General features: G+C 33.8%; 1 protein-coding gene across 3 annotated transcripts; it reads right to left on the bottom strand.

The window, feature by feature from the left end:
* Nucleotides 1-30,022: 30,022 nt before the first annotated feature.
* Nucleotides 30,023-55,518, bottom strand: LOC106102241 (protein amalgam-like). Of its 3 annotated transcripts, none has more exons than XM_013281663.1 (8): nt 55,407-55,518; nt 39,363-39,478; nt 37,072-37,250; nt 35,960-36,076; nt 35,320-35,413; nt 34,554-34,681; nt 31,378-31,546; nt 30,023-30,806 (listed from the first exon to the last, which is right to left on the bottom strand). In XM_013281663.1, the coding sequence occupies exons 2-8, from the start codon at nt 39,412-39,414 to the stop codon at nt 30,706-30,708; spliced, it is 840 nt and encodes a 279-aa protein (XP_013137117.1). In that variant the 5' UTR covers nt 39,415-39,478; nt 55,407-55,518; the 3' UTR covers nt 30,023-30,705. The 3 variants fall into 3 exon arrangements, with proteins under 3 accessions (XP_013137117.1, XP_013137118.1, XP_013137119.1); XM_013281664.1 differs by lacking the exon at nt 55,407-55,518 and adding an exon at nt 41,328-41,411; XM_013281665.1 differs by lacking the exon at nt 55,407-55,518 and adding an exon at nt 41,219-41,308.
* Nucleotides 55,519-72,089: the final 16,571 nt, after the last annotated feature.

Below are 72,089 nucleotides of genomic sequence, written 5' to 3'. Positions count from 1 at the left end.
AGTCCCTTTTTTCATATAATAAAAGGGGGCAAACGAGCGGTGAGAACACCGAGGTGGTCAACGACGCCCATGGACATCCGCAACACCAGAGGAACTACAGATGCGTTGCCGGCCTTTGAGGAAATGATAGGCTCGCTTCATGAAGGACCCTAAGTCGTATTGGTTTGAAAATTTTTCCTTCCCTTTTCCTTCCCACCCTTTTTCTCATGAGAATAGGATGGAAAAAGAACGTGAACGTGACGGCGTTGATGCATAGAAAGGGGAATTATCCTTCTTATATGTGTCTCCTCCCCCGTCTATCAAGGGTAGGCAACGCATCTGCAATTACGGATGTTTATGGGCAGCGGCCGCTTGCGATTTCGGTGGATTCATGTGGCCGCTTGTTCGTTTGCCAACTTATAAAAATATGTATAGATATGTAAATTACGATCGGCAATATTATTCTCTGTTCTTTTCTCCGCCTAAATTAGACTTTAGGAGTGTCTAAACATTTGAAGATCAAATGAAGAATAAGCCAAAAAAGGTTCTTTGGAAATGTAATCTAACGGAGTTCTTTATCATAAAGCAGTCGCAGTTTTTTCAGCGATAAAATTCCCGCACTCGTAAAACTATTAATCCGTTATAAAGTCTCAATCGGTGTTCCAATTTCAAACTGTTTGCGAGGAAATTGCTTGCGTCGACTGAAAACCGCTGAAACTGAGAAGTGTTGTAGACTTTATTGGATGCTAAGTTTGTACACTGTTTTATTGGCATAGTTCTCAAAAGGGATTTTTAGATTACTCATCTGTATTAATATTATAAAGAGGAAACATTTGTATTTTTGTATTGATATATTGTAACTTAAAAACTACTGTACTAATTTCAAAAGACCTTGCACTATTAATAATCTACGTTATCAATGAGTAGCAAAGGATGTATTTTTTTATTGTTAAAAATGAATTTAGAAGAATGGGGTTCTTACAGGAGCGTACCACAAGGGTCGGTAACACTACTGAGTTTTGTCTGGTGTTGCAGACGTCTATAATCTTTGGTGATTTATTTTCATTTAATTTAATTTATTCCTTTATTACATTGAGACCAGAACACTTGAAAGAGGTGTGATGTAACAAATTACACCTTCTATTTCTAGCTTCTAGTTATAGTAAGAAGGTGCCATAGAAATCTCGCTAACGGTGCTGGTAAAGATATTGGCACTAATGTAGTTCCCCTTAAGACTTCTGACTCGCCTTATAATCGTTCTGTACTCACTTTAACAGCAACATAAAATATCAACAAAACACATAAAAATATGAAGATAGCTTTATTTCCCTAATGTCAAAATACAAAATTTATCATATTTAAAAGTACACAATACTAACAACAAAACCCATATTAATTCTTTATTACATGTTCGAATGTGGAAGGGTACACCGGTAGAGGTAAACCTAGAAAGAGATGGATTCCGTGAAAGGTGACATAATCAAAAAGGTAGTGATGACTGAGATGACGGATGATAGAGTTATTTGGAGGACAAAAACCCGGCGCGCCGACCCTACAAGAGTCGGATAAGGCAGGGGAGATGATGAATTGTGTATTACCCGTCCACTGTACCACAATTCAACCAGTACCAAACAGTTCAAAACTCTTATTCTTACCATTATAAAAGCATTAAAAAGTCGTCAAGTATTGCTGCATAATTTTACTTCGAAATGCAATAAAGCACGTTCTTACATAACTCAAGTGGGCTTGCTGCAATTTACTTTTTTAAAAATAAAAAGTTTGCGCCACTTTAATGTGCTTGTCAGCAAACCGGGTTTATTAAGGTCAGGTTCTGAATTGTTAATTAACTTATCAAACCAGGAACGATACCCGACTTGCAATCTGCATATCAAGGGCTGCAACGCTTTTTTTATCATAATGAATATTTACAAAGGATTAATCTGGTTTAACGCCGAATGAAAGATACAAACATAAGAAACAATTTGTATGAAATTATAATGTTGCTTTGTAAATTGAAAAATTTATTTGAATAGATCCTGCATATGAATATTTATTTTCATATTATGAGGTGACAAACGAGGAATCGGACACTGATATTCTCTAAAAAAGCGAAGCGATTACTGTCCAAAGATGCGTTGCCTACCATCAACGGAGAAGGGGACTAGAAAGACAACATTTCTTCTATTCCTTGTCCCTTCCCCTGTCAAATCCACTTATTAATAACTTTTCCAATCATCGTACTTTACAATGTAGTACTACTTTTTTATTAAAAATTTCTATTCTTTTAGTTTTATTTACTTTTCCACCCTTTAAAATACTCTTTAGTAGTTCATTGTCGCCTTAAGTGTGCTAATTTCTTTTAAATTACTTATTTCCCCGCAATTATGTAAATGAGGTTTTGGACACTTAGCGACCCCGTATTCATTTATTAAACTAATCCTAAATTAATGACACACAATTAAGAAACACCTTTACTATAATAGCCTATTAAAAATAATAAAAGGTTCATTAGCTTAATAATTTTATTAATTTTAACAAACAATTGCTAATATTAAATAGGACTTTGAAATATAAAAAAGCGATTTTATTGTTTTTTGCATAGTAACGTATTTAAGGCTTCACGTTAAATTGGATAATCCACGTAAATATAAAAGAAATAAACAAAGAGTAAACAATCTGTTACAAAAGTCCTAAAAGGTAAGTGTCTTTTGGAACAGAATTCAATTTCTCCATTACTAAATCAGATTTATCAGCGTTTTAAGGAAAAAATCGTATTAATGTCACAGGACCGAGAATATCTTGTATCAGTTTAAGTAAAGATAAATAAATTATATTCGTTCAAAAACAAAATGAAACAAATTTTACTAACAAAATATTAACAAGAACTAAAATCTCACGCTACGATATTTAGAACAAACTGTTAATGTACGAGTATTTGCAGTTGTATGCGCATGTGAGCAATAGATATACTTTGTAGAAACTAGCAAAAAACTTTATCTCTTACAAATAATACATTTTATCAAACAAAAAAAAAAACTAAGACATCCGTCAAAAACCAATTCGAATCTCTCTAATATTCGTTCCACTTTTTTAAATTCAATTCTTTATTTGTCTCACGTCGCTAGTTGCCAGTAACTTCAACACAAACTCCGAAACTTATGAACTTATCTTGTGTACAGATTTCAATTTATAAGATAGGCAAGTTCATATATCGACTAGCTTTCGCCCTCGACTCCGACCTTGTGGAAACGACCTACGAAATATCATCGAGATCCGTTCAGCTGTTTAATTGACAAACTCTAACAAACCATCCACTTAAATTTACATATTTGAAATATTAAAAGGTTTAATACGAATATAAGTGTAAATCCATGTATAATCGTTTGGTTCCGGAGGTCTAATTTTAGTCACATTCCCTTTCCACTATTTTCTTAAGAGGAAAGAATGGGAAGGAAAAGTAGATTTGACGGTGGAGGAGACACATAGGAAGGGGAAATGTCCTCTTTATGTGCTTCTCCTCCGCCGTCTATTAAGGGTAGGCAATGCATCTGCAATTGCGGATATTTATGGACAGTGGTCGCTTTCCATTTCCGTGGATTCAGGTGGCCGCTTGCTCGTTTGCCACCTAATATTATATATAAAAAATGCGCTACTTTTATATCGGAAAAGACATCACAAGGGTGGTAACGCAAAAAGTAAGACAAGGGTGTAACTTTGTTTTTGTCGTTAAACGAGAATGGCTTATTCGGCGCTCCGCCTTCTGTTTTACTTTCACACAAAGCTATCTTTATAATAAATCTTGGCTTACCATATATTATATTATCGGATTTCCACACGTAAGCATTAAAGACTTTGTTTCTTAATATCCTCTGAAATTATTACCGTGTGCAGATTTATTAGCAGGTAGAAAATATAGTAATAAACAAATGAATCGATGATGATGTCATCCGTGACGTATCGGTCAATGGCGTCCGTCAATCCGTCAAACAAATGAATATTCTCTACTCAAATTTAAGAAAGAGAAGGGGACAGAAATATTTCCTTCAATCTCCCCTCCATTCTCTCTAATCCTATGTTATGCTAGATTTATTTTAACGGTAGTAGAGCCCGCTTTAACATCTTTACACGAAGTGACTGACTAGTCCCACGCAATTACGACCACACAGAAAACACGACCACGCAAATTCTGCGTTTTGTCTGATGAATGTGCACGCCAGAAGCCTCATTTTAGTCTGCTCTCAGAGCTTTGGTATAAGGAAAAGATGCAAAAGGAAGGTAGATTTGGAAGGGGAAAATCCTCTTTCTTTGCGTCCTCACCGTCGACTAAAGGTAGGCAGCATCTGCCAATGCGGAAGTCTATGGGCAGCAGTCGCTTAACTAATTTGCGAACAGCGAAAAACCATGGCACCAACACGGAAACATTACAGTTTTTACCGTAAATAAATACATAGTTATAGAATTCCAGTACGTTGCTTTGATATTAAGTATTCAAGCCACGCGTAGAAACCACTCACGTCGTAAGAGCAACGCAAAGCATGTATTCATCATTAACGTTGACATATAAGCCCCATTACTTTGACACGGTTACTAATGCTGTTCTGACGGAACTATATTCGTAAGTATAGACCGACAAGGATATCAGAATTGGTATAAAACAAACTAAATTATTACTTTTTTTTTTTTTTTTATAACATAAGGTGGCAAACGAGCAAGCGGCCACCTGAAACCGCCAAAAAGGCGAAGCGACCGCTGCCCATAGACATCCGCAATTGCAAATGCGTTGCCTACCCTTATACGACGGAGGAGGAGACGCACATAAAGAGGATATTCCTCCTTCCTATGCATCTCCTCCGCCGTCAGATCCACTTCCTCTTCCCAACCTCTCCTTATAAGAAAAGGGTGGTAAAGAGAAAGGGACTGAAATTAGGCCTCCGGCACCACACTCATCAGACGAAACACGGAATTGCTTCCATTTCACGCCTGTCTTCTGTGTGGTCGTGGTATTACACCGGGCGTGCCGGCCCATTCGTGCTAAGATGTTAAAGCGGGCACTACCACAAACAGATTACACAGATTACAGATCTCTATTGAAACTGTCAACATAAGAAAAGTATCACAAGGAGCCTTTCGTTCTGCAGCTGTCATGGTTGTTGTATTTATTGTTTTATACGCTTTTTTCTATATTTATGTATGTTTTACTTACTTTATGAGAGACTAGCTTTCGCGCACGACTCCGTCCGCGTGGATTTAAAAAAAAACAAAGTGAGTAGCCTATGTGTTCTTCCAGAGTATCTTCTACGTCTATGCCAAATTTCACCGAGATCCGTTCAGTCGTTTAGGCTACAAACTCTTAGCAACATCCATTAATACATCTAAACTTTCGCATTTATAATATTAGTAAGAAGTAAGATTTAAACGCAAGCGTCTCTCTTACCGGTCCAGGTATCCTTATTAAACTAAGGAAGGTTATAAACAATTTGTTGGGAACGTTATTGTAAAGTACTAGCATTCGACCGCGACTCTGACCGCGTAGAATTAAAAAAAGTATCTCGCCTATCTGTTCTTCCCAACTATGCTCTACATCTATGCCAAATTTCATTGAGATCTATTAGGCCGTTTAGGCAAACTCTAACAAAAATCCATCCAAACTTTCGCATTTAAAATATAAGTAAGAAGCAAATAAGATTTAGGTTAACTTTGAAATAATAAAACTGTTAACGCATCCAGTTTTGTATACCATTAATAATGTCTAACTCAAGTCTTTCGTGCGTAACATTCGCAGACAAGAGGTAATCGAAATTCCTGAAGATACATAAATCAGACAAAGAAGTAAGATAATAAATCATCAAGGTACCCTGTCTTAGTATAGAAAGTTTTTTTTTATTAAAGTCTTATACAAGCTGATGAGTTAATTTTGTAATAATCTGTACTTCTATCTTACTAATATTATAAATGCGAATGTAGTCTAAGCGGCTGAACGGATCTTGTTGAAATTTGGCATTGATGTAGAAGACAGTCTAGAAGTGTAGAAGACAGTGGTAGTGCCCGCTTTAACATCTTAGCACGAATGGGCCGGCACGCCCGGTGCAATACCACAACCACACAGAAGACAGGCGTGAAGTGGAAGTAATTCCGTGTTTCGTCTGATGAGTGTGATGCCGGAGGCCTAATTTAAGTCCCTTTCTCTTTACCACCCTTTTCTTATAGGAGAGGTTGGGAATAGGAAGTGGTTTTGACGGTGGACGAAATGCATAGGAAGAGGAAATATCCTCTTTATATGCGTCTCCTCCTCCGTCGTACAAGGGTAGGCAACGCATCTGCAATTGCGGATGTCTATGGGCAGCGGTCGCTTCGCCATTTTGGCGGTTTCAGGTGGCCGCTTGCTCGTTTGCCACCTTATGATATAAAAAAAAAATAGGTTTTTTTCTCATTACACGGGAACGGACTCGCAGGCGATAGCTAGTACTTAATATAATAAAGCCTAACTACACACTTCTTTATTATGTAGTTTTTCAGCAATCACAGTATATATTTAAACATTTTTTTAATAAAAAGCCATACACTTACGACACGCTTAAGGCTATGAATTTTTATGCTATTACACTTAGGAGGTGAATAAATTGGAAAAAATGCTGTGCAAGAAAAAAACAAAACTAGAAGTCAATACTAGTCATTATTGCCATGGTAAGTCAAAGTTACAGCTAATAGCAAGAGCCTTAATTGTCATTTGAGAATTTGATTACGTTTTTTTACGCAATGTAAACAAAATGGAGTTTTTTTAGAGTTAGAGAGATAATTCCATGCGGATGAAACACGGGAACAGCTAGTAATAGATATAACATAGCAAAAAGAAACCAGTAAATTATTTATATTAACTCTAACGACAAAATAAAAAGATTCCAAGTTCATACTGTAATTGAAATCGCGTATCCGCAAAACGAATTGCGAAAATTTTAATTAAAAAATTCTTTTCCGATCTTAAAATTTAAATACAGCGATACTATTTAAATTTTAATCTAGTAAGTGTTCGGTTGCGTGCGAATGACATTACATTAATTACAACGTTTTGCATTAATTAATCTAACTACGTTTTTGAACATTTACACTTCAGTACGAAACGGTGCCGGACACAGAATGATTATGCCAATAGCAATCAACCACCATCATCCACTTGCCCTTATCCCTTACAAAGGGTCGGCACAGTATGTGCTGCTCTTCCATACATCTCCATCAGCCGTCATATCTAAATCCACTCCTTTCTTAAGCATATCCTCTTTCACACAATCCATCCATACTTTCTTCGGTCTTCCTCTTCCTTTGTACATTCAATCTTAACACTTTCTGGTTTATGCAATAGCAACCAACCATTGTAACTAAAAACTGTGTTCTTAAAGAATAATAATTTGAACGTAACAGTAAATAGAAACTGCGATATAATATTTGGCAACGTTTATCATAAAATATCTTCCTTGCTTACGTCAATACAAACTGATTGATACATTTTCAATCTATCATTCTTCGGAATACCGTTCAGTTAATATTGTACGTTTTCCTTATTATAATCATTAATTTATTTCAGAGATCACACACAAACACATACCTACGAAAGTCCTGTTGGAATTTAAGCAAAAAGAATATTAAATTTTAATTTTACAGACGTTTGTTGTTTAGCTTGAATCGGTTTGTTTCAAATGAGCAGCTATCAATTGGTGAGCCACCTCAATCACTCGTTCACTCGCTCAGTTCTCGTTCACTCGCTCAGTGTTCGCTCACCGCAACTAAGTGCATCGCTTTGCGCAACCAATCTATACGTCTTCCACAATTTGGCTCAATTACCAAGATTATTCAATCTATGAATAATGAAAGTTGTACATTTACTTTATGATTGCATTTATTTATTTTTATTTTATTTATCCTAATACTGAAATTAATAAACCTTTAATTATTATTTAATTACAGATAAGTTGTAGTTACATAAGTAATTCTTTTAATTACGTTACGTCTTACCTTGACGGTTATTAATATTATAGACGTCAATATGGTTATATGTTAACATAAATATTACCAAACTGCTTTCGGAATAAGTACCTCATTATTTATTCGCCAATATCGCATGCAAGCCTGCGCATGATCATGATGGGCGCTTGTCTCTATATAAAAGGGTGTATTTATGCTGTATTTGAAAACTACCTAAAGATTGTAGTAAAACCTTAAATTTCTTGTCTAAAAAACTTACTTTTATACACCAAATTGTTATTTAAGAATTTCGCAAGATATGTTTTTCTTACAACTACATTTAGTTGGGTAGAAATCACAGTTATATAGAGTTGGCATAGTTGAAAATTAAAGCATTTTTCACATAACCTCACTACCTGGTGTCCGAAAATCACAAACAAACAAATAATTCAAACACTGAGAAGCGTCCCTTTGTGTTAAATTTGACATTGAGATAGTACCATTCAAAGAAGTTACCAGCAAAAAAATGTTGTTCCCTGTCTAGTCTATCTTACTTCTGACTTCTGACTAATGTTATAAATGCGAAAGTTTAGATGGATGGATGAATAGATAGATGGATGTTTGTTAGAGTTTATAGCCTAAACGGCTGAAGGGATCTGGATGAAATTTGGCATAGATGCAGAGAATAGTCTGGAAGAACAAATAGGCTACTTGCTTTTGTTTTTTTTTATTTCGCGCGGACAGAGTCGCTGGCTAAAGCTAGTATTTCTCAAATGTCTTTGGTAGTTATACAATAGATAAACTATATTTAGGATAAAACTAACCTAAAATAGTGCTACATCGTAGTGTTGACACGCCTGTCACGTCCGCATCTGCGTTGAGGCAAACACGACATGTCCACGACGATTATTATTCGACGAAGTTAATAAAACGTGCCCAACGTAGTCCGGATGAAAATATGATTATTGTGTGTTTATTTGTGAATACTGGACTGAACGATAAAGTATTCATCTCTGTGGCATACAAATCTTATTTTAGTTTTAGTGTGTCTAGATATCCTAAGTCCCTGTGTACACAAGGATACCAAAATCTGCGATTTTAGTCTCCTGGAAGTATGTATACCGGTACGTGTCTTTACACAAATGGCATTGTATTGAATAAACCTTACTTAGAGACTAAAATCGCAGATCGCCATTTCCTTCTTTGGGATAAGGGATATAAAAAATTTATTTAAAACATTTTTGTGTTTCAGTATGTGGCTTTTGTGATTGTGTTCAGATTTAAGTGACTATACACTTCTATAAATTCACTTCTTTATTTCTAAGTGACAAATCTCAGACATATTTATATTATTGAAATTATGGAATTCCATACATTGTTTTTTAATTGAATCTTTCAATGATATCTGTTCTAAAGTAAATATAAAATGCAGTAACATCATTTTAATATTTTCAAAACCAAATTCAATGTAACTAATTCCCATATCAATGATTTAATTCGTAAACGAAACATGTAGTACATTTGTTTCATCCCACGTACGTTTTGTGCGGATTTATGAAAAGTTCTGGCTTTATTTGTTACGAAACAACAAACAAAAAGATGAAGACAAAGCGAACAAGAGTTTTGTTGTCAATTCGAATACGAGACGAAATGAGAGATGTCTATTTTCCTGTTCTTAATACTAAGATAGATTAGACAAACTTAAAATCTCTGAGCTATACAACCACACGTATCAGCTAATTAGCTGCTAGTGTGTCACCCAAAATAAAAAAAAAATATAAATGATTAGGTTAGAAAACTGATTATAAATGCCCACTAATGGATCAATAAATTACTAAACAATTTATGTGTGTATATAAGTATACATTCTAACGTTAAGAATTATTTAGATAATGAATTTAAAAAACAGTCTTTTTTGGACTATTATCTTTTTGTAAAACAAACGACCTTTGGTTGGTTTGAGTTGAATTACTTAGATTTTAACGGCTTGCCAGTTGATGACCTGGCTGGTTAGATAAATTATCTATACTATTATAATAAAGCGTAAACACACACTTCTTTGTTGCCTAAAATGCCAGCGACTAAAGCATATTTTTTAATAATTCTTTTTTAGTAAAAAAATCTTACACTTACGACTACGTCACGCTTTAGGCTATATATTTCACGCCATTAAACTTAAGGGTTAAATATTTTGGATAAAAACCTTCATGTGGGAAAGAGCAAGGAAGCAAGGTTGCCATGGTTTGTCATAATGTCATGTCATTTTGACATTTGCAATTGATTATTTCACACATGTAAACAATAAAATAAAATTTTCATAATCTTATGCGGATGAAGTCGCACGGGAACAGCTAGTTTATAATAATCCTGTTTAAATTTAAATTTAAATTGTAAACATCATAGAATATAACCATTTGTTTTAAAGTTTTTTTCAATATTAATCTTTGGCATTTAACTTCCATTTATAAAAATATAAAGTGGAACGGAAGTGTTATGCTTCAAAGTTGATGGGCAACTTTAAATGAAGCAATCAAAGCGATATAACCTCTTTGTTGCGGCTTCCCTGTGATGATATCGAACACTTCATTTAAAAGTTCTCAAACTCTTCAACACAGTATCGTGAAACCGTTTCCCCTTTGTTGCAAACTTGTTAGCGATCAAACGTTTGTAATCGTAATGTTGAATGATTGATTCTTTTATATATTTTTGAAATAAACTTTAAATTTTTTTAAAGAGTTATTACATACTAGCATTCGCCCGCGACGCCGTCCGTTGGAATTAAAATAACAAAAGCGAGTAGCCTATGTGTTCTTCAAGACTATCCATGTAAACTTTCGTATTTATAATATTAATAAGAAGTAAGATTTAAATGTCGTTTCAGTAATTGTCCGTAAATTGGACGTTTTATTTGAAACATCCCGTCCATAGTTAGTAAAAAGAAATGGAATAAGAGATTTATCATCGAAAAATTTGTTAAACAGTTTATGCTAGGTGGTAAAGTAATTGCTACGCAATTGTCTACACACTTCGCTACGAAAATTGCTACGTAATCTACCAAAGTGCTACGCAATCTATGTAATATGGTGCTGGTATTAATTGTTAGAGCTTAGGATGAAAGCGAGCAAAGTGTTCAGACTATGAGAGCTTTCGTAAAGCATTTTTTATTAACATAAGCTTGTAGTGGAAACGTTAGAGTTTCTTAAAATATTCCTTTGACTTCAAGTCTATCATCATTTTTATTTAAATTGGTTAACGGATTTTGTTTGAATTATAAAGACATCAAAAATGTCTTGTGCTTTATAAAAGGCAAAAATTAAATTAATGTATATTTTTGTATTGTTGCCCTGTATGGAATTCTTAAATCTCTGTCTACTCTTACCTAGATAAGATTGTTATTTCTGTTTAACTCAAAAAATATATGTAATTGCTGAGGAAATATTCTATCTCTGATACGTAGTCACATAAAATCCCCAGACAAATTTCATTCCATTGTCATAGTTTATTGGGGCTGGCGATTTGCGCTCGCTCGTGATCGGTTATTGATTTCCGTCGAACCGAACGACAAATAATACGATTATTTGTCGTTCATTTCTTTGCTCTAAATACAATCGGTACATCCAACTTGGTTTTTAATATCCTCGTATTTCTTTCAGTTTAACGAAAATAACTACCATCTATACTCTATACTGCTATAATAAAGCGTAAACACACACTTTGTTGCCTAAGATGTCAGCAATTACAGCATATTTTTGAATAATTCTTTTTTTTAATAAAAAGCGGACCTCACGCTTTAGGCTATATATTTTCACGCCATTAAACTTAGGGGGTAAATATTTTGGACAATAACCCTAACGTGGGAAAGAGACCATAAGTTGCTGCCAACATAAAGAAAGCAAGATTGCTAAGGTTTGTAATGTCATATCATTTTGACATTTGCTATTGATAATTTGACGGATGTAAACAATAAAATAACATTTTCATAATTTCATGCGGATGGAACCGCACGGGAACAGCTAGTATTGTTATAAAAGCACACAAGAATAAAGGCCATTATAATCTTACTAATATAAATGCGAAGGTTTACATGGATGGATGCTTGTTACAGTTTGTACATTTAACATTAGAATGCATTTCGATGAAATTAGGTTTAGATGTAGAGGATAGTCTGGAAGAAGTCATAGGCTACTAACTTTCATTTTTTTAAGTACACGCGGACGGAGTCGTGAGCGGAAGCTAGTATAGGATATAAACATTAGAAAAATATCATCAGTCAGCACCTTTCACGCAATCCATCCATCGCTTTCTAGGTCTACCTCTACCGGTGTACCCCTCCACATTCATAATATAATGATAATTTTTTTTCTTGTCATAATAATATACTTGAAAAGCAGATAAAGAAATTTTCATGCAAACCTACATACATAAAAATACTTTGTTAGCTATATTACTGCTGAACTAAGCTACGCTAAGACAAACACATTACATCTGTTTACCTGCAGTCAAGTTATATAGTGCATCTGCATTGCAGTTGTATGTAAAAGTATGTGCATCTAGCACTCACATATATTCTGGAAATCTTAAATGTAACATCCAATCTGATGATGAATTGAATTAAAAAGAAACAAGATTTTGTCTTTCACGCCTTTTTACGCAATATTTAAAACTAAAATTTTCGAATTGCCAACAAGTACTTAACAGTGGTAGAGCCCGCTTCAACATCTTCGCACGAATGGGCCTGCTTGCCCGGTGTAATACCACGACCACACAGAAAACAGGCGTGAAGTGGAAGCAATTCCTCGTTTCGTCTGATGAGTGTGGTGCCGGAGGCCTAATTTTAGTCCCTTCCCCTTTCCACCCTTTTGTTAAGAGGAAAGGATGGGAAGGAAAAGTGGATTTGACGGTGGAGGAGACGCATAGGAAGGGGAAATGTCCTCTTTATGTGCGTCTCCTCCTCCGTCAATGAAGGGTTGGCAACGCATCTGCAATTGCGGATGTTTATGGGCAGCGGTCGCTTTCCATTTCGGTGGTTTCAGGTGGCCGCTTGCTCGTTTGCCACCTTATATTATAAAAAAAAGTAAAAAACAGTTAACAACACCTAATCGTTCATTTAGTAATACATAAGTTAAGAGTACTATACATAATTAGCATGTACCGATTTAGATTAACGTACATTGTAACTGGGTTATCGTATAATTTATAGCTCAGTATTAACACGTTTGAAGCTTTGAAGGAAGGCACGAAGGTGCTGAAAATAACCAACAAAGTTTAAATGAAGCAATAAAAATAACCTTTCAAACAATAAGGTCACGCTATTTGAAGACAGAATATTTATTTGAATACAGTATATCAACACAATCCTGATATATCCGTACACAATTGTACAACTCTTATAGTAGATAAAACTTCCATTCGACGGCTGAATCCAGATGGGATATCCCACATCTAATAAACTTTCGAACTGTTGACATCGCTGATACTCTGTTGAATTAGATTTCCATTTTGTTGTGTCATAGCAACCAGCTGTATTCATTTGTTTTGTTATCAACAACACATATCGTACTAATCGTACTTCATACTAATATTATAAATGCGAAAGTTTAGATGGATGGATGGATGGACGGATTTCGATGAAATTTGGTATAGATGTAGGGGATAGTCTGGAAGAACACATTACTCACTTTTCTTTTTTTTTAATTCCACGCGGACGGAGTCGTGGGCGAAAGCTAGTATGAAATATTTTACTGAAATACAATATAGATAACTCCTTATATTCGAAACTAGTTGTTACTCGCGTCTTGTCCACGCGGAAATAAAAATTGTAATAAACATATCCTATAAATAGCTATCTATTGGTGAAAAAATTTTTGAAATCGGTTCAGTAGTTTTTGAGTTATTTCAATACATACAAAAGTACAAATCTTTCCTCTTTAGTATAGACTAGAATTATCGAATGAGTGCAAGCGTTAATGCCAAAGTAGAATCAATGTAAAGTAAATATTACGCCAGAATAAATGTTATCTAGTTTGGGTTGCTATGCATAAGGTTTTATTAAACCGTTGTTTTTGTAACTACAAATTAATTTCCCTTTCAAAGCGTACAAAAAGTTTTAATTGCTTTCAAATTTCGGTGTAAATAAAAGCAAACAAAATTCCATCCCTCGTTGTAGTGGGGTCCTTCGCGTCCCGACTTCTACTTTCAATTTCCTTTGAAAAGTTTAACGAACAAATTTCTTACATCCTGTACACTTTATTTGTTAAGATAATATTTGACTTGTCTAGCAAGCTTACCGTTCGTGAAACTAATTATTTAATCTGAAAAAATCAGTAGTTTTTAATTAAATAAAAATAAATAAATAACCTTTTAACCCCATAATAATAAAAACAATATTAAAAAATTTTACAGATGGCACTAGGGGGCTCAGATTAACCGATACTGGTCGAGATCCAGTGTCAGGTTTTCAGCCACCCTATCCCAAGACATAAAAGCGAGAGAAGATAGTCACATGCCACTATACTAGTAATAAATTTAACATAATAATTATAACAAATTTATCGAAATCATCATCTTCTCCCCTTCCTTACCCTACCTCCGGAGGGTCCAAATTCAATCACCATCAAATTCATTGTCCATATGTTCGAGGATGCAGTCCTCATTTTTTATTTCAAGTATCAAAAACCCTTACCAACCCATAACAGATTTATCAAAATCATAATGGTAATTAAAAACTTTTTGAATTTAACATTTGTAAAGAGCATCTCAAATCGCTTCCCCTAATCTACAGTAATAAGGCGACATAAAAGCGAGAGTATCGTGAATGTGGCCGTCATTACACGTCTCTGCTTTTATCAAAGCGACGTCCCAGTTCTAGAGTCAGCACAAAGAATCTCTATATGCACGCTTCCCGCTGCACCGTCTTTGAATTGAAGTTTGTTTTAGCTCATTCTTATGATGAGTTACACTTCTAGTTATTTTAGTGTTTTCAGTGTCTTTTATTTTAAGATACAAGTACAGTTAAATATTCCTTTAAAGTGGTTAAGTTACATAATCCTGCAACTCAGAGGGGTAGGTAGATACCATGATTGCTTCGATTTGAGCACGCCTTTCTCGATTCTTCTATCACAGATACTCATATGTACATCTGTTTGGTGCTTTTAAGAAATATAGGATATATTTTCAGTTAATTAGTTGTGCTTAGCTGTAACAAAATTAAGTACAAATTTTTCTTTGTTAATTATTTTTCATAATGTTTTTATTAGAGTTTCCGTTATAACCTATTTTTGTACCTTATTGTAAGGAATTTTTATTTTGTTCTATTTCATTAAACAACTGATCCAGTTTTATACAAAAAATGCCTTAGCTTGAATTAAAAATAATAATTTTACATTATATTTAACATCAGATAAGAGTAATTTCATTTATGTTAATGTTGAATCAAATTGAGTCATTCTCACCAAATATAGTCTCGGTGAAGCTATAAAGACTGTGATATCGTTCTTTTACTGACGTATAAAAATAACTATTTTCATCCAAATGACCTTATTTTTATATCTTTGTGAAAACATCAATATGTAACTTTAATAATATATTTAAAGTATGATCTGGCTCACGAGGTTACCGCCATGTGGCGTATGAAATCGACTACCATTATTCCGATAGTCGTTTCGGTGCACGGTCTAATAGCGAAGAGGTTCGACCAACATCTCAAGAAACTCTCACTAGACTAGGATTAAGGGCTAGATTAAAAAGGCAGTTATTTAAGAAACCGCCCGTATTGTGAGGTTCCTGTCTCTGCAGCCCTGACCACTGGTTGAGTCATGGGATTTGCTGATGGTGCTCTATTTTTATATAAGAAGTTTTATTTTGTGTTTATACAAATTACGTAAAATATATTACATACTCTCTCTCTTATTTTCCTATGTCCCCAAAGTGGGGCGGAGGGCGTCCACAGTACGCCGCCAGCTCGCTCTGTCCTGGGCTCTGCGTTGTGTCTCAGACCATGACAGCCCGATTGCCTTCAAGTCGGCCGCCACTGAACGCCGCTAGGTTTGTTTAGGGCGGCCACACTTTCGTGTTCCTTGTGGGATCCACTGCAGGGCATTGTCATTGGCATATTACATATTAAGAAATAAAAATATGTGTAAACAATATGTAAAGTAACATCCCAAATATAAGAAGTACAGATATTGGATGATACATCGTCGGTTTGAATACCGAGAATGTAAATTTCAAATAGCATATTCTATAATTCAAAATTAAGCCATTTATACTAAGGTTTATAGAACCTTGTGCTCCGACCCCACGTGAAGCCAAGGATAATATTATACATTTAATGTGACTTAAAAAGTTGAACAAAAAAGCAAAAAACAAATAGACGTCAAACTCAAAAGTGCTTAAAATATATAATAGTTCGCGTATAAAAATAAAACATCATTTATTCATACATTGCTTTAAAAATACATATTTTTATCGCTAGCTTCTGTTAGTTTTTCATATAGGGCAATACTTTTTCCATTAAAGTAATGTAAACATCATGCAGCACAAATTTTTTAGTTTGCTTTATTTGTATTTAGTTTAAATATTGTTAATATTTTTTCCCAATAAGTCAACATTAAGCGTTATTTTTGAGAGCTTTTTTTAAAGAGAACTGCAAATCATGTTAAAACGTGAAACAGATTAAATCTACGTTCTTATCTTTCCAAGAAAAATATTTCATGTGTTAGAGCGTACGTACACTTGAAACTAAACTATCGCACAACTGTTTAGTTGCGCGTTTCCTATGCTCTTATATGGAGGTGCGAATACTATTCGATTTTTAGTGTAACTAGACAGTTGAATTGGCTTCAAAACAATCGCAAAACAGTTATACGCTAGTTTATTCAAAATTGTGTGTCTGCTTTTAAGAAATTTATTAACGCTACGAACCCAATATTGGATACTTAAAATTGATAAAGAATTTATTTCATATCAAAGACACAAGCGTTCATCGACATTTAATAAAACAATTGTAAATGAATTTAATAAAGATCATGTCATTTTTAAATTAAATTATACGAGTAGTGAAAGCAAAATATTAAATAAAGTAGCCTAGAGTTTATAATTTATCTCGTCTCTGTCTGCCATTTAAATTATACGTTCTAATCAAAAACAGAGATTGTTTTGATGTGCCTAACCCGAACATTCTGTTTTATTTGCTTTATACAACTAGGTTAATACTTTGAAATAAAAGCTTTAGTAATATCAATTTATTTTGATGATTTGAACGTTTTAAACAATTCAAAAAATCAAAAAAGACTCAATATATCAATAAAATATTACTATATATTTTTTCTGAATGTTGAATTAAAAATAAAAATAGCTTTGTCACCTAACAATACTTATTTATTGGCATGACTTATCTATATCTTCTGACTTAGCTTAGTTTCCAAGTGATTTAGAAATAAGAGAACATATTGACACAATTCTCATAATAACTTCGTAACCTACATTTCATAAATACGTCTCTGTTGCTAAGCGTTTTTTTCTTAGCATTAAACACGCTCACTCCGTAACAGGCCGTTATCGGCCTGCCCCAATCTGGTGGGACGAAGAATACTATGTCCCTCTTGCTAGTGCGAAACGATTATCTCAGGTGTATACATTACATTACATGTATATATTATGTTACCGCCAATTTAATCTATCCTAGTGCTGGTGGGTCTAAAAAGACCTACCACTGGTGGAAATATCATTGGGGGCGCATTTCGGCCCGCCGCCGCACCAAATGAAGAATTATGATTTTACTTGCCTCAGTAAACGTGTTAAATAAATTATATATCAGAACAAATTAATAAAAACATCTGGAATCTTATTTTCATCTTTTTCATATTGTTATTGTATATTTCTATTAATGTAATATTACGCACAGTTAGGTAAATGTACCAGTAATTGATCATTTAGTCTCATAAAAGTAAAATTTTCTTGTTTACTTAGTGAAAAAGAATATTTAGAGCTCTTAATTTGTTGGTATTAAGTATAATTTTTTTTTATAACATAAGGTGGCAAACGAGCAAGCGGCCACTTGAATCCGCCAAAATAGCGAAGCGACGGCTGCCCATAGACATCCGTAATTGCAGATGCGTTGACTACCCTTATCCGACGGAGGAGGAGAAGCACATAAAGTGGATATTTCCCCTTCCTATGCATATCCTCCACCGTCAAATCCAATTCCCCTTCCCATCCTCTCCTTATAAGAAAAGAGTGGTAAAGAGAAAGGGACTTAAGTTAGGCCTCCGGCACATAATTTAGTGTAACGTATTCAAATTTAATATATACTCTTGATAAGTAGGATTTTGATGAGGTGCTAGAAAAGTTAATTTTATGAACCACGAAAAAAAGCAATAAATCAAAGACGTAATTGTCTATGAGCATGAAATTTGTTTGCCGAATAAACATAATTTAGCCCACGCTGATAAACGACTTTATATTCTTTACGCAAATTTACAGAATTTATTTACACAACACTTAATAATCTATACATATAATAACATTTGAGTGTATGTAGTAACAAAAGAATAATTTCCAGATTTTGGGAAGATTTAGTGTTTGCGTTGCTGATAACTAAAATCGCATTTAATTTTTTTTTTCTGTCTGTCCGCAAACCGCGTATGTTTCGGGTAATCGCCGAAACGGCTGGGCGGATTTAGACAGGACCTAGTAGTGATAGTAGTAGTACGGGCTACAGTTTCCGCAACTACACGGCTAGCGCGTATTTCGATAGGACTTTCAATGAAGTGAAGCTTAGATGGGCATATTATAGGCTACTTTTTTATGTTAATATTGTGTAGACGAAGTCGCTAGCAACAGCTAGTAAATACTAAAACAATCAAGACCTATTTAATATTAAAATCTCTCATTCTATTTTTTTAATCTTTTGAACCAGAAAATTCACAGACCCGAAGAATCTAAAAAGCTTAAAGTACAAGATTTCGGAAAGGATATATGAAGGGAATGAATTCAGATATGCCGGCTGATAGAGATTTGAAGAGAAACATATACTGTGCCAACCCTCTTAGGAACAACGGCAGGTTAGTGGTGACACAAGGGTACTCTTAGTGACTACATAATCTGAGTACGGTAATATGTAATGTACACCATCCATACCATTTTGATAGATAACGTAATAAAACTTTATGATCTACTAGCTTTCGCCCGCGACTCCGTCCGTGTTGAATTAAAATAATAAAAAACAAAAGTAAATTGCCAATGTGTTCTTCCAGATTATCTTTACATCTGTGCCAAATATCATCGAGATTCGTTCAGCAGTTTAGGCTACAAACTCTAACAAACATCCATCTAAACTTTTGCATTTATAATATTAGTAAGATTAAATCACGTGACAATTGGTATAATAGTGTTTATTTTTAACAAGCGTCGTGTTCAAATAGAAACCTCGATTGATATAAAGATATTAAGTTAACGTGTTAAAAAACAATTATAAACTATTGCTTGACACCTGAAATGTTTTATTTTACACTCGCGTGTTAATTTAATAATTTATTTTATAATAGTAATAGTTAACAAGTAACATTTGTTTGTTTATGCTAATAATATCAGCTCCGATTTTTTAAGGTACCCACTCAATGTAAATTTACCACATTAATAAAAGATTGTCTGAAGAAGTTAATTTACAAACATATTTTTCATTACATAAACTCCTATTTCTTTCTTCTATGGACTCTCATAACTTCCTTAGTAACTTATCTCTGTTTTATTCTTAGTCATTATTCCTTACTTGATTAGAACACGCTCTTAACACAGTCCCAGTCTTGCTGAACAGACGTTTGACAACGGGGAAATTCCGTTTATTACTATTGTAACATTATGGTTAACTGTTTATTTAAATTCATGTAATAATTATAATTACCTTTTATTATATCATAAGGTGGCAAATAAGAATGCATCTGAATCTAAACTGATGAAGTGAACGCTGTATAGAGAGGTCTCCGGTACACGCATTCTTCAGACGAAGCGCGGAATTGCTAATACACGCCGCTCTTCTGTGTGGTCGTGGTGAACCAGGCATGTCGTCCCTTTCTTCCCAAGATGTTTGAGAGTGCTTTACCACCTTGTCATGTTGAAACTTCAAGTTTTTATCTATATCTATAACTCTATACTAATATTATAAAGAGGAAAGATTTGTATTTTTGTATATATTGAAATAATTTAAAACTACTGGACTGATTTCAAACTACACTATTAAAAAGCTACGTTATCACTGAGTAACATAGGCTATTCTCACTATTTTTTAACGCGGGTAAAGTCGCGAGCAACAGCTAGTAACCTATACTCAGCCCGTGAACATGGCGCATGCAACTATGCCGAAATATCGGGAACTAAAACAATTCAATCGTGGTAAGAAATATGAATCTTACGAATATTATATTAGTAACCTATAAGTACAGAAGCATGTAAGATCGCGTTACCAAAAGTTAACTCTTAAATTAAATTTATAACAAACACTATCACATACACCATCAGTATAAAAACAAATTATCGCTCACCATAATAAAAGCATAAACATTATGACAACATTGCGTTCATAAATAAAGTATGAAAAAACTTTATTGTTCACATTCACGCAATAGTTATAAATAACCTTTGTTTAAAATGCGAGGGTTCTTTTAGAAAATTACTATAACAAAGTCGTTATAAACGTGAATCAACGTATTGTAGGTTTTAACCCTTTACCCGCTGCGGTGCAATTATGTCCTTTCATAAATAACTTAACCTTTCAGCACTTTTCAGTCTTATGTAAAGTTAACGAGAACTAGAATATGTTTTAAGTACTTTTAATACAATTATTTTATGTGCGTGCGAAAAATAATTATGATATTAAGTAATTCATTATGACAGTAAAATTAAATACTCTTTGCAGTGTGTTTTGGGTGTGTTAATTAAAATTACGCTAATGTTTATGCTTAATATTAATTACCAGGATGTAATAGACTCCAGCAATCTGGGGGTTGTGCGGCGGGCTGACAATCCGTCCACGAAAAAAAGTCTCTGTTACGAAACCGACACGAGAGAAAAGCGCTGGCGCTCTCTGGTGTCGGAGGCCAAGACCCACTTTGGGACGCTGCACTAACGCAGTTAGTAAGTAAGTAAGTAATAGATTACCTCTACAATGATTAGACTATAACAAAAATCACTCGGGATTGTCCTAGTAGGTACAGTCAAGGATGGCGGGGTTACATTTTAAAATCTACAATCATTTGAACATTGTAAAAGGAGACTCGAAACAAAAATTGATACAACGCAGCTTGTACTAAAATACACGACTAGTTTCTTTTTACTATTATCAGTTCGTTTGCACTCATTGTTATCTAATTAGTTATTTGTAGGAAGAGGGAAAGTTTATCTCATTGCAATGAACAAGGCAATTTTTCCTGAAGTTAAACACCGTGGATTAAAATCAGTTGAAATTGTCAGTAGAAATTGAGAAATTGACGTCTGTGTTCGGGTCGTGACGTAATCAAGGATTTGTAAATCAACTTTTCCGATAAGCAATTTAAAAAACTGCATGAAATAATTATCTAACGCCTATCACTCTCGTCTATTTTTCCGGTGGGGGCACCAATAGTCTCCCGAAAAAAATTGAAAAGTTACATGAATTTCTTACAAGTATTTAAGTGTTGGGGATTTGTAAGAGATTAATATACGTCAAGAGGAAACCTCCTTTCATGTAACATCTGCAGGCTTAGACAAGACACGAACGACAAAGTATTTCACAAGCTATAAATCAAGTAGAGATGGGTTAACTTGACATTGAATCTGTTACAAACTAGCTTTACTCTATGTGCCTTTTGTTATACAAAAGCAAATATCTGACAGGTGGAGTGGAAATTAATTTACTATGCTTTTTGGTTAGATTTAAGATAATCAATTTACAATAACTGTCAGTGTATAATAGTTATTGTAATTTGATGCAATTTTCTTAATGATTATTAGAGTTATTTTTGCACACGTCTTCGTCCGTGAAATTGAATCAAAGTAGCCTATGTGTTCTTTCAAACTATTATGCTAAATTTCACCAAGACTCGTTCAGCTATTTACGCTACAAACTTTCGCATTTATTATATTAGTTAAAAGTAAATTTTCTGATATTATCTGGTAAGGTGTGTATAGTATATTCGAGAAATAAAATATATTTCTAAATCATTTACCAAGAAGGCTCAACACTTACCCTGCCGTATGGAGAGATAAAACGAGTCTATCACGACCGTGTGATTTATTACCGTTACGATAGTAGAAAGCCTACGATCATACGTCGATGTACGAGAAAAGTTTACTAGCCTTTCAATATTCGATCCTAAACCATTTTTGGTATCCGATATTTTTGATTAACAATTTTAATCCGTTTAGTTCAAAAAGAGATAACAATATTTCATTTATTGTACTATTTCGAATGAAATAATTAATTTATTTTGGTTAGATCTCAAGGGTTAAATTCCAGTAGGATTTTTGTAAAAACGGAGTTGTAATAGAAATTTATGTTCTTTTAAAAATATGACTGGTAATAAAACTATAAGAGGAAAACTTTTACGGAGATTTCTTTAGGAACTAAATTGGCAGGGGAGATGATATATGATTTTAGGTCAGTTGTCACTATAGGATATGAAATATGATTATTAGAAAATAAAAATTCAACATTATTGCTATTTGAATACAGTTCTTTTTACGATGACACTGGAGAAAAGTAAAAGTATGTTAGTCACTTTTCATTTAAGAAAATGTGAATAATACTTTTATTTTCAGTACTACAAATAACTCTACAATCTCAATCAAAAGAGGGCTTATTCCAAATATTAGTGGAAAATTTTCGTAACGTTGTCGATAAAATTTGTTACATATTTATTTGCATGCTTCACACTCGGTAGCGTCATACAAATTTTGTCCATTTAAGAATACGTACTCACAACTGAAAATATTTGTCTGTCCAATGGGACAGACAATAAAATGTTATTCGAGGTCTAGAAGGACTTATGTGTTCTTTTTCATATTATACGTAATAATAAACAGTTGCTTCTTGTTTAATTTCAACTGTCACACAATTCTTACGAATAAAGCGCATTTTTCTTGTCTCTTCTAAGTCTATGAGACTGGGGAAGTATGCTCAAAGCTTTGTTAACCCCTGCGACCTAGAAGCGTCAACTCAACTACTGCTAAAAGCTGCTTATAGTAGTGTTTTCTCTGCACGTTAGTGTATACTTTGTATCAAAATTTTTAAGATTCAAGTATTTGAATATCATTTTTATTTAATACTAGCTTTAACCCGCGTGTCCGTCCGCGTAGAATAAAAGAAAGAAACAAAGGTAAGGCCTATGTGTGTCAGATTATCCTCAACAAGTATGCCAAATTTCATCGAAATCCGTTCGGCCGTTTAGGATTTGGTGTCGGTAGCTTAGAGCTTTTGTCTTGCAATCTAATCCTGGGTTCGAATCCCGCCAAGCATTTATTGATTTTCGAATTTCAAAAATATATGTGAAGTCATCCAATTCGCAGAGTTATCTTTGTTGACTATGTTCTTGTTACTCCTAACTTATGGTAGGTATCCCTTTCATAGTCATTAATAATATTACAGAGAAACAGAGAATCAACGAGCCGCTTCATGAGCATGTTACAACTTGTAACTTCTGTTCATTTTTTCAGATAAAATTTACCAACAGTCGTAATGTATTACCTACTACAATAAAGACTTAAAAACTCCAATCGTTTGTATTTAATTGTATATCTGAGCTTGTGGTGAAATCTTTTGTAAACCAGTATTATAATGATTATTATGGGACATGTGAGACGAGTATAATGACAGTCACACAGTCCATTAGCGAAGGCTTAAACTATTATGCTACTTTCACACGTAGACCAATGATGTAGAGCAGTAGGTAGTGCAGTACTGCCGTTGAATCCACCCTTTAGATGAAATAGTACTGCGCTACACTGCAATCATATCACCAGCATCACCAGCACACTATAAGTCCCCACGTCCCAGTAAGGGGTGACTAGGCCATAGTCAACCACGCTGGCCAAGTGCGAGTTCTTTTGCAAGTCGAGAGCGTCGGTGGCTCAGTGGTTTAAGCACTTGACTTGTAATCTACAGGTCTTGGGTTCGAATCCCGCCATGTACCAATGTGATTTACGTTTTTTCGAATTTTCATAATTTACCCGACGTTCTTACAGTGAAGGAAAACATCGTGATGCAACCTACACTAGAATAGTATGAATAAGTACTTGACATCGTTAAATTATTGAATTTTTAATTAAGGATATACATAATTTAATATTTCTGCATATTGAATGTGTTCTGTTACGGCGTTGTGCTTTAAATTAAAAGCAATACTTTTCAGTATACTGCACTATGTCAATGTACTGTCCTCGTGTGAAACTAGCATTACAGTCGCAACTAAAACGGACAAAGGTCGGGGTGGGCCCATTACGTATTTCCGTACGATTAAGTAACTGCTTTGTGAAATTGCGCTGTCATTAGAGTGCTTGCCTCTTTATCTATGGACATTTTATGTAATGCAAAAGATGCGAAAAATGTAGATTTTTTATAGACTAGCAAGCCGCCCCAGCTTCGCTTGAGTGGTGAAGAATAATTGTTTTATATAGTTTCATTTCATACTCTCCCCGTATATGTAAAATATTATTAAAAGTTTAGATGGACGGACGTTTGTATGTTGTATTCTGTATGATATATTGCATAGACTTAGAGAGTAATCTGGAAGAACACTTAGGATGATTTCTTTTGACTTTTTAATTTCACGCGGACTCGCGGATGAAAACTAGTCACTGATAAAATTAGATTAGTGTTTTGTTAATTTTTTAGAAGGTATATTTTACTTCTGATGTCTGCTAAAATAACAATACGCTAGTTGGATTTTGCAAGTAACAATGTTATCTCCAATTCTCCGAACTTATTCACGACCAAAGACATTCAAGAAATATAGACTAGACGTAATGGATATATTTTCACCGGTAACTTCTTTGAAAGGTACTATGTTATGAAACATTTTCAGAAATTGTAATAAGCTACATAAAATAAAGTAAAGAGTATCTCAAAATTAAATTTAAACATTTAAATATTATTAAGTGACACCTATTGACAAATACAATTATTTATTTTTATATGTGGGTTTAAGAATCTATTAATGAATAGAGTTAGTGAGGTATTTGGAAAATGTCTGAATTATGCTTCCTCTATACATTTTTGAAACTCTTTGTTCACGACAAAGGTTTTTTCTTTGAAATGTTATCTAATGCGGAAATAGCTGTTCTTACGCAACTTTTCCTTTTACTACTATTATTTTCAAACATGAAAGTCCGATGTAGATTTTATCAGGCCATTCAGCTGTAGGATTCTTTTAGTTTTTGCGAACTTGCAAGCCTAATCTATTTGTATTTTACTCTTATAACAATTAAATATTAATTTCATGCCTTTAATGAGCTAAAAACACCTATATTGAAACAATGTTCATCAAAACATAGTAATATAATAAAAGCGAAAATTAAGATGGATGGATGTTTCTAGCCTAAACTGCTGACCTGATCTTGATGGAATTTGGTTTAGATGTAGAGCATCGTCTAGAAGAGCACATTACCTACTTAGTTTTGTTTTTTAATTCCACGCAGACGCAGTCACGCCGACTACTAGTGTCAAAAATTTTCTACTAAGCGCTGAAAAAACTAAGTTTATAACGTTTTAATTTACGACTAAATCTAACATCAATGTTTACAAGTACAACTAAAAAAAACATCAAATAGAAAGGGAAAATGCTCGACGAGGAATTGTGTCACCGTAAACGTTAGAAGCCAGTAACAAAACAAACGTTTGAACCCCTGACCTGATTCATAATCGCGTGGAACTTTTCAAGAGATTTTCTTACCTAAAAATAAGTCAACGAAAAATTATTCGCTTCGTTTGTTCCATAAATTTAATTTGATAACGTAACTACGATGTTATTTACGTTACGTTTTTACTTACTAAGTAATTTATTTCGTTTAATATTTTTTTTCTACAAAATTATGTTTAATATTAACGTCATCGATAAGATATTTAATTTTCCTTTTTCGTGTTATTTTACTGATTTTATCGATTAAGAAGATTACTTAGGAAATCATGTTATTCTTAGGTAAACGATCCTTTGAAGTGTTTATAAAAATTTATCCAGCTTAATACGGTTATCCATAGTAACATAGAGATGATATTGAATGCATCCCAAAGGCAATAGCCAATAGATTATTCATGGATTTAGATTGTCTGGTTGCGGAATAGAGCGGTATATCGTTGCTTTGTCTATTACCTGAACGGGAACGCGGGAGTACATCGTACTATGAGTATGCAAAACATTTGTTCTAGATACTGGAAATATAGCTCTTTAAAATTTGAAACTGTAGAATTTAAGGATTATTTTTTAAGCCCAAAAATGAACCACACTTTAGTAGATGGATCAAGCCTTGTAGTCTACGTCTTAGCACCACTAGGTTACAATTCTAATCTTAAACACAAACATACTAAAATTATGTATTATGTAACAGTGTCTGAAATGATAAGGTCACGCTTATATTCAAAATTCCATTAAAGTTATGACGTCTGAAAGATTTTAAGCGTCGCTTACGTAGTGAATTGTATGAGAATCGTTTCAGAATAAGGCCGAGTATATTTCTTTGCGAACATCACCGTTGTCAGCTTGAGCCTATGTACGTTTGATGATTTTTTGTTGCAGATATCCTTTACACCCGGGAAACTATTTTTTCTTTAAATTTTAATCAAGTTTTTTCTACAAAAGCAATACCAGATCATTGAAAGCGATATTTCTTGGCATTGTAACAATCGAGAATATTCTATTCTAGTCTACGATTCTCGAAACTTTTCAAAGTAAATCAGATGCCAAAATTTTTATTGTTCTCTTGTTAAGATTCACAACTCAACTTTTGTACATAACAAGTTAAAGTAAGTAACTATTTGTTCTATATTTCTTTTTAATAGTTAAATCGAAGAATTTTCCTAGATATTGGACGCGAATTCTTCAGCAGGTTGAAATAAAATTGAACCTCATATACCTCATACCTTTCTGCAAGTCTGGTCAAAATCTGTTTAGCCGTTTCGGAGATGACCCGTAACAAACGCGTCGTTCAGACAGACAAGTTTTAAAAATTCCGTGTTTGTTCTCGCCTACTTAAATACATGTTCATTTTTATTGCTACACAGACTTCAATTTCATTATATTTACAAAAAAACAACATTTAATAACTAAAAAAGATAAGGAAATAAAAAAAGACGGTGTATTCCCGTGTGCCCACTTTTACCAGATAAAAGATAGACCTCTACGGAAAAAGCGTACAAAAACAAGAACAAAAGAATAATAATAAAAGAGTGTTTTATTTTGTAAAGAACATTCTAAGAAATTAATACGACTGAATAAATTTTTAGCCTTGTATTTGCAAATTTAAAATGCTTATCATCTTTCTGTCTACCCTACTTCTGTGTTGCACCAGGTTTCCACTTCCAGGTTAATTTATCTTCTGTTATCTCAAAAGTCACTTCTTGATCATGTCACCATTATCCAATCCATCTCTTCCTAGCCCTGCCTCTACCGATATACCTCCAATATCATAACTTAAGCTCTCCTTATCACTTCCCACTATCTTCATTATTCAATTCTTACTTTAACTTATGCATGTCGGTGACCTAATTTTAGTCCCTTATCTGTAGTCCTAGGAAAGTGGATTTGATGGTAGAGGAAACGCATAGGAAGCGAAAATATCCTCTTTATGTGCGTTTCTTCCTCGCGATTGAGGCTGTCTATGACCAGCGGTCGCTTCTCCTTTTCGGCAAATTCAGACGGAATTTGTTCATATCTATACTAATATAATAAAGCGTAAAAAGACACTTCTTTGTTGCCTAAGATGTCAGAAATCACAGCTTATTTTCGAATTACTCTTTTTCACGCCGTTTAACTTAGAGGTAAATATATTGGATAAAAACCCTAATGTGGGAAAGAGACCATAAGTTGTTGCCAACATCAAGGTTGCCATGGTTTGACATCAATAAAATGATTTTTTATTATTTTATGCGGGAGAAGTCGCATGGGGACAGCTAGTAAACTGTAAATATAAAAAAAACTGTCTAATTAAAACTTAGAAGATGGTTTTTCCTTTGAACTATAAATATAAAAGTAAAATGTAATAGCCATGACAAAAAGCAGCACAAATTATATGTACAAAAGCGTTTTACGTCAGTTTATGAATATTAATAACATATAAAATTATGGTCTCGTGTGTTGGACATTTATATGCGACTGCAGTTTATTGCCGCAGTTCCCGCACACAGGACATATCCCCTCATACCATACACAAGTTATGATTCTACATTTCATTCATTTCGTATACATCGGTTAATATTGTTTGATACTTGCGCAGAATTCGGGAACAGATAGTCTATACTATTATTATAAAGAGGAAAGATTTGCATTTTTAGATTTTTGTATGTAATTTATTCACGTAAAAACTACCGGGCCGATTTTAAAAAATCTTTTACCATTGGAAAGGTAATTTATCTGTGAGTAACATAGGCTATATTTTGTATTTTTTATGCAGGCAAAGTCGTGAGCTATAGCTAGTCTTTAATAAAATATTACATAGTGACGGTTTAGCTTATTTTATGTTTGAATTGCTGACCTCATTGTAATTCTTGAGTTCCTGCTTTTTATGGGCCAGTCTCATTATGGCTTAGATATATGCCAGACGTTGCCCCATATTTACGTACTGAGATAAAAGTTTTTATGGACACTTAAGAACGTATGATGTTCTTATACGTTTGACAAAACTCCCCTAAATTGGAAACACATTTCGAACTCTTTTAAGGTTTATAGAACATTTTGTTAAAGAATTTAGTGTAAAAAAATACTTAGAGCGGGCGTACACCTTTGACTATCGCACTGTTATACGATTGTCGATTGTTTCACAGCCAACTGTTTAGTTGCACAACTAAAAATCGAAGTATAACCTCCATATAAGCTCATAAGAATGAAAGCGCGACTATACAGTTGTGTGATAGTTTAGTCAAGGCTGTGCGTGCGAACTTCGACTTTACGGAATGTTTTGTGTAATTTAAAAACTTGATCTATAAAACGCAACATCGCGATGATGGTTTTGAACAACGCCATCTAGTAACTGTAATTTTAAATTAATAATAAAATTTTGGTATTGATAATAAAAAGTCATAAATCGAGCAATTTATTTATTTCCTTAAACAATTCTTATTTACTAAGTATTTACATTCGTCTTATAAGTTAGAATTAATTTACTTGTAAACAATATTGTTCTGATCGATGATGCTTTGATCTATATTCTTATATTTTTAATAACTTATTCGTACTTTTTAAGTGATAACTTTATTCGAATAACATTTAATTACATCTAATTGGTTTTAATTAATATAAAATATCTGTAAGTTATATATTTTAATTCATTTGTTATTTAATTTCTTTATACAATTTTTCATATTTTAAGTAATATTTAAAATAAGTACATTGTCGTTTGTTTTAAAAAAAGAACTATTCCCGATTGTTTCACTACTACGAGTTTACAAAATCGTGTTGTCTCTTTCCTTCAAAGCGTGAAAGAGACAACATGAGTTTCAGTAGACATTTGCAATGTTTGAATTGAAATTGTAGAATTTAGATTTATTCTCCTTATTGAAGTGGTTGAAATGCCTTTTGTTAATATTTTCAGTGTATTGGAATGTTATTTTACAATTGAATATTAAAACGGGAGATTTTTAATTCTGTTTTATGAAACTGTCTTTTAAACCTGGAATTTGCCTATAAATTCACGATATTTTTGAATTAAAAAAATATAATAATAATTAATAAAATCTCATAGCTTTAAAGGTTAGCGTGGTATGGACATGTTATGCGACGAAATGATGGGGACATAAACCTGAAATTGTTAAGAATGAATGTGGATGGCTACAAAGGAAGAGGAAGACCGAAGGGAGTATGGATGGATTGTGTGAAAGAGGATATGCTTAAGAAAGGAGTGAATTCAGATATGACGGCTGATAGAGATGTATGGAAGAGCAGCACATACTGTGCCGACGTTTACCGATACGTTTTATGCAATGTTCCAATATTTTTTGATATATGGTTTACTTTTTAGTTTCCCAAATGAATTCTTTGTTTTAAATAAGTCTTAACTAGTTTTATATCAATGAATTAACTATATTACATTTTCGTGGTTTACAAATTACATTAATTTTGCATAATCAAACCAACACTAACATTTATTAAGTAAACTTAAGAAATTACTTGAAAATACAAGCAATGCTATTTTAAATCTCTTAGCATTGAGCAATTTGTACATTTTTTTACATTTTTGTACAAATAACATTTTCGATTAAAATCATATTGAAATTTTACAAAAACTAGAGACTACGAATATTAGTTACTTACGCCCGGTTTCTGAAATAGTCAAATTTAATAATAATAAATTAACTGTTTGGGACAATTTTAAGTGATTTTTCTATTCATTTGATAGGTAATAAATATTCAAATATTCTAGCCTATAAATTCAACATAGATCAACTATAAATTTAAATTTTCAGAAACCAGCCGTCAGTGCCATCTATGGAAAACAAAATGAAACATTTGGACTTCACAATTCAAATCAATCTATTTGTGTAGCTAATGATTTAAAAATGTCCACTTTGTCTAGAGGATGATTTCACAGTAACTAGCAGCCAGTTAAGGTGACTAAGACGCTGAGGAGCACCGCAGAGACGGGATACTGCAGACGGAGTTGTCCGCCATGTTGCATTGCAGCGGGATGTTCTCCTTCAGAAAGAAAGCATTTTCAACTATATTACAAGATGCATACGATAGCTTTTGCTTTGTTCATTTATTCATCGCTAGTTTTTTTTAATTATAAAAGAATTTTCTGGAAATTTAGATACATTTTTAAAAAATAAATTGTTAAAAATATATAAGACTTTTTATCATAGGTTTTTTTTGTGACTGAATGGCCACTGTTTGCCTTGAAGAGGCATTTACAGTTCCACCGGGCTTAAAACCGATAATTAAAGATAAAAGTGAATCCTAACCTAACTAATATTATAAATGTAAAATTTTAGATGGATGTTTGTTAGTTTGTAGCCTAAACAGTTGAACAAATTTCGATGAAATTTGGTATAGATGTAGAGGATAGTCTGGAAGAACATATAGTTTACTTACTTTTGGTTTTAATTTCACGCGGAGACGATATAATGGTAAGTAACTTATCTTCAGAAATTCAGAAGTACCAGAGGAACTGTTTTTTTTTCTAACTTTCGCCTGCGTCTTTTTCCGCGTGAAATTAAAACCAAAAGTAAGGTGTTAGTGTCCGTTAGTGTGTATAAAGTAGACTGACCGCTGAGCACGTGGACGACGACAGATCTGGGGTTGGCGTTGGCGGGCGCGCAGGTGTAGCGGCCGGAGTCGGGCGCGCGCGCCTTCTGCACCAGCAGGTGCGACGTCGTCGTCTCCCCCTTCTCCGTGATCACCGACACGCCGCCGCGCGGGGAGTCGTAGTTTATCTCCTATGACCCATCAATACCACACTAATTACCTGCCTTGGATTAAATATATACTTTAAGACGACACCTTTGGTGTAAATATCTGTTTTGTCTAGAATTTTGTATGCATATTACAAAGATATACAATAAAAAATAGAGTAGGCTTATTAATTGTTAATAAGTGTCATTAAATCATACTTTTTTATATAATATAAGGTGGCAAACGAGCTAGCGGCCACCTCAATCCACCGAAATGGAAAGCGACCGCTGCCCATAAACATCCGTAATTGCAGATGCGTTGCCTACCCTTAATTGATGGAGGAGGAGACGCACATAAAAACATTTCCCCTTCCTATGCATCTCTTCCACCGTCAAATCCACTTTTCCTTCCCATCCTTTCCTCTTAAGAAAAGGGTGGAAAGGGAAAGGGACTAAAATTAGGCCTCCGGCACCACACTCGTCAGACGAAACACGGAATTGCTTCCACTTCACCCCTGTCTTCTGTGTGGTCGTGGTATTGCACCGGGCGAGCCCTGCAGTGCTAACATGTTAAAGGGAGCACTACCACTGTTGGATATAAATATACTAATGTAAATGTGAAAGTTAGATGGATGGATGGATGTTAGAGTTTGTAGCCTAAACGGAACGGATTTCAATGAAACTTGATATGGATAGTCTGGAAGAACACATAGGCTAACTACTTTTTTTTTTTAATTCCACGCTTACGGAGTCGCGGGTCAAAGCCAAAATATATAAATGTTTATATTTGGTGGCACTGTTAAGTTTATTTTACACCAATAGGTGGAGCTTATTATAATTTTGCGAAATGTCAATACAACACAAGACGGCACTAAACTTGACAATATACCTTTCTTGCACAATATGCCTTCATACTATAGACTAGTCTATAAATATATATATATCCATCTATATATTATAATAAAGCGTAAACACACACTTCTTTGTTGCCTAAGATGTCAGCAATCACAGCATATTTTTGAATAATTCTTTTTTTTAATAAAAATCCCTACACTTATGTCACGCTTTAGGCTGTATATTTTCACACCATTAAACTTAGGGAGTAAATATTTGGATAAAAACCCTAATGTGGGAAAGAGACCATAAGTTGCTGCCAACATCAAAGAAGAAAGGTTGCGGTGCTTTGTCATCATGTTATGTCACTTTGACATTTGCTATTGTTTGACAAATGTACACAATGATATAAAATTTTCATAATTTCATGCGGATGAAGCCGCACGGGAACAGCTAGTATATATATATTTAATATCGGGCCTATTACAAGAATTTTAACTAGTTCAAGTCTTAAGTTATGAAATTAACGTGTTATTGGAAAATATTCCAAAAAAGACAGCATGTGGAGAATATCTTGAACCTTAAAAATATAAAACTGTTATACATTAAAATTTAGACGACGTTGACTTTGGCAGCGTTTCAAGTTGCGGGGGACGCGGAAACGAGGTTATTTTTTATGATTGAACTTTGCGTGATATAGTTAAAAGTTAACACACTTAGTTAACGAAAAAACTTAATGTCACACAATTTCATTGTTTTTTTTTATAACATAAGATGGCAAACGAGCAAGCGGCCACCCAAATCCGCCAAAATGGTGAAGCGACCGCTGCCCATAGACATCCGCAGTTGCAGATGCGTTCCATACCCTTATCCGACGGAGGAGGAGACGCACATAAAGAGGATATTTCCCCTTCCTATGCAACTCCTCCACTGTCAATCCACTTCCCCTTCCCATCCTCTCCCTATTAGAAAAGGGTGGTAAGGAGTAAGGGACTTAAATTAGGCCTCCGGCACCACACTAATCAGACGAAACATGGAATTGCTTCCACTTCACGCCTGTCTTCTGTGTGGTCGTGGTATTAGTGGGGGCGTGCCCTGCAGTGCTAAGATGTTAAAGCGGGCACTACCACTGTCAAATTTTCATTGTTATCTTGTACTTTTGATTTCACCGATTAAGAAACATCAGGTGAACTGCTCGATAGTTAGTTATTTTCTTTCATAAGTTTATTTTTAAAACTTAAAAAAAAAATTTCGTATCTTTTAAATCCATTTACAACTAAAGTATAAATTAGTAAATAGATGTGAGTTGCGTAATTACATTGTGTTTGCTATAATACTAGCGTTTGACCGCGACTCCGTCCACGTGGATTTAACAACAACAAAATGGTAGCTTATATGTTCTTCCAGGCTATCCTCTACATCTATGCTAAAATCCATTCAATATTTTAAGCTACAAACTCTAACAAACATCCATCCATCTAAATTTTCGGATTTATTAGTATAATGGATGACATATAGATAATACATAATTTGTAGATGTTAGTTTTTTTTTTATATAACATAAGGTGGCAAACGAGCAAGCGGCCACCTGAAACCGCCAAAATGGCGAAGCGACCCCTGCCCATAGACATCCGCAATTGCAGATGCGTTGCCTACCCTTATACGAGGGAGGAGGAGACGCACATGAAGAGGTTATTCCCCCTTTCTATGCATCTCCTCCACCGTTAAATCCACTTCCTCTTCTCAACCTCTCCTTATAAGAAAGGGTGGTGAAGAGAAAGGGACTTAAATTCGGCCTCCGGCACCACACTCATCAGACGAAACACGGAATTGCTTCTACTTCACGCCTGTTTTCTGTGTGGTCGTGGTATTACTGGGGGCGAGCCGACACATTCGTGCTAAGATGTTAAAGCGGGCACTACCACTGTTAAAGTTACTAGTTCCGAACCATAACTAATGGATAACATAGAAGTATTCTTCATACAAATGCGATAGTTTTGATGGATCTTTGTTATGATTTGTAGCCTAAACTGCTAAAATTTTGATAAAAATTGCTATAGATGTATGTAAGGTAACAGGTAACAATTAATATAAATATAATAGTTGTAGGGTAGGTAGAATAAATCAGTGAATACAGCTCGAATAAGAGCAAAGTCTGGAGGAACACATAGGGTACTATTTTTTTTAATTGAAAGTAACCAGTTTGTGTTTAAGTAACCTCGTCGTGGTGTGTCCAGCGGATGGCGGGCGGCGGCTCAGGCGAGTGCTGCACCACGCACGTGAGGTTGATGGTGCTGCCCGTGTTGATGAACAGCTCCGGCCCGCCCAGGATCGTCGTCAGCGGCTCTGCGTAACGACAATTGTAACTGACTCACACTAAACTGTCAAAGTGTTGAGTGTACACTCAACAGCAATAAATCTGGCTCAATTAAAAAAACTAAACGTCTCGAATACTAAGAGACAATTATAACTGATTCTAACTCAATACTGTCAAAGTGTTAAGTGTACACTCAAGAGCATTAAATCTGGCTCAAGGAAAAAACTTGAACATCTCGAAAACAGTGTTTATCAGACATTATATACCCTTAAATTGAAACAATAATGTTTATAATTTCAATTTTATTGATTAAAAATTAAACAATTAAAAAATCTTGCCTTAATACAAAATTAAAAACATGACATTTTAAAGCAATATTTCTAGAATTTTATTGTCTTTTGCCTCCTCGTCATCATCATCTTCCCTGCTTTATCCTACTCCCGTAGGGCGCACCGGGTTTTCGTACTCCAAATAACTATATCATACGTCATCTGTCATCACTCCCTTCTTCATGTCACCTGACAAGCAATCCATCCATCTCTATCGGTATTAAAGGGAAAAAAATAATAAAAAATAGCATCCAAAGTTTTTTTTTCGCACATATTTATAAGATAATGCACATTTATGGGTGAAAGTGGGTGATTAGTAAACATTATAAATCAATTACCAACAACGGAGAGGTACATGCGGTGTCCGATGGGCGGCGTGGTGCCCACTTGGCACTCGTACACGCCGGAGTCGCGCCGCTGCGGGAACCTTATCTACACAATAAACATTTCAAATTCGCTAATGGCCACTGACCCACTTTACTGCTGCTTTGTGCCAACTCTATTTGACAATTTATTACGGTAACTTAGTATTTATAAGTTGGACTGTCATCGATTTGTTGTGGACGGAAATTATTGTTACAATTCCTGCCCTTAATCGACCCCAACATGTTTACCCTCCCTATGCGTCTCCTCCACCGTCAATACACGTTCCCTTCCCATCCTCTTCTTATAAGCTAAAGGTGGGAAGGAAAAGGGACTGAAGTCAGGCTCCGTCTCCACACTCATCAGACTGTACGCGGAATTGCTCCCATTTCTGTGTGGTCGTGGTATTGCACCGGACGAGCCTTACAGTGCGAAGACGTTAAAGCGGGCTCTAATAAACTTTAGTTTCGCTTTGATTCCTATGAGCTTATATGGAGGTGCGCACATTGCTTAATTTTAGTTAGTTGTACAGTAATTTAGTCAAAGGGTTACCCCTCCTCCCCCATAAATAAACATCAAACATAGATATGCAATTAAAAATCTTCAAACCCTTACTTTTAGTATCCAATCTTCAGTATGTGGGTTATGAACACTAATGAACCTCTGGTCTGAGGTATACGTCATTCTGCCTGATGTAAGGAGATGGATATCACGATGTCTAATCCATGATACCTGTATAGAAAATATATTAAAAATGTCCTTATGTAAAACTGTTGCTCGTGACTTCGTCCGCGTGAAATAGAAAATTTTAAAAAAATCTATGTTACTTAAAACGTAGCTTTTTACTGGTGAAATTATAGAAATCGGCCCAATAGTTTTTGAGTTATTTCAATACATACATTTGTAACAGTAAATTTGTAACTATATATGTATTCGAATAACTCGAAAACTACTGGGCCGATTTCAAAAATTCTTTCACCATTAAAAAGGTACTTTTTTTTCTTTTAATTTCACGAAGACGAAGTCGCGAGGAACAGCTAATTAATAAATGGACCACAAAACAATTGAAGACGTGGACGTCTCCAGGAAGGGAGAAGGAAGAGAGGAAGGTAGGTAGGGTAGCTGCCTCCTTAGAAGAATCAAAAAACGTAAAATAAATATAAAAACATAGAATGGTAGCTATTTTTATACCTATTAAACATTAGCCGGCAACACTTTAGTTTTACATTTAAAAATAAATTTCCTTTACATTAAGATAGTACAATATTTCTAATAACACTGAAGATTATCATCCTGAGGCAAGTTTTAATTATATATAAAACCATTCTTTTCAATACAATATTGCAATACACAAGTCACAGAGATAGGTTCTTGTTTATTTCTTACAATAGCTTCTTCATTGAAATAATGAGAAATATTAAATCATCATTATGCATAGAATAGGTTCCAATATAACATTCAATTTTGATTTATTTAATTAACATGAAATAAATTATTTAAAAGGTTTTAAAAGGTTAATATAGAAAGATGGGGATATAACACGAAAAACAAAAATAAACACTTTAGTCAAAGGAAAACGAACTAAAGTTTGAAAATGTTAAAGAGAATATACAAAGGTAATAAATTCAGATATAAAAGCTAATAAAGTGGTATAGAAGAGTAAGAAATATCAACTTCATAGAAATAAAAGCAAGAAAATAATAATAAATATAAACTGACATACGAACCGTTCTATTCCCAAGGTCATGGACCCTGCAATTTAACTGCGCAGTCTTGCCTACTAAAGCTGTAACATTTCTAGAGTAAGCAACGTCGAAGTGAGGTCCGCGGTGAGCCAGGCCTAGATCCATGTCGGTATAATCTGCTTCGGGTACGCCATTTGTGCCTACCCCATTGCCGGTACAACCTGCACCAAATAAGACAAAAATAGATGTTTCCTTCTGGATTCCTAGAAGCTTTTGCTATGAGCACTGTAGAAGTAGTCACTTGGAGCACTTTTTAAACATTAGACGATAACATGAGTGTCGATGACACAGGGGATTAAGCAAGACTTGTAATCAGGTCTTGGGTTCGAATCCTGCCATGTACCAATGTGCATAATTTACCCGACGTTCTTACGGTAAAGGAAAACATCGTGATAACTGCACATATCGGCCTAAAATTTTAACGATATGTGTCAAACCCGCCATCGTGGTTGACTATGACTTAGTCACCCTTTACTTAGGGAAGCTCCGAGCCCTAGTAAGGACATATAGTGAGCTGAGGATGATGATGATAACATTTACAGATTTCTAGATAATTATACCATGTTTAAAACCTTTTCTCTAAACTTTGTGTTGGCAACACACGGTATATAAAATTGACTAGTCTACTGTAGTTACTAGTTTTTTTTTTATTATAGATTATTTCTTGTGGAAATGCTTTGTCAATGACTCCATTCCCTTAAAACCTTCAAACGTTCATTTGCCTAGTTCTGTTAACGCGTGACGTCATAAGGACTGCTGTCCTTGAGTGTCATTGTAGAAAGAAAAAATGAAATATGATTTTACTAGCTGCCGCCCGCGAACCTGTCCGCGTGTAATTAAAAAAAAGTGAGTAGCCCAAGTGTTCTTCCAGACTATCCTCTACGTCTATACCAATTTTCCATCTAAACTTTCCCATTTATTTTATTACTAGCTTTCGCCCGCGACTCAGTCCGCGTGAAATTAAAAAAAAAAACAAAAGTAAGTAGCCTATGTGTCCTTCCAGACAATACTCAGCGTCTATGCCACATTTGATCGAGATCCGTTCAGCCGTTTAGGCTACAAACTCTAACAAACATCCATCTAAACTTTCGCATTTATAATATTAGTATGAAGTATGAATTATGATTTTATTACATTTCCCAACATGTGTACAACTTACGTTTATTAGATCATATTGCAAACATCTCTCCAAATTAAAGTTAAGACGTTATTTGTATATTCTTGTTTGTACGAGGTCAAATAAAGTATCTGAAATTCAGGTCACGCACCGACCCGGGCATTATGTTTGCAATAAATAATAGTCAGCCACAAAATAGGACGAGTTTAATATTAAACATTGTGGCGTTTAGTAAACGGCTACTTTTGTCTCCTTCGAGTATTATAGCAGCTATTCAAGGTAGACAGGCATTGTGTGCCCGCTGAGTTACGTACCCAATATCCAGCTATTATAGTAACCGATCTCAGTCGGTTTCAATTCGAACATTTGTACAAATGAATCCCAGCTAAAGTAAGACAAAGTTCTGTGGGAGTGAAATCAAGAGTTTTACTAGATTACTTCACTTTGAAATACTTTGTTTGAAATGTTGGGATTTTGTTGAATGTAATTTTTTGATATCTTTTAGCTTATAAAGTAACAACTGTTTTTTTTAAATAACTAGCTTTTGTTAATATATACAATCGCTTTAAATCAATAGATTAAATTATTTTTAATAGTGTAGATTAAATTTTAATAGTGTATAATAATGACTAATTTCTATAAAACATTTAAAATCATACTAATATTATTAATGCGAAAGTTAGGATGGATGGATGTTTGTTACGAGTTTGTAGCCAAAACGGCTGAACGGATTTCGATGAAATTTGGTATAGATGTAGAGGATAGTTTGGTAAAGCATATAGGCTATTCACTATTGTTTTTTTTTATTCCACGCGGACGAAGTCGCAGGCGAAAGCTAGTCGTTCATAATGTATTATGGATCAATATTCAGTCGTAATATACGATAGTCTTTGTAACCGATATTGTTTATAAATCATTTCTTACACCAAACGACTAAATACCGGGAATCGAGGATTTACGTATAAAGGCCTGAGGCGGCCCCTTTGTGTAACGCCCTGGGCACACCTTTTCGCCCTGGTACACTGGTACTGGCCGTATCTATTCTATGTAAAGCACATGTTTATTCGAAAAAAGAAAACAATTCACAGATTAATTATGTCTACATAAAAGACAAAGGTGTCTATTTTTATTTCCACTTAGTTTGACGTAAACTTACCCGTGCGACTCGCTAGGGCAAGCACCCCCATCGCCCCGAAGAGCAGAGCCATGGTCGCTGAATCACGGCACCGATTACATCCCTTTACCGCCCCGTTGCACCCTTTACACCATCATCTGCAAGGAAAAGAGACTTTAGAACGAATGGTATAAGGTCGATTTTACAGCGAATAAAGTGTGTTCAAAGGCATGCGTTTTTTTGTTTTAATACATCTATTTCTAAATATACAAGTATAGATGTACCCGTATTGTGTCATACCAACGGATTTCTGCTTTAAAATTGCTGGATTCTTTTTTAGTTAGGATTACATGTTTTAGTTAGGATTTGTATTAAAATTAGTAAGATTTATAAGTAAATATTCAAACTTGAGTATTTTATTTAATGATTTAAACTTTGTATAAAAGTAAATTAATGGTTTCGAAGAAAAAAGTACGCGTTTTGTTTTTGAAGGACAATAGATGTCGCTGTTCTCAGTAAATTAAGAGCTATATTAAAAAGTGACAAGAAAATCGTTATTTATTATGAATGGAACATTTCATTTAGTTTGAATATCGAATGAAGAATGAAATAAACTTTATAATAGTAAAAATACTATGATAATACGAGTTAAGAGATTACGTAACTCTTCAGCAATTAAATGTTGCCACATTATTTCGTGATATGAGAAAAGCAATTCCATATTTTAAATTGCGTATTTGTCATAATCGCCCTTACTCGTATTTTAGAAATGGACGTTTTAAAATGTATGACAATGAAAGGTTTCTGCCACATTGTGGTTGTGTAAATGTAGGGTCCTATTAAAACAACCCTTTTCGTGTATCTGTAGGTATAACCACTCGTGTATACTAATATTATAAAGAGGAAAGATTTGTATTTTTGTATGTATTGAAATAAGTTACTACTGGGCCGATTTTAAAAATTCTTTCACCGTTAGAAAGGTAATTTGTCTATGAGTAATATAGGCTATAATTTTTATTACTTTTTAATTTCACGGGCGAAGTCTCGAACAATATAACCATCATTGGAATAGAGTAACAATAGCTGTCTGCGATTTTGTTCACGCGAAAATTAAAAATAATAAAATCAGACTAAGATGATAACGTAGCTTAATCATGGTGAAAGAATTTTTTAAATCGAAGTAGTTTTTGAGTTATTTCAATAAATATAAAATGCAATTCTTTTCGCATTTTAATATTAGTATAGATATTTTCACCATCGGACTCGAAAAGATTTAACATTTATGGTTATAAAAAAAATACAAACACTAATAAAAAGCATTGCGATATAAAGGTTATCTTATTTATAGTTAAGCCAATAGAAGAAACTGTACTTATCCCCAGGGATTTTTTATCGACTTTTTATAACATCACTTTGTATAGTACGTAAATTATAAATTCATATTTATTCACAAAATACCGAAGTTTTTTTAGTTAGGCTAAATTACTCTTGCTAATATTATGCGACAGTTTGGATGGATGAAGGGATTTTTGGCAAAGATGTAAAACATACTTTCGAAATACATAGGCTTCTTACTTTTTCTAATTCCACGCGAACGGAGATGCGACCAACATTTAGGACATTATAAATATTATAAATCACACATTTTATTATTGATAAAAATACCTTTGATGTGTATTTCAAGATAAATTAAATTTACTACTACTTTTTGAGACTGTTCTTTTCAGTTTATTTAGTTTTAATTACTTTATTAATTTTTACGTCGTCTGTCTAGACAGACAGTCGATTTATTATTCTGTTTATTATGTGGGTAATATTTTTACGATATGATTTTTAGAGCAAAAATAACTCGTGCGTAAATCAAATTATTTGTTTGATATTATCGTCTGTTCACTAACCTGTTTACGATCTTTTTTATACCAAAATAATGACACGATATTAAATTGTCTAAATCCATTTTGTTGTTTGTAAAACTAATATAGCAAAAACGGTAAACTTGGTGTGCACCTGGAATGTTCGATGTCTCGAAGTTACACTAATAATTAGAAAAAAAACACGTAAATAAACAAGACATTCACTTCTTTAATTCACAACCGATTCGAAGGAGCACTTATATGTTTGTTAATTTGTGTAAGTTAAATTTGAATATCACTAACGGAACGACGTTGATGACTTTGCAGACGCGACGACAGATTAAAAAAGCGGCCGCGTCCGCCTTGACGACAAGTGTGTAAATGCCATCTAGTAGCGTTATAGGCAAACAATTTCAATTATCGTTCACAAACAAAACAAGATACAAAACATTTAACTAATGTGAATATGGCTATCTCATGATATATGTTAATATACACCTTTTTTTCCAAATGTATTAAAGTAGTTTAATTGTCAAAGAGAATACGAATAATAAAATCGGGTCAAGAACAGCGTTGCAAAGCTATTAAATTCTTCTATCATACATTCTCAGTTCACTCACTTATCCGAAACGAACAAAGCTATGCAAACAAATCCTTTATAAACAGGATTCTGTTTGCTTTTGACAATTTTGTTTGTCCCGCAAACGTTGCAAGTGTATTTTAAACGAATATTTTAAGATGACCCGGACTTTGTTTCGTTCGAAATAGAGTTTTAATGAAACTTTTTGAATTATTCTGTATAATATTTAGTTAATCTTATTAGTAATAGTAGTTTATGTTCCTATAAGTGTATGAAATAATTGAACCTATATTTACTGATCTTACTAATGTTATAAATGCAAAATTTCATATGGATGGATGTTTGTTAAAGTTTGTAGTCTAAACTGCTGAACGAATCTCAAAGATTGTCATAGAGGATAATCTAGAACACAAAGGCTACTTACTTTTTTTTTATTCTACGCGAACGAAGTCGCGGGCGAAAGCTAGTACCTGAATTAAAATGAAGATAGTTTTTCATGTATTATTGAGTTACCGAATAAAGTTGTATGCTTAAGTTAGTATGTAGCTTTGTGCTTAATGGAACTGTGGTTTTTCGCTCTCAAAACATTTGTCAATCAGATTGTCTTTCCGTTGGTTCCCTTTGAAAAAACTGCAGTTAGGTCAATGCAATTTCACGGTAATGTAGAGACTGTTACATTGGACAGGATTGTTAAACTCTAGAAGTCCTTTTTTGTAAAGTGTAATTACTAAAAATATTTAGGAACTGTACCACAACGGTTTTTTTAAAACCAATGGGGAAAAAATCCATTGAGTCCATTGTTGTAACTTTCAACGTCTTTAGATGGTATATCTCACTCCTTTCTTTTTCAACATTTTGCATAAATTCGTTTGTAAAAAGTTATGATTCGTCTTTTCTGTAGAGATGTGGAACAGGGTATCTTCGGCTATTTATCTTACCGCCGTCCTCGCACGTCACGTCGGGAATCCTTATTGTTTGCGATTTCTCAAAACTAAAATATATTTCGGCCCTTATTTCCTTTTACGATGAATTTATGGTCGAACGATGTCATTTGTTTTATCGAAATTCTTATGAAGGCTTATTCGAGTGATTTGTAACACAAGGAGACAGAAATTGGTATTTATTATGATTGCTTTATTACGGAATCATATGGTTAATATATAATAATTACAATAAATATTATAAATGCGAAAGCTACAATGGATGGATGGATGTTTGTTAGCGTTTGTAGCCTAAACGGCTGAACATATCTCCATGAAATTTGGCACAGGTTTAGAGCAAAGTCTGGAAGAACACATCGGCTACTTTTTATCTTGGGAATAGTTACGGTTCCCGTGGGAATCCTTAATTTAGTTTTTTTAATGTTTAAGCGATCATTCTGTAACGATTCAACATATCTTATTAAAATTTGGCACAGATATAAAACAAAGTCTGGAGTACACATGGGATAAGGTTCATCCCCGAGAAATGTCCGGTTCCCGAGGGATACGTAGCTTTTTGTTATTTATATAGTTCGTATGTTTTTTAATACCACGCGGACGAAGTCGCGGGTAACTGCTAGTATTCTATAAAATTAAATTGACTAAAGAAGCTTACGCATAATTATGTTTCAATAACGATGATGTTTAATAATCTGCGCCGAACGCTAAAATCTTACTAGTCAATATTATAAATGCGAAAAATTAGATGGATGTTTGTTAGAGTTTGTAGCCTAAACGACTGAACTGATCATGATGAAATTTGGTATAGATGTAGATAGTATTCAGATAGGCTATTCACTTTTGTTTTTTTTTTAATCCCACGGGAACTGAGACGCAGGCGATAGCTAGCAAGGGTGTAAACAGGTTGGCGTTTATTTAACCTAAAATGTAATTGATACTATATCTGAGTTTGGTAATGCTAACTTATTCTTAAAATTTGTATTATTTAAGCGATCAAGCCAGTTCATTTCACAACACAATTTATCGCAATAGCCAAACTAATTTCGATTTATGTAGGGTTTAAAAAGTGAAAATTAAATCTTCTATTCATATTGTATACCCAATAATACCATTTTAAATGCAAAAACATAAGTCATTACTGTTAACGTTCTGTTTTACGATTCGTGAGCTTTGTATGCGACGTATTCAAGCAATTTACTACATTCGGTCTACTTTCCGAACGAGGAAAATGGAACGCCGGCGCCGGAGCGTCTGCGGAGTTTTAGATTGCCATGTATCCATCGCATTAGATATGCCGACGTACCCTTTCTCTGCAATCCTAAATCAGGCTATTCTATGACATCTTATCATAAAAAACTTCCTTTCTTCTTAATGGAACCTACTTTTTTATTCCCTGGTATAGACTAGTTAGACGCTCAATCGATTATGAAAAACAACACAATAAAGATTAAATCAAAAAACAATGAACTTTTCTATCCTAGAATTATAAAGAGGAAAGATTTGTGTTTTTGTATGTATTGAAATAACTCAAAAACTACTGGGCCGTTTTTAAAAATTCTTTCAACGTTAGAAAGGTAATTTATCTGTGAGTAACATAGGCTATATTTTTTAATTACACGCGGGCGAAGTCGCGAGCTACAATAGTGTCCAATAAAATTGTACACAACAGAAGATTTTAATTGTTATTAACTTATTTCACTGTTTATGTTTTTTCTGGTTAATCTGGTAATGGTCACACTAAGCAATGACGTAATTCATGTTACATATCTTACTAATATTATAAATGTGAAAGTTTAGATGTTTGTAAGAGTTTGTAGCTTAAACGTCTGAACAGATCTCTGTCTGTAGTCTGTACACATAGGGTATTTATTTTATTTTTTAATTTTACAAGGACGGAGTAGCGGGCGAAAGCTAGTAAGTTTTGCATAAATATAAGCATAATGAAAACGATTAGATTATATTAGATAGCAAAAGCAAAGCATTATATTGTAAATGCAAAGAAGATGCCATTTTAGCTACGTGAAGGCATATCTTAGTTGAAAGATATATCTACACAAAATAAAAGCAACTTCATAGAAATAGGGCAAAGTGAATATTATATGAACTTTTCAACGTCAATCTTAACATCGTATTTTACTATTTTCAGGCGTCTTGTCTCAAAGCTTTAATTATATCGCGTAGTATAAAATGTCGTTTAAATTGCCAGCACCTGTCGACTTCCCGGACTTGCTTCTATATAATATACACAACGACAACCTATTAAAAGTCACTTACACTGTTATACCGTTTTAATGAAAATAGATTATTTTAATGGACACTTATATTTCTACACGGAAATAAATATTTTATATATAAAGTTTGTAATATTATTGTTACGAGCGTGCGGGATAGAGTCAAAACGTCTTGAAATTTTCTGCGTTAATTTATTGGCGACTTAAAGAACAGGGATTCACTGCACTCACAAATCGTCCGTCAAGACTACACGATGCACGCAAACACTGAATTACTAACACGACGCACTTTACAGAACACCACAGTCACTATTCACTAGCACTTTCACTCCGCGGTCACTTAATCTTCCTCGTAATTCGCTCTGGACTTCTTCTTCACAGTTCACATTCCACCGTATTACTCCCCGAGTCACGACTGACTCCCCTTATATAACCCGAATTTCGATCTTCTTTTCGTTATTCATTTGTCATTTTATTCCAGAACTTTCTCGATAGGCCGAATTACATAAATTTCATAATGGAACATTCTCGAAGCCGTTTCGAATGTTCGAGACATCTTTTCGTGAACGTCATTTTCGCTGCTCGCGGCGATCGAACATTCTGAAAACAGCTCGATTATTCCTCGAATATGATTTTCGCTACTCATCAATAGATGACGTCGCTACATTATTTTGCCACCAAACGTGGAACCAATAATCTGCAATTCTAATAATAATGACACGATCGTCGGTCAATTCACGATTGCATAGATTTGCTTTAATCGATGAAGACGCACAGAAAAAGGACATTTCCTCTTCTATACAAAACCATTTCCCAGGCTTATTCTTGCAAAAAACGGATGGTATGGGATAGTGGAATAAAATTAGATCTCCGACACGCACTTATTAGACGAAATTCAACTTGACGCCTGTCTTGTGGGTGATCGTGGTATTGTACCAGGCAGGCCGATGTTAGCGGCGTCTACCACTATTAAATGTTGATATTACAGTTTTGATAATACTGCCTAATTCACCATAAAATGGGCGCTGAGTTTGTTTATGGGTGGTGTGTCTTCCACGTTGAAGGACATCTATGACAATATGTTGACCCCCTCATTCCCGTTAAAAAAAATGGAAACAATATATTTTTGTTAATGTATATCAGCAATTCAAACTTTATTAAATAACAATCATGTTCGGATAATCATTAGAGTAATCAAACAAAATATTAATGTTATAACCTCAAAACATTTTTATTGCTGCAGGGGGTCAGGGGGTTGGGGCGTGGTGACGTTTATAAGCGAGTCCGGGGTTTACGAGCGCTGTCGTTAACGATGATATAGCGAACACACCCCTTTGTCTGCACGAGTCATAGCAATTGATGTCCCGAAGCCGGATAACTGCTATCTTTTATGATTGTAATCGATAAATAAGTATGACTCGGTTATTATTTTTAAAAGCCTTTAATGGTTAGGGGAAATATTCTCTTTTGCGGAACTCTATGGCCAGTGAAATGTCATCTAGAGCAATCTTACTATATTACTATCTTACTAATATTATGGATTTCATTGGATAAACTGTAAAGTTTGTAGACTAAACTGCTGAACGGGTCTCACAGAAATTTGTCTTAAATGTAGAGGTTAGTCTGGAAAAACACAAAGGCTTTTTGTATCCCGAAAATAGAGGATTACATTATTTATTTTTTTATATTTAGTTGATAATTCTTTAAAGATTCAACAATCAAAATACCTTATTTAAAAGCACAGACATAATATAAACTCCGGAGTTAGAGTCATGAATAAAAAATGTCAGGTTCAGGGATAAGCTAGTTAATAATACAGTTTATACCGAAAACAGTGTAGTGGTACAAAATTATGGTGAAACCACTTTAAAGACCATAACATCAATCGGCGCTGATCAGAGTTAAAATAGGCGTTTAAACAGTTCTATTTTTTTATTTCATTACCAAGGTTATAACTTTCTACATATTTACTTGCTGAATATAACATTTTTAATCTTACCCTTTATTGCCTCTTTTAATAAAAATTGGGTTTAAGTGACCGTTACAGACGCCGTCGTAAAGATAAAGTCCATTAACATGAAAAACTCCTTCAAGGTGAATCGTTAATATTAAATTGTTATATATATCTTTTTAAATATGTATAATCTTAAATTTTTATTTACTTACGTCGGAGTATTGAAACGACATTTTATGCAACCGCGTGCAACTATGAACCAACGTTTAAACTACAAATTCCAAAAAAAATACGTCTGTAACGGTCAAATATTGAAACGAATCTTAAATAATTGGCTTCGCAAGCCTCGATTACGATTTGAATCCCGTCAAAATTTAACAGGAATTTGGAGTTTAAAATGGCCTTATATTTAAGACGCTGTTACAAACTTAAATGACGTCTCAGTAATCGGCCGAGGCGCTTACTAAGCGAAGTGTTTAAAAATCAAACAAAAAAATGGGACCCACCTGCAAGCATTACCTTCCGGATAAAAAAAGAATTATCAAAATCGGTCCATTAGCGGCGGAGTTATGCCGTAACATACATAAAAAAACATGCATACGAATTGAGTACTTCCTTTTGGGAAGTCGGTCAAAAAGTCGTTGCAGTAGCCTTTAGTTTCTTAGCAGTCGTGTTGAATTATTATTAGATACTTATAAAAAACTGTTTATAGAAATACTAAAAATACTTGAAGTTTTTTTTATAAATTTCTTTGAATATGAACAGCAAATTAAATTATTACGTGTTCTTTGCCAGCAAATAGCTCCATTTACAAGTGCAGAATGTGCAAAAGTACGATTTTCGTTTATAGAAGATTTTAAGGTGTGTGCAGTTTTAAAATATACGAATGCAAATTGAAATGTTGAAAATAAACGTGAAAAACTTAAAATCTGCAAAATTGGATAGTATTTTGAGAGCAGTTTTTCTGAGTGTCACTTATGTTCTGGTATGTTATCTCTTGAAGTTACAATTAAAAAAAAAATACATTTTTACTAAAAAAATACTTATTACACAGCATACTTTTAAATAAACTTTATTATTAAAATTCTTATTGAATGTTAAAATTACCAAGCACGGTTTATCTATCTATTTTAATATTAGAAAGAGGAAAGATTTGTATTTTTTTATAATTTAAGGAGCAAACGAGCGGTGAGAACACCGCCAATGGACATCCGCAACATCAGAGGAACTACAGATACGTTGCCACTTGTGCAACTAAACAGTTGAATTGGCTGCGAAATAATCGACAATCGCATCACAGTTTATTCAAAGATGCGCCCGCTCTAAAAACAATATTGTTCCAATTTTAAATATCTCGAAAAAAAAATATCAAAAAGTTCATGTTAAAAACATGTCGGAATTTTTATCATTTGTTTCGTTTTAATTGTTGAATTAATTTCCAAAACGGGTTTAAATTAATTTGAACGCATTGTTAAAAGTTACATCTCTGTTTAAAAACACGAAACCTTTTATTGTAATAACTGTACGCTACACCGTGAAGCAATATCGTTAGCATTGTAATGTATTGTTTCATAAAAACGAAACATTTGTTTTTTTTCTAAGCCCCGAGGTCAGGTCGTGTCCCTACGGTACTCGAATCATTGTAGCTCGGATTTTTTAATTTGTTATATGTACGTGAGATTCGTTTTTCGCTTTTCACCAAGCGCTAATTAAATATTTTGTTTGTGAAGAGTTGCAATTTATTTTGTTACTGGTTTTAATATGTTATAAAAATGTAAATACAGTGAATTTTAAATGATTTCACGTTATTTATAACTTTTTCATACAATATAAGAAAACTAGCCTTCCTTCGCTTTTAAAAACAAAAACACTTACCATTTTGTACAAGTAAAATGAATATTTATTACAGTTTTAAGGCCGAACACTGAAATGACAATTAAATTAATATACGGCTTTAAATAAGGGCACACACATTGATATTTTGACCTCTCACAGATTGTATGCAGCGCTTACAAATAAGTCGAAAATTCGATTCAGTATTCGACCGTTATAATGATTGGTAGCACAACCATCTTATACACAAATATATTGACATCTCAATTTACTTTATAGCGAAAGAAAGAGAGGTTAATATGTTTTTGTGTGTGTTTCGGAAATGTAAACCTACAGTGAGTTGACAGTAAAAAAAATTACGGTCGTAATTGTTTCGGAAGCAACACCCTTAGCGACAAGGTCGGTGTTTCCTACAATATTTTACAATCGAATTACGATCCCTAAAGAATTGTTTTCAAAGTTTCTTAACTTGAGTTTTCCGTATCGCTCCTAACAAGGCTCTGCTATAACTTGAATCCACTAGTACGATTTTTTAATTCTGCTGATTAGATTTGTTACAATAAATTCTGAAAGTACTTGAATAGTAATTTTATTGAGCATAATGAAACTACTAGCTGTTGCTCGCGACTTCGCCTACATGAAATAAAATTTTATAGCCTATGTTACTCACTGATAACATAGCTTTTTATTAGTGAAAGAATTTTTGAAATCGGTCCAGTAGTTTTTGAGTTATTTCAATACATAAAAAAAATAAAAAAATACAAATCTTTCTCTTTATAATATTAGTATAGGGGTATAGAACACAACTGTGGGTATTTTAAAGTTGGTAATCATGTTAATTTTACAAGTATCTTTAACATAAAAATTAACAGCGTTTAATTAACACATTTTAGATTTGCGAAATAAATTCATATTCCATTTACATTAGAGCTCTAAATAGATTAACGAATAATGGAGGTGCGTGCCGCAATATCCCTTACAATTTGACGCCCACAAGAATGTCTTCAAATATATATCGCGTTTCTCAAATCTGAAAACGTACATCACACATCAAATGTGTAAAAATAGAAATCTATAAATATATTAAAGCGATGTTTTGTAATTTAATTGCAGTATATGAAAATTATCTCAGTCTGCACAAACAATACAAAGAGAAAAGATTTGTATTTTTGTATGTATTGAAATAACTCATACTACTGAGTCGATTTCGAAAATTCTTTCACCATTAAAAAGCTACGTTATCAGTGAATAACATAGGCTATATTGTTTATTTTCACACGGACGAAGTCGCGAGCAACATTTCCATTTGTCGGTTCTATAACAAACTAATTTAGGTCATCCTAAACAACACACATCTTGCCATTAAAGGAGCCAATTAGTGTAAATTTAGTGATCACTAATCTTTACTCTCAATTACTATAAACATATCCTATTAGTAAGTTTTGAGCGTGACACCTAAAATTAAGTATAATAATATAAGTTGTGCAACTAAACAGTTGACTGCAAAACAATCGACAATCGCACAGCAATTGCGCGTAGTTTAGTCAAAGTGTTGTGCCTGCTCTTTGTGAATCTGTGCCTAGTGGGATAGTACGATAGTGAATTGATAGCTTTGCGGGTCTGCGGTTGATCAGATTAGGGCTTAATTAAGAACCTAATACTCTCGATGAAAAGCTTTCGCTGAACCTATTGAGATAATCCGTGACCTTTGAGGTTAGTATCTAGTTATATTTTTAACTAGCTAGAGCTTTGAACGGGTGGTGCTCATATTAAAATCTAATTACAGAAAGAAAGAAATACTGATATGAAGATTATCAGCATTTCTTTACTATTAAACACTAGCTTTTGCCCTCGACTCTATCCGAGTAGAATTAAAAAGTAAGTAACTTGTTCTTCCAGACTTTACATCTATGTCAAATTTTATCGACATACATTCAGTTTTAGGCTACAAACTCTAATAAACATCCATCCATCTAAACTTTTGCATTAATAATAATAGTAAGATGTATTTTACGTATAAAACTTCCCCATAAATCAAATATTGCCTAGTTTTAAAGTTATAAGCATACATACATACAGCGGAAAACGCCTTTGTATCTATACCATAATACTAAAGCGTAAACACACACTTCTTTGTTGCCTAAGATGTCAGCAATTACAGCAAGCATGATAATTGAATAGTACTATTTTAAATAAAAAGCCCTACACTTTCACGCTTTAGGCTATATGTTTTCACGCCATTAAACTTAGGGGGTATTTATTTTGGATAAAAACCCTAATGTAGGAAAGAGACCATAAGTTGCTGCCAACATCAAGAAAACAAGAATGCCAAGGTTATCATGTTATGTCATTTTGACATTTGCTATTGATAATTTGATATATGTAAACAACAAATTAAAATTTTCATAATTTCATGCAGATGAAGCCGCACGGGAACAGCTGGTGTGGTGATGACTTTTAAATGTTTGTTTGATATTGAAAGGTAGAGTTTGTTTTTATTTAACTAATTTAGTACTCGTATAAATGAACTAATCCGTGACAATAAAGTAACCGAGGACAGTCGACACCCGCGGCCGTCATTGGGCACTAGGCCAAGTATTTCGCGCCTGAACTACGTTTATTTGAGTAAACGGGATTCCTATGTACCGATTAAATTGTTCTAATAGTGAATTTGACTGGCTGTTGCTCGCGATTTCGTCTGTATCATGATTATAAAAATACTTTGATATGTTTCTAAAAACATTTTTTAATAAACTGTTATGTATGTTTTATGTATGTCGGTGTATATATGTAAATTCCATTGTAATGGTTTAGGATATTAATAAAAAGAAACTAACCGTGTATAACCAACTTTATTTCGAACTGATACATTTATAAGCTACGTTGTATTGATTTTTGTTCCGCGTCTAGTTTCAAAATGTTCAAGCGACTGCAGCTTTTCACCGCCAATTTCCCCGACTGTACACATACAGTAGAGGACGTTAATCCCCTACCCACCTCGGTGAAAACCATTTGAATCTCATAACGTAATACGGTCGAACACTAGAATTAATAACATATATACGAGTGAATGACTCTTATGGCGATTTGCTATACGATTTTCGATGGTGGGAAACGAATTTAATTCTGTGAATACCTTTTGAGTCTATCGATTCATTGAGCAATCTATACTAATATCATAAAGAGGAAAACTTTGTATTTTTGAATGTATTGTAATAACTCAAAAACTACAGGGCCCGATTTTCGAAATTCTTACACCGTTAGAAAGGTAATTCATCTATGAGTAACATATGCTTTGCAATTTCACGCGGAATAAGTCGCGAGCAACAGCTAGTGTTTATAAAAATTAAAACTACATAAAGAGTTAAGTATTTTTAAGATAAAAGGAGCGTGAAATTGATGTCAAAAGTATTCGCCCTCAAAATGATTTATTTATCGTTTAAAACTTTTAATTATTCCGAATTCTGAGCCATTGTGTTATGGCGTGTTGAGAAAATTCAAAGCGTAATTTCAATTCAAAACAGGACTTCCCTTTCAGCAATAAAGTTGTTAGGAAAATTATTGTTGTCGAAGTAATGGTATGAAAATTAATGAAATAAATTACGTATTGATAATGCCTTTGTTGTAATTGAGAAAAAAATGAAGTTTTCAAAATTAGGAATAGAACCTACATGTAATCATGCGTCAAATATATAAAAATAATTAATTTTCAAATACCGTTAACTTCTTAGTAATTGAACAATTGACAACCTAAAAAAACAAAATTCAATTCAAACTGTAGAACTTAGCTGTTCCCGTGCGACTTCATCCGCATGAAATTATGAAAACTTTATTCTATTGTTTATATTTGTCAAATTATCAATTACAAATGTCAAAATGACATGACATGACAAACCTTGGCAATCCTACTTTCTTGATGTTGGCAGCAACTTATGGTCTCTTTCACACATTAGGGTTTTTATCCAAAACATTTACCTCCTAAGTTTAATTGCGTGGAAATATATAATATAGCCTAAAGCGTGACACAAGTATAGGGCTTCTTATTCAAAAAAATAAATTATTCAAAAATATGCTGTAATTGCTGACATCTTAGGCAACAAAGAAGTGTGTGTTTACGCTTTATTATAACAGAATAGATAAAAATTGCACTGAAATATATTTCCATTTTACACAAAAACAACACAATTACACAATATTAGATCCAAGCAAATACAATACTTTTAAATCAAGTATCAAGATTGTCCGCGTAAACACGACCCGAGTGCTGTACTCTCAAATCGTATTACAGTAGAGTGCGCTCCGATCGTAGTTATTGCCTTTTGTATGGACGTTTGTACACTGCGATATTGACTGTGTCAATCACTACCACATTATTGCTCTCTCTTAACTCTTAGAATGGAAAAAACTAGATATAAAAGTGACTAACATTTTAGTATGATAAATTTGAAATATGTGTTACAAGCCTTATAGACGCCAGTGATGTCGTCTGTGGAATATTAAAAAGAAATATAGCCTATGTGTTCTTCTAGACATCTATATCTGTGCCAAATTTTATCGAGATTTGTTACGCCGTTTTAGAGGTGAGGTAGTAACAGTCTTACTAATATTATAAATACGAATATGCTTAGATGTAGACGATAGTCTGGAAGAGCACATGGGCTACTCACTTTTGTTTTTTTCTAATTTCACGCGGACGGAGTCGCGGGCGAAAGCTAGTCATCTAAAAAAATACTTTTTGTTAGAATGATTTGGAACAACTTTATTAGTATTACATTTGTGGCTATAGTCGTTGGTTTAATTTCAAAAACATATATAAATAGAACAGGAACCCTTTACTAGAAGAACTACAGCTATCTAGCAAAATCAAAAGCAGTTTTCTTATAGTAACATTTCACATTAAAATCGCTGAAAGAACCTCATTATTCATTCCCTTATCTAAAACGCCCCCTTTTTTACCTATTAAACATAACCAGCTAATGAGCGATAGCTGATCTGAACATTGAGCTATCAAAGAGAGCGAAACGCTCAGCTAATCAATCATTCAGAAACGGTAATGACGTCACGCGACAAAAACATTAGCCGACCATTAGTTAGGCTGTCCGCACTTCATTTAATTAGACAAACAATGACCAAGCAAACAGGACCTGATGAAATTAATTGTGTTAAAACAAAGCAAAATCCAGATGTCCAGGCGTGTTCAAAAACAGATGGAACGGAAGATTTTGGATTGGAGAGCCCGTAGGAACATCTTTTGCAGGACGGCTTGGTCGGTACAACCAAGACAAAGAGGGACGCAAAGAAAGAGGGACATCCCTGCGTCTCCTCCTCTGTGGGTTAAAGGTAGACAACGTACTAGCAATTGCAGTTGTCTATGGGCAGCGATCGCTTCGTTTTTTCAACTAATTCACCTGGCGGATTGCTCGTTTGCCACCTTATGCTATAAAAAATAATTTTCCGAATTACACACCATAGAGTGTATCAAATTTGATAGATGAGACTATACTTGTAGAAAAGACACAATTATGTATATCTTCTCTATACATAGAAGATATCTGCAACTAATTATTTATCTGCAACCTTTGACCTATTGTAGATGTTGGCTGTTACGGCAACACCAGCCCGCGGTTACTATCAGCCAGCACGCTATTATTTTTTGTTGTCTTATATTAATCTAAAAATGCACGTCAGAACCAAAATAAACCTTCAAAGAAAAATCTTTTCTTCACAAAAATACTTATTGAAGCACTAGGCTTAATTTTTAACCAAAGACATGATGTATTGTAAAATGTTTTTTTTTTTTTTTATAAAGCAATGGTGTCTAGTGTATAGTCTTCAATCTGTAATCAATCATCAGAGTACACTTTCACGGTCTTTACTGAGGTTGTAGTATCCTTCTGTCTTGTCTTACACGACAGTAGATGGAATGCAATTACCACTGAGAAGTTAAATTAGTTTGCTATTACCAAGTGAAACCAACTCGAAATATGAAATGAAAGTCGCAATATTTTTGCCAATAAAATGTCACACTAGAATTCGATTAAATTTCAAGCATTTTCGATGACGATGACTTCGTTATAAATGAGAACGAACAATCGATATATCGTTAATTGCCATCGGATTATAGAAAAATAGGTTGCAATAATTAAAAAACAAACTCATAAATACTACATTAATTATTTAACGCGGATGCAACATTTCATTGCGTAAAAACTTCCTTCGAATTGTGTCAGAGTTAAAAAATGCATGAGTTAAGGCGTTAGATTTTTTTTCTCCAGGAAAAACAACTTATGTAAATTTATTAAGTGTAGAAATAAATACATGATATTGATTTTTTAATTGGTGTATCCATTTATTTGTACATTTAGTGCAGTACCTTTTATTTAAAATTTTTAACCAATTACAAGCTTTCAAACTGTAGCTTTTATATTATAAATACTGCCTTTAGTAGAGAATTATCTTTTTCCAATTAGAACTTCAGCAATTAACACGTTGAAATGTCAATTATACTGAACGCCCTTAAAAGTACTTTACTGCCGCACTAAAATGCGAGGCGAGTTATTAAAAGTTTTGACAACCGTTGATTAAGCGACACGGGCCCAGAAAATGATTCAATAAAAACAACCGTAGCATTTTTACGGCCATTCACATATAAAAAATATACAAAATTTATAATACACTTAAAAAAATTACTTACAACAAATTTTCTTTAACACTATCACTTCACTCACACAAGTATCACACACACACTAACGCGACTAAAAATCGATGTATTACCGCGGAGCTCACCACAAACACGTCCACTCGGATCGAGCGCGAAGTAAAACTGCGGACGAAGTGTGTGCAGCGCTAGTGTCGCGTTATTCCGCCGGATACGCCCGGCCGCCCGGACCTTGCCTACGCTCTCCGGTTCTTCACGAAATTAATCCATCCCCTAAGTCTTCATTATTTCAGACACAATGTAATTCCGATTGTCTGTAAATTTTAAATGAAAAACGTTACACAATCGTTTTAATTTCAGGAGTTTTAAAAGCGTTATTCTCATCTCGGAGTACTTAGCAAATAAAAGTGACTTGATGTGAAAATCCATTACGAAATTAACATAGAAATATTATTAACACTTATAATTTTGCTCTGATAAATATAAGTAGAAGTTAATTTAGCTCTGTCTGAAAGTTACACAGAAGCTAAAACAAACAAAAAGTCGCATCAAGTCATAGCTTTCACATTAGCTTTTGCAAGCTCGAAACAGTTCTCCCTACCTATAACACCAGCCATTTGTTAAAACTTTTTCTTATTACTTGCTTTTCTTTCTTCTACTAAAGAAAGAAAAGCAACATTTTCGTCATAACATAAAGTAAAATCATTTTAATAAAATTTCAGATTAGAATACTTTTACCATATATTTAGATTAAAAAATGAGGTAAATAAAAGTTTTTTTAACACGGGTGATACTGTAGTTGTAACCATTACAATCTTACAAATATAACATGATAGCTTTCGCCCGCGACTACGTCCGCGTGGACTAAGTAAGTAGCCTTTGTAGTTCCAGACTATCCTCCATATCTATGCCAAATTTCATCAAGATCCGTGCAGCCGTTTGGGCGGAAAACTCTGATTAACATCCATCCATCTAATCTTTTCTTAAGTAATATTCTGTTTTTACATTGATTGTAAATTGCTCCAGAATATAAGAACCGTCTTATGCTGTTAATTTACCTGATGGTGGATATTCGTCTCGACTTAACAGATAATATAAATTCAGCTAAATTCGGTCTGTTGGGCTTTCAGCTTTCAATACCTCTATTCTATTTACACTCGATTGTTTGTCGTTTACACTGTTAATAGTTTAAAAGTTATTGCTTTGAAATTATTTATTACCTAAAGACATTAAAATAATTTATAGACGAGGCATTGTGAACAACATTTTTTCACCGATACTTTCTTTAATAGGTACTATGTCAGTTGTCAAATTTAGTGCCAATTCGTGTCTTTCTATTGACTTGTAATAAAACATTGTAATAAGCTTCATTTTTTTCAAATAATTTATAAACAATGTGAATGTATGTTTTCTAAAGTACCAATCAACAGATAGTATTAGTGATGTATGAAAAATGCTTCCAATGCCTATGCCTCCTCTATATATGTTGTAATATCTTTGTTGCCAACTAAGGTTTGTCGTGTTCTGTTTCAGAGAAAGTAAACAAGTTCCCTTACCTTATCATTAAATACACTTGTTTATTTGTGGTTTAGTTTTGCGAAGTTTATTTAGTAAGTTAATCTAGCGTTTTGAATGTTTTCTCGAAATTGTTTAACGTCTATTTTGCAATAGCATAATGAATAAAATTTATAATCAATCAAGAAATATTTTAACAATGAAAAACCCACAGAAAAAAATAGCAAACAATGGACCAATCGTTCGTAGAAATGAAAAATGGCTAAAATAAAATGCAAGCTAAAATACATACTAATTTGCGCAGAAAATGTAAGGAAACAATGTTCTGAACAAAAACGCTAAGCATTCTATTTTCAAAGGAATCATTAAAGCGCAAGAGCTCAGAATATATCCCTATCTTTGCGTATAGAGAAATGGACTTGACAGCCGGTGCCGCTGAGCATAATAAATTCTGCCACTTTTAGAGAGCCATGAGGTAAGAATGGCAATGAGTGATCATACATTGTACTTAGTAAAATTAAAAAATATGTTTATGAACGCATGTTTAATCAAAAATGTATACTTACACAAAACGAGCACAGCAAGCAAATATAGAACTTATTCATAGTTTGTTGGAGATGGGAATGCCCACGTTTGACAGGTCCTGTCATTTAAAAGTCAAAGTCTATTAATATCCCAGTAATATTCTGTTTTTAGCGCTCTTCTTTAAACATTCACTTCTTTATTCTTCTTTATTTTCACATTTCATTTACATACGCAACGGTATAGGTATAAACTTTGTTATCTACGTCACCGATCGATTGTGAAAATCGACAGTTTCTATATTCACTAGCCATATTAAGATAACAGGGAAACCATGATTTTTATGAATAGAATGTAGCTAATCTTTTATCTTAAATTGTAACTTAATAAATTTAACTTACTCGATTACATTTGTTTTACAAACTGTAAAAAAAGTCACACAATTTCATAGCTTTGTTAGATTTTAAAATGTCTGATTTCGAAGTTTGTCAGTGACATAAGGCTTACAATATATTCCGATGGCATGTCGCCTATTGTTTCCACTGAATGTATGGGCGTTGCTATAAAAAGTTTATGGACGCATCGACAGCTGTCAGCTTTATTATCTGTTGGCGGAGGCGCGTAGGCGCGGGATATAAAAGTATAGCTTATGTCGAACTTCAATATAACGCTTGTAAACAATTCGTTATACATTCTATTACTTTATATCTACGCTTGGAAAAAGGCATATTTATCCAGCGAGCAATGTCACAAATTTTTTTAAATAAAATGTTTTAATTATCTGAAATTAAAAAGAATGTGAATTACAATTATTTCATTACAAAAAAAGCTTAAGATTTAATTAACTTTTTTGTTGGAAAAATGTACTATCAAGGCATTTGGCAGTATTTCTTCTTTGAGTTTAGACATTTGGATGATTTTTACGCATTAAGTAGACGTGGAGCAATAACCAAGAGAGTGCAATCTTTAAATCTGTCTATACAAAAAAGGCCGCCGAATTACAATTTATTAACGAAACCTAGTTATTTGTAAGTAGAAGCGAAATATATCTAGTTGGAAAGAACAAGGTAATTTTTCTAAAAGTGGTACACCGAGTATATCTGTAACTGTACAATAAATCACCTTAATAACGATGGTTAACATGCTTTAAAACTAAAAAAAAAAATTTTTTTCGAAACTAATCTAAAAAATTGTCATACGAAGTAGTTATCCAAACCACTCACCTAAGGGGTTGTTTTGACGATCTCGAAATTCCTTTCACGTGAACTATACTAGTACGTATTGTTTTAACGTTTGAATTCAGTCCCCAGCACTCGAACCCTCAGGAATGCTGTGGGGCTAGACTTATAAGAGGTGCTTGAATGGCAACCGACAAACGCAAATTATGTACGACGCACTTGAAATGTTGAAAGCCTACATGAGGAAAATGGAGAAAAATCAAAAATTCGTTTTCATTCAAAGCTAAAAAGACATGTTTTTTAAAGTTGATAAACTTAAAAATTACATCCGCACAGATAAACTTTTTTCTAACTTATCATTTTTTTAAACATCATAATCACGCTGGGAACTCATACGGGTAAGCAGTAATGACCTTTACTGTCCTGTCTCGTTTCTTCTTTCATACTCACTATGTAAATTTTACAATTATTATAACGTAACTAATCTTACTTCTTAATTATATAATATTAAAAATGTGAAAGTTCAGATGGCCGGATGGATGGATGTTTGTTAGAGTTTATAGCCTAAACGGCTAAACGAAACCCGTTGAAATTTAGCGTGGATGTAGAGGATGGCCTGGAAGAACACATAGGCTACACACTTTTGATTTTTTAATTGCACGCGGATGGAGTCGCGGGCGAAAGCTAGTAATGTTGTAAATTCGAAAGTTTAGATTTATAGTTTGTAGCTTAAACTGTCAATGGAATTTTATGATATTTTGAATAGAGGTAGAACGTAGACATACTTTTGTTTTTTTTTTTTAATTTTACGCGGGCGAAAATGTGTACTTTTATATTTGTAAGTTTTGAAGCCTTAAAGAACATGTTATTGATTTTTTACTGTAAACGACCGAGTTCATAAATATATTATCGTACGTTACCTTTTGCAAAAAGCAAATGTAGTTCGATAACTTTTCTTTCGCATGATAAACGAGCAAAGTAATGTAAGAAAGTTTTAAGTATACGGTAAGGATCATTGCCTTTGCGAATAACTTCTACTTTCCCTGCTTGCAGATTTTATAAGAGAAATGTACTTATTCACTTATTTATGTTACCGTTAGAAAATAACAAAGTAACTTGTATGTATTGAAATAACTCATAAACTATTAGGCCGATTAAAAAAAAAAAAAACCATTATAAAGCTACGTTATCAGTCAGTAACATAGGCTATGTTTTTTATTATCTTGTAATTTTACGATTTTCAATTTTTTAAACTATAGTTAAATAAAAAATCACATACTAACAGTTGCCGGTAACTTAGTGCGTGAATTAAAATAACGTTCTAGTAATAAATGTAGCTTATGTTATTGTTAAGGGTAGCTTTTCAACAGTGAAAGATTTTAATAGTTTTGGCTTATTTAATGCAAATAATCTGTATTTATAAAGAGTAGTTTTATTTTAAAACGATCCATATTATTATTGCGTATTTATAAAGTGATATCATAAAAGTTTCCTAAAACATATTAATAAAGTTTTTGAACTACCCACATTTATAGTCCGACGTAGATACCGAATTGTTTAAAATGCGAGTTTAGCTGCTGTTTAATTAGTTTTGATACTACGATTCCCAAAGTGGTCCTGGATACTGGTTTGCTTGACTCGATAGTAACGAAAGCAAATAACAAAGTTGACAGTATGTAAGTTGTAAATGATATTTGTTTTTTTTATATTATTAGGTGGCAAACGAGCAAGCGGCCACCTGAATCCACCGCAATGGAAAGCAACCGCTGCCCATAAACATTCGCAATTGCAGATGCGTTGCCTACCCTTAATTGACGTAGGAGAAGACGCACATAAAGGTGACATTTCCCCTTACTATGCGTCAAATCCACTTTTCCTTCCCATCCTTTCCTCTTAAGAAAAGGGTGGAAAGGGAAATGGAAAGGGACTAAAATTAGGCCTCCGGCACCACCTCATCAGTTTTCTGTGTGGTCGTGGTATAGCACCGGGCGAGCCGACCCATTCGTGTCAAGATGTCAAAGCGGGCTCTACCACTGTAAAATTTACGATTACCTAAAATTGAAATAATAAGATCTAAATCGGTATTGAACTGTATCATTATTATAAATATGTAAAATAGGGCTGGAAAGATCCCTCTTTCGGTAATTAACATGGGCTGAAGTTATGATAGGCCATTAGAAGGCCGCTGAGAGTCAGATAAAAACGCAAAGAAAACGAATTTAAGACCGTTAAGGCGTATTACGTGAATATAAATTGACATAAATTGTTTGGGTTAAGATTCATAATTATTTTTATAATTTAAATGCAATTAATGGTGAAACATAGATTAACATTTTTACTCTTTGATATGCTTAGAAGTTCTGTTTTGTTTATGATCTATGATCACTTCTTCAATAAGCTTTTACAAGAACAATCGCAGTTACTTTAGACTTCCATTACCAAAAAATCCATGCAAAAATATCTCTCATAATAAATATTTCACACTAACTAACAATAATTTATTTCGTACCATATTCGAAGAAAGATACATAGGTTATTTGAGACTAGCTGTTGCTCGCGACTTCGCCTGCGTTAAATTATAAAATAATAATTTATTTATACTCGTATTTTAAAGAGGAAAGATTTGTATTTTTTTTATGTATTGAAATAACTCAAAAACTATTGCGCCGATTTCAAAAATTCTTTCATCATTTACGTTTTAGCTACGTTATTAGTGATTAACATAGGTTATATTTTTATTATTTTACGCAGATGAAGTCTCGGGCAACAGCTAGTAAAGAATAAAGTAAAGACAACAATAGCAATGTCACATTTCTCCATCGCGTGGATAAGACGGAGAGCTCTCAATATGTTCCCGTCAGGCCAGCACGTGACTTACACATCGACACTGTCATGGCGCAAGCCAGCCGCTGAAACAACTAAGATATTTGCTATACCTACACATATAGTTACATACAATTATGGTTACAAGGAAATCTATATAAATCTATACTAATAAAATAAACAGGAATGATTTGTATTTTTGTTTGTATTAAAATAACTCCAAGAGTATTGGGCCGATTTTAAAAATTCTTTCACCATTAAAAAGCTACGTTATCACTATAACAGGCTATTGTTGTATGTTACTGTTTTTTAATTTCACAGACAAAGTCGAGAGCAACAGTTAGTATGTAATAAATGTAAAAGTTTAGATGGATGTTTGTTAGAAAGTATCTCTGGAACGTTTCAACGGATCTGGATATTCGGAACAGATAACCATGGACTTATAATTAAGTTTCTTACCACGCGGACGGCGTCGCGGACGACAGCATATAGTAAGTGTTACAGGATTACTTATAATCTAAATACTCATTTCAATTGCATAGATTTATAACTTTTGTCTTATACACGTAGAAATAAGCCACTTCCCTGGCTTATATTCCCTAAGCTTGTTTGTATTTCCCTTGATATTAATGGAAGTAATTAGGGACGTGATCAAGAGAGTGCCGCAGCGCCCTCTAGTGGCAAAAACCGCGACTTCTCAAGTCCGATCTTAATTTAAAATATTTTATCGCTGCCACTCTTACAAGTACGTTGAAAGCTTTTGTTAACCTTTTTTTCATTTCTTTCGGTAATTTAAGTTTTAAATTCTCAAGGTACTTTTATCTTACTAATATTATAAATGCGAAAGTTTAGATGGATAGATGGATGGATGTTTGTTAGCGTTTGTAGCCTAAACGGCTGAACGGATCTCCGTGAAATTTGGCACTGGTTTAGAGCATAGTCTGGAAGAACATATAGGCTACCTTTTATCCTGGGAATAGTTACGGTTCCCGTAGGATTCATTAATTTAGTTTTTTAATGTTTATTCAATCATTCTGCAACGGCTCAACATATGTTATTGAAATTTGGCACAGATATAAAACAAAGTCTGGAGTACACATGGGATAAGCCTCATCCCCGAGAAATGTCCGGTTCCCGTGGGATACGTAGTTTTTTGTAATCTATATAGTCCGAATGTTTTCTAATACCACGCCGACGAAGTCGCGGGCAACAGCACGTTTTATATGACTTTGAAAGTATGGTGCTCAAAAATGTTTCAAAAGGGTTAGAGTAGCTCACACCTTCGACTAACGCACAACTGTTGTGCGTTAGTCGATTGTTTCGCAGTCAACTGTTTACTCCGCTCCATATACGCTTATAGTAATCAAAGTGAAACTGAACAGTTGTGCGATAGTATAGTCAAAGGTGTGAGCTCTCTTACATTGTCATCTTTCACAATTTATGGTACTCTGCACCGTATCTAGCGACTACCCGCCGTTCGTAATAAGTCATTGACCTTGACAGAGCGTCCCATTCTTTTAGTCCATAGTTAACAAGAGATAATCTTCTAATCTTAACATTAGATTATATGTAGTAGGCAGTCAGGTATTGTATTGTACGATCCTGTTTATTGTTCAATGTTTTATCGTAACATAAATCCATTAATTTGTTTTGATATGTATACGATATGTGAATATTGTTGAGTTTACAATCCACACGGAATATTGAAATGAATAGTTCCGACGACACACTAACCTGAAATATTACTTCTGTCACCGGTTAAGAAATATCGGAATTTTCGCAAAACAATATTTATTTTGATAACTAGCTTTAGCTCGCGACTCCGTCCGCGCGAAATTAAAAAAAAAACAAATGCAAGTAGCCTATATGTTCTTCCAGACTTTTTTTTACATCTATGCTAAATTTCATCGAAATCCATCCATCCATCTAAACTTTCGCAATTATAATATTAGTATGATGTCAAATTGTCATATTTAAGACCGGTTTATAATTTGTGTTATATTTTCAAATGACTAAAATAGTAATCTGTCGATGACATGCTCGAAATCTTACTGGTTAACATTATAAATGTGAAAGTTTAGATTAATGACTGAACAGATCTTGATGAAATGTGGCATAGATGGGGATCAAAGTATGGAAGAAGACTGGCACTTGCTATTGTTTTTTTTTAATTCAACGTGGACCGAGTTGCAAGCTAAGCTAATACTTGCAACAGAATTGGCGTGTATTAGGTTGGTTATTACATAGTTCTCTCTGCAAGAACATTTTTAGTAAATTGCTTGTTTTTTTCATTATTCTTATGCATTTTCTTTTCTCGTCCAATAATAGTTTAGTACGCTCTGCAACTTGTATTATAAATCATTCGCCCCCGGCTGCTCTCGCGAACAATGCACAAATTCTCCACATATTCCGACCACATATAATATTTTATACAACAAAATTTTCGTTTACTTCTAACAGTTTCATTTTTTTATTTTTGTAGTATTAGCTTAAAATTCTCGATTTACACTTGTATATTTAGTAATCAATCACACTAAGAGCTCGCGCACACCTTGGACTAAACTATCGCACAACTATTTAGTCTGTTATGAGCTTATGTGGAGGTCATTATTCGATTTTTAGTTATGCAAATAAACAGTTGAATTGGCTGTGATACAACGGACAATAGACAATCGTACAACTGTTGTGCGATAGTTTAGTCTCTTGCCCTTTAAGATTTAAGATTTTAGCAAAAATAAGTAGGTATAACTTCGATTCCACTTTTTAAACAAACTCATAAGTATTTTTTTCTATAAAATCGTAGAATTATCTTCATCAGCGCGACAGGTTTATGTCCTCCAGATAACTCTATCCTCCATCATCACAGTCATTCATCCATCTGTTTTTAAAACAATAAAAGTATTTTTTTTTATAAAAAAGGGGGCAAACGAGCGGCGTGAACACCAAGGTAGTCAACAACGCCCATGGACATCCACAACACCAGAGGAACTACAGATGCGTTGCCGGCCTTTTAGGAAATGATAGGCTTCTTGAAGGACCCTAAGTCGTATTAGTATCTGAAATAATAAATTTTCATTAAACATTGCATTAACTGATATAGATTATCTTATGTATCTCAGTTAAGCGAACTAATATTGATTTATACGCGCCCCCAATCTTCGTTAATAAATGCTTCAATGCAACGTAATTAGCCTTTCACACACAAATTTGAACTTTCATAAACACTCGCTTATGTTTAATATGACGTCGATGACGCATACATTATACCTTAACTAGCTATCGCACGTGACTCCGTCCGTGTTAATTGTTGTAACTGTTATGTCTATATTGTACAATTATTATTACTTTGATGTCGGTGTCAGCAAAGGTATGCAGTGATATTTATACGTAAGGCTTTCTACATTTTTACCATAACAATTGACAATCAAAAGTACAGTAAAGTTTAGGTAATGAATCTACATTGACTGACACCGACTTCATAGTAATAATAATTGTACAATATAGACATAACAGCTACAATAAGGAAGGCTTACTATTTTCAAGGTAATCTTTCGGTCCTTTTTAGTGTATTTTTTGAGAATCTTTTGTTTTTAGTGTGTTTTGTTTGGAAGTCGGCTTTGTTTTTTAAATTCCACGCAGACGGAGTCGCGGGCGAAAGCTTGTTAATATTAGTAAGTTATTGTATAATCTTGCTGTTTTTTTTTATTTCCTAAGTTAAATATCTTCCTTCCATATATTATAGGAGCATCTAGTTTTAGGAATTCTATTCAGATTCCTTACAATTCTTAGTTTAGCTTTCTGTGTTAGTTATATCGATTGAAATTAATAGCTCAGCCGGCCGCTGTTAAGATCTGACCCATTTCATTGCTGCGAGCGTGACGCCGGAACACAATGATCTAATCAAAACTAGATGTGACAATACTGTATGAATAAAATTGTTAAGATAATTATTCTATTTTAATATTTCTGAAACTTCATATTATTAAGTCTTTGTTATTAAAATACATATATTTGCAATTGTAATTTGGAACACATAGGCTTTTTCCAGCTCTTTGCTATTAATGTTTAAAATGGCCTTAATTCGTCCCGTTTACTTACCGTTTCATTTTGTCCCCTCCGTCTGTCAGTATGTTAACCCGTTATTATGTTATTATCCGTTATTATTTTTATAAATGCAGTATTTACATTTGTTTAATTTTTAACAAGCTGTTGCTCGAAATTTCAATCGCGGGAATAAAAAAATATAGCCCATGTTACTCACAGATAAATTACCTTTCTAATGGTGAAAGAATTTTTGAAATCGGCCTAGTAGTTTTTATGTGAATCGAATACATACAAAAATCCAAAAATAAAAATCTTTCCTCTTTATAATACAATAGATGAAAAACTTAATGTCTCTTCCAGTATTTCCTTCATCTATGACGTTTCCGTCTTGCACTATGCAACGTATAATATAAATCACTGGCCGCAACCGTTCTTATAACGAATAAAAGCGATAACAAAATTTCTATTTGCAACCTCCAGTTTTTTTTAAAAGCTCATTGTTTTGCAACTCATATATTAAGAAAACTTATGAAGAAACATTCAACTACATTTATTGCAGCTATTCACTATAAAATCTATGTAAACAAGACAAAAGTAAGCATTTTTGTATATAGTCCAGAGGACATTTAAAATTTTGACGAGACAAACAAAGTTATTAAAGAATATAATTTATTATAACAATATATTTCATTGTTAAAGTTGCTTAAATCAGCATCGTAAGTTTAAAGCACAAAACAACAAGCAACTAAATGCACAATATTTGGATATTAGACAGTTATCAGATTACCCTATGTCCCAGTTTAGCTGCAACACGCGGCTCGTTGTAAAGCCAACGTTATCATGAATTTCTGGCGCGACATTCCGCCTAAGTACGCTAAGCTGGCTAGATTTATGACCGAAAATTTGATTATTCTATGCACCACTAAATACCTATTTAACTTGATGTATGTTAAAGTTTAAAAAGTTACAAAAAAGTAAAAATATGCTTTTAAAAGTAATAAAACCTTGTTCTGGTTGTAATTTTATCAAAAACATTCATCAACGCGTCTTTATGCTATCCAATTACTGGGTAAATTAAAAACTGTACAAAGGGATGTCCTAAATATTCAAAAAGTAAATTAAGTATGTAGTCTGTCACATAACTGTTTAGTCAACAAAGAGAGAAAATTGTCCCGCTATCCGTTTGTTGCTGACGCTTGCATAAACGATCTCATGAATTGCGTCCCACTGGATTTACAAATGACGCTCTCGGCTGAATCGTATTTCTCTGTTACTGTATTTTCTGAATCCGTGACAGGTTATTGTATTTTGCAATTTAATATTCTCGAAGCTACATAAATTATTTTCACAGCATTGTACAATAGTCTAATCGGGACTATAAAACTGTGATCAGTTGACGCATTCAAGGAAATATCTTGTTATTCCCGATGTCCAGCATCATCTTACCGCATTAAATTTATCGTAACATCGTTATTTCCAGTAAAAACCTTTTATATAATCACTTGAATGAAACTAATTTATAATTAATCGCAATAAAACTCGACTCTTAATTGAAAAGCAGTTACAATCAAATGAATCCACTTGTACAATACAATGTATTTTATTAAAAAGTAATTAACTCTCTCCATCTACATTTTTAATATTTCATTTTCACATAGCTTTGAAGAGTTCGTTACGAAACACTGCTATAATTAAAACAAAAAAACTTTTTTTTTAAATTGATAACAGACATAACGAACTATTGAACAACACTTTACGTCTTTGTTTGGTGCAAAATTTGATGCAAAACTTTATTTTTTTACGACACAAACGAATCGTGAATCCAATGGAAAATGGAAACAAGAACCAGAGAGAAGTTAAAATCACAGTATATTAATTGAGATCGCAAAAACAAAATCATTTAGCGTGAAAACAATACAGTTCATACGTTCCAATGATTCAGTCAATCACTAAATTAACCATTCATTCATTCGTTAATCACATACCAAATGCTGCATATAATTTTGTCGGTGAACGGCTGAATGACATTTAAGATACATTGTAGTGATACCATCAATGGACGGAGAATGGGAACGATGATCGTTTTGGTGCGCGTTTGTACGTGCAAAAGTCTATTCAGCCGACTGCGATCCAAAGCTTACGTTATCAGGAATTTCTGGCACAAAATAACATCAGTGCACGTTAAGCTAACAAGAATTGCTGCCGGAATTTCACGAAATTTATGCAACATTGCAAAATAATTAGCATTTTGGTAGGTCGTAGGTTTTGGTGTGGAAAAAGTAAATGCCATTTTAATTACAGTAATACGAACGGTTTTTTTTATATTATAAAATGGCACACGCCCAGTGGCCTGACTTTACCAAAAAGGCGAAGCGACAGCTGCCCATAGTTATTAGCAATTGCAGACGCGTTTCCAAATCATAACTACCATTTCCCTCCTTGCCTCATAAGATAAGACTGGGAAGGGAAAGTCACTAAAATTAGGGCTCCGGCACCCACAGATATTAGACGAAACGTGGGTTTGGTTCCACTTCACGCCTGTCGGATGAAGTAGTATTGGTCGAAAAGGACTATTCGTGCAAAGATGTTAAAGCGGGATACCACTGTCGACAATTTATGAATTAACTATCTAAACAAAAGTGAGTAACCTATGTGTTCTTCCAGACTATCCTCTACATCTATACCAAATTTCATCGAAATCCGTTCAGCTGTTTAGGCTACAAACTCTAACAAACATCCATCCATCAAAACTTTCGCATTTATATTAGTATGATATTATTGTCTTAGATAATGTTTGTTGGTTTCAATTGGTTTTATGTTATTTCAGGTAATATATGTGAAGTAAGGCAGTAGTTGCCGTGATATCTCATTGGCCGCCACATTACCGTAATGTCGCACGATATGCTCACAAGTAAAGCGTTCGCATAACAGCCACGGTGCTTAACATTTTGTTACACACGGCTCTATCGATACATCTTTAGCGTCTGAAATTAATTTTATTTCTGAATATTATGGGTTGTAAAATTATAGTCCAAATGTGCGTAGTCAAGTTTGAGCGTATTATTGAGTAAATGATGTTACAGGTTTCCACAATTTTCTCGAAGTTCATTTGACGACGATCCTTGCAAAAAGTGGGCCCATTATGTACTCTTTTGTACATCTCTATCAGCCGTGTTATTTGATTCCACTTTCTTATGATTTTATATAGATATAGCGATACACTTTTTAACTTATAGCTTTTCATGTCCGTGTGTATCTCGAAGTGCTTAGGCTTGAAAGCTCGATAGAGGTTGCGGTTGTCGAGTATTATGCATGCCTCATAACAATTTACATTAGTAACGAACAATATACGCAGATATACGCAAAAGCGAAATGAACAAATGACTACAGTTTTGTACTTACGAAGAACTCAATTATTTAAATCAATTTCTTGAAACTTGAATCGGAAAATTGTTGAACTTCCAAGAATTTCTCAATAGAAAGTAAGAGGTAGGAATAAATTTTAACGTAAACTTTACTTAATCTTGCCCTTTTCGAACGTTCTCTTTTAATTATATTACAGTTTCGATGAAAATTAACACATTCAATGCTACAAAGATTTTCACTTATAAAAGTGGCGTAGGATGGGAACATTGTCTTAAAATATGTTGATTACCTTTAGAACGCGTACACCTTTGACTCAACTATCGCACAACTGTTTAGTCTCGCTTTGATTCCTACGAGTTTATATGAAGGTACGCACATTACTTGATAATTAGTTATACAACGAAACATTTGAATTGGCTGCGCGAAACAATCGACAATCCGGCAACGCATCTGTAGTTCCTCTGGTGTTGCGGATGTCCATGGGCGTCGTTGACCACCTTTGTGTTCCCGCCGCTCGTTTGCCCCCTTCTCATATAAAAAAAATCCACAATCGCACAACAATTATGCGATATTCTATTCAAAGGTGTGCGCCCGCTCTGGATATCCTCAAAAAAAGTAGCAGATGTATGTAACGATTGTAAGTCAAGACATGCTTTTTAAATTGTATATTGAAAAACATTGAATTGTTATTGAAAACTTTATCTCTCTTTTCCTCATAGACTCGAAAGCGACGACGCAAACTTTAAAACTTTGAACACAAACTATTAAACTTCTACAATACATTTGAAATGGATTTCGTCAAGTGTCGACAATCTTTGCGCCATTTTCTAACTTCACGAAGTTTAGAATTGTTCAGTTTGATATTTTTATATGAAAAAGTTAGATATTTGTACTTAGCATGACTCGACGGAATATGCTGGTACATTTCAATGCAATCTACTACTCGTCTCGTATGGTTTCCTGAACACTTTAATGGCATGTATACGCATTGGCCCAGTTTTGTACGTGCCAGTAACTGGCATGCTAGAAACTACTCAATTTACTGGCTTTAATATAGCAGTAGTCAGTTTTATCTCTAATAAACTCAGGATTTATATGTTCTTTTTTTGCCTGAACCTAAGGAGTTGGGATTGTCCATTTATTACTGAACATCCTGTATATGCTTATTGTTTACCAAAAGGTTTAATATTTCTCCCTTCCTTTGACGAAAACTAACCTCAAACCCGCCTTTTGTGATACAAGATATCCTTGTAGTTTCTCTTTGAATAGATAATTGCAAGGTAACTGCATGCATCGGCTCGATTTTATTCGCAAAAATACCAAACTAACTATTTCATATTAAAAAAACCCTAGCTAAGTACATAAAATGCTCTTCTTACCAACGTGTAGATTTAAATATTTTTACTTATTGCAAAACATTTTTACTGTTTCTGTCAGAGCATGCGCGCACCTGAAACTAAACTATCGCACAACTGTCTTGCGATAGTTTAGTCAAAAGGTCCTCCCGCTCTTACTATTTAAGAATAAATTTTTTAAAGATTGCTGTAAAAAGTGAACAATAACATTCGAACCTACTTTTCATTCACAAATTCTTGTTCGTTGTATTTTTGTGCCGTTACCTAAAACCGGTAGTTTAAAATAAGGTCCCAAACATCGCAGATGTCTAGAAAACTTTAGAGAAACGTGTCTGGAATAACAAACGTGCCTTATGCGCATTTCGAGAAAAATGCATGCACTATGCGGCCCGGCGCGCATGTCAAGCCTTCTTATGATATTTCAATTTTCAAGTTATGCTACGTCAAACCTTATAATTCAGTACAGTTTTGTATATTTTAAACAGCATCTAAACGTTTAACATTTTTACAGTTAAAGTTAAAAGTTTTATAATAAAAATACTTAAGTATTTGTTTTCATTTCATTATTGCTTTGGGATAAAAATTCGCAGAATTAACCTCTCTTTTAAAAGATATACTCTTACAATTAATTGTACTTCATACTCGTATTATAGGTAAATGCGAATTTTGATACTCTCAAGAAAGGTTTAACGGATCTCGGTAAAGTTTGGCATACTTATCTATCTATACTATTATAATGAAGCGTAAACACACACTTCTTTGTTGCCTAAGATGTCAGCAATTAGCATATTTTTGAATAATTCTTTTTTTAATAAAAACCTCTACACTTGCTTCACGCTTTAAGCTATATATTTTCACGCTGTTAAACTTAGGGGTAAATATTTTGGATGACAACCCTAATATGGGAAAGAGCCCATAAGTTGTTGCCAACATCAAGGAAGCAAGGTTGCCATGCAAACCATCATGTCATGAGATTTTGACATTTGCAATTGATAATTTGAGAAATGTGAACAGTAAAATGAATTTTTTATAAATTTATGCGGATGAAGTCGCATGGGAACAACTATTTATTTTTACAATTACATTTATTTTTAATTCCATGGGGACGTTGCGAAGTTAGTTTTGTTAAATACTAGGAAATCCAATAGAAATGCAACCATCCAAGAATCAAAGTACAAACTCAATCTCAACAGTTTTAATAAATTTCATCCAAGCGTTGTCTCTGCAATTAGTTCTTAGTTGTTTCGAAAGTTTATTAAATGAAGATATCAATTGAAACGCTCTTAAGATCTTTTAATACAAAGTTTTATTAATAAACTAGCGATCTTAACTCACGATAAATGTTCATTTCAGATATTTTAAATGAAACCTAACCCGTAATATCCCGAAAATATAGTAAGACACTTTTTAGTTAAGCACAAGTTAAGACACGAAACTCCTTAACCGCTGAATGATATTATGGACGTCAACTTATACCCTTCATATAGATGAAGGGTAGTATAGACAAACATGTAAAGCGTAAACACATCCTACTTCGTGGCTTAGGATGTCAGCAATCACAATATATTTTTGAATAATTCTTTCTTTAATAAAAAGCTCTTCACTTACGACACGCTTTAGGGTATATATTTTCACGCTATTAAAATTAAGAGTAAATAAATTGAAAGAAAACCTTCATGTGGGAAAGGGACCATAAACTATGAGCTATCAACATTAAGGAAGTAATGTTATTATGGTAATGGTAATTTTGACAAATGTACAATAAAATAAAGTTTTTATAATTTCTCGCGGATGAAGCCGCACGGGAACAGCTAGTTAGAAATATGTACGATGCTGCTTTCGGTTTAAGCAATGTAATATTCATTGGTCAAGGTTTTTCACAAGACTACGCTATATAATTACGAGGTTAAAAGTGA

The sequence above is a fragment of the Papilio polytes genome, unplaced genomic scaffold (assembly GCF_000836215.1).
Source record: "Papilio polytes unplaced genomic scaffold, Ppol_1.0 DF823923.1, whole genome shotgun sequence".
Lineage (NCBI taxonomy): Eukaryota > Metazoa > Arthropoda > Insecta > Lepidoptera > Papilionidae > Papilio > Papilio polytes.
The sequence above is the reverse complement of the archived record's forward strand: the minus strand, read 5'-3'. Positions and strand labels throughout refer to the sequence as shown.

Excerpts from the sequence above, each read along its gene's own strand:
- LOC106102241 (XM_013281663.1), bottom strand. The coding sequence starts at position 39,414 with ATGGCTCTGCTCTTCGGGGCGATGGGGGTGCTTGCCCTAGCGAGTCGC. Across the intron at positions 34,682-35,319 it reads CATGTACCTCTCCGTTGTTG|AGCCGCTGACGACGATCCTG; the intron begins GTAATTGATTTA and ends GTCGTTACGCAG. Across the intron at positions 30,807-31,377 it reads CGTCGTCCACGTGCTCAGCG|GAGAACATCCCGCTGCAATG; the intron begins GTCAGTCTACTT and ends TTCTTTCTGAAG.